At 43.4% G+C, this 72,089-nt stretch overlaps 8 protein-coding genes across 8 annotated transcripts; 1 reads left to right on the plus strand and 7 right to left on the minus strand.

Annotated features, from left to right (window-relative positions):
* Window positions 1-204: 204 nt before the first annotated feature.
* On the minus strand, window positions 205-1,719 carry LOC124287451 (iduronate 2-sulfatase-like). Its single transcript, XM_046724002.1, has one exon. It carries the CDS (start codon window positions 1,717-1,719, stop codon window positions 205-207), a length of 1,515 nt encoding a protein of 504 aa, XP_046579958.1.
* Window positions 1,720-4,591: 2,872 nt separating this feature from the next.
* Window positions 4,592-6,103, minus strand: LOC124287452 (iduronate 2-sulfatase-like). Its single transcript, XM_046724003.1, has one exon. The coding sequence runs from the start codon at window positions 6,101-6,103 to the stop codon at window positions 4,592-4,594; it is 1,512 nt and encodes a 503-aa protein (XP_046579959.1).
* A 3,113-nt stretch (window positions 6,104-9,216) lies between these two features.
* On the minus strand, window positions 9,217-19,809 carry LOC124287488 (iduronate 2-sulfatase-like). The gene is made up of 2 exons (XM_046724042.1): window positions 18,906-19,809; window positions 9,217-9,851 (listed from the first exon to the last, which is right to left on the minus strand). The coding sequence occupies exons 1-2, from the start codon at window positions 19,803-19,805 to the stop codon at window positions 9,240-9,242; spliced, it is 1,512 nt and encodes a 503-aa protein (XP_046579998.1). The 5' UTR covers window positions 19,806-19,809; the 3' UTR covers window positions 9,217-9,239.
* A 4,715-nt stretch (window positions 19,810-24,524) lies between these two features.
* On the minus strand, window positions 24,525-26,036 carry LOC124287453 (iduronate 2-sulfatase-like). The gene has a single exon (XM_046724004.1). It carries the CDS (start codon window positions 26,034-26,036, stop codon window positions 24,525-24,527), a length of 1,512 nt encoding a protein of 503 aa, XP_046579960.1.
* Window positions 26,037-35,887: 9,851 nt separating this feature from the next.
* LOC124287454 (iduronate 2-sulfatase-like) lies at window positions 35,888-37,399 on the minus strand. The gene has a single exon (XM_046724006.1). The coding sequence runs from the start codon at window positions 37,397-37,399 to the stop codon at window positions 35,888-35,890; it is 1,512 nt and encodes a 503-aa protein (XP_046579962.1).
* Window positions 37,400-40,527: 3,128 nt separating this feature from the next.
* LOC124287455 (iduronate 2-sulfatase-like) lies at window positions 40,528-41,979 on the plus strand. Its single transcript, XM_046724007.1, has one exon. It carries the CDS (start codon window positions 40,528-40,530, stop codon window positions 41,977-41,979), a length of 1,452 nt encoding a protein of 483 aa, XP_046579963.1.
* A 988-nt stretch (window positions 41,980-42,967) lies between these two features.
* LOC124287456 (iduronate 2-sulfatase-like) lies at window positions 42,968-43,456 on the minus strand. The gene has a single exon (XM_046724008.1). The coding sequence runs from the start codon at window positions 43,454-43,456 to the stop codon at window positions 42,968-42,970; it is 489 nt and encodes a 162-aa protein (XP_046579964.1).
* A 77-nt stretch (window positions 43,457-43,533) lies between these two features.
* LOC124287457 (iduronate 2-sulfatase-like) lies at window positions 43,534-44,496 on the minus strand. Its single transcript, XM_046724009.1, has one exon. The coding sequence runs from the start codon at window positions 44,494-44,496 to the stop codon at window positions 43,534-43,536; it is 963 nt and encodes a 320-aa protein (XP_046579965.1).
* Window positions 44,497-72,089: the final 27,593 nt, after the last annotated feature.

The raw sequence follows: 72,089 nt of genomic DNA on the forward strand, positions 1-72,089 counted from the left end.
CTATGGTGTTAGGGCCCCATTTTTAACAAAGTCAAAGTATCGCTGAATATTAGTGATGACAATAAATGTAATCATGCCCTACCCCATGCTCTGCATGAAAAATATATGCATGAAAAATATACCCAAAACCACATATCCAGAGAGCTTTTATATATCACATACATCACCATGTGCTCTGAGAAGAGCATATCCTATATTTTCCTTCTATTTGGGTAGAGCTGCCCTCCAGCCTGCATGTAGTTGTTTGCTGAGTTGAGCCACCACAGCACTGTAGGCGGAATCATAAGCCAGGTTCTTATTTTCCTGAGGATCGCCATAATGGTCGTACAGTTCCACACCAAACACTTGGGTCCAGTCCGGCTTGTACTCAGGTTGTAAGTTGAATTTGACCCATTCCGTGTATCTGTAATGATCGGTGGTTATACTGTAGCCCATTTGATCTCCGTTGTATTCATTCCTCGGATACTGGGAGAACACAGCCTTCTTCCAGTTGGGACTTGCTGGGTTTGTTATCAGCGGTATCAAACTAGTGCCTTCAGTGCAGACTAGAACGTTGGTGGAGTTTTCTGGACAAAGATTAATAGGAGGTAGACCAGCAGCTTCTACCAAAGTAGGAAAAAGATCTACAAACTCGGTGAGTTCTTCAGTCACGATGCCCTTGTCTGTGAGACCCGGCACATGTACCATCATAGGGGCATGGGTGGCAAGCTCAAAGTTCGTGTGTTTGCACCACTCACCATGTTCCCCCAGTTGCCAACCGTGATCTCCCCAGAAGGAGATGATTGTGTTGTTGGCCAGGCCTTGATTCTCCACCTCCTGGATAAGTCGACCCAGCTCGTAGTCCGTGTAGCTGAGGGCGCTGTAGTACCCTCTCCTCAAGTTGAGGATGACATCATTTGGGAGTGTGGTATTGATGTCTCCCGAAATATGGAATTTCTCAAGGTCAACGTATCCTGAACGTAGTTCTGAATAATTAGACCATGCAATAACCGGCATTTTATCAGGAGCATAGAGGTTGGGTGGCAGACTGATGGAGGACTCGGGGTACATGTCAAAGAACATCTGTGGTGCCACAAAGGGAAGATGAGGTTTGAAGAATCCTTGAGCGATGAAAAATGGACGTTCTCCAGATCTAGCCTGGGGGGCTGCTTGTCTGATCATGTTAACTGCATAATCTGCATTCTGTGTGTCTGCAAGGGAGTTATTCTTTAGAAGGTCCATCGGCACGCTCAACCAAGTAACTTTTTCCTTGTAAACAAAATTGTCAGCCTCTTTGCCTACATGAAAATATGGGTCGGTCCAGGAGATCGGATCGTTGTAGCCAGAAGCAGTTCCTGGATGGAAAATCTTACCCGATCCTATCGTTCTGTAGCCATGCTCCTTAAAATACTGAGGGATGGTGGTGAAGTTACCTCCTACATCTCTCCAGTAAGCTTGTAGATCATACACATGGGTAGTGTCTGGTCTTCGTCCAGTGAGGAGAGATGATCTGCTCGGCGCACACACAGCCTGCTGAACATGGGCTCTCTTTAACAGAAGACTCTTCCGTGCAAGGGCGTCAAGGTTTGGTGAATGTATCGGAGGATGAACAGGACTGGGGAAGTCTTTTCCTTCAAAAATAGTGAGTTCCGGCCTCATGTCATCTGACACCAGAAACAACACATTCATGCGAGCCCGGGTGGCAGTAATCGCCAGCAGCAGAAGAGTCAACCTCAGCATTATGGCGTCTAAATCACACTGTCTTCCAACTGACGCGAAATGATTTATATATGTTCTAGCCTGTGAAGATAGCAGACGATTCTTATCATTTGGAATGTTTGTTATGTGCATGTGTGACAACAACACAACAAAAACAATGTTACATGGCCCTAAACAGGAGCCGGCATTAACAGAACACTCCTTCGTGCCAGTTCGTGTAGGTTTGGTAAATCCATGGAAGGACAACACGAAGGGAACACATTTCTCTTGGATGGAATGACAATCGATGTTAAAAAAACAAAGACATCGGTGCGTCAGACATTGAGGTCAACTAAAGGTTAGTTGAAAGAATTTAGATTTTGATAAACGAAATTTTACAAATACTTGGGAACATGCACCTGTGTCTTTATCGTTATATCATGGCATGGCATAAGAACCTTTTGTATCAGACAATTCTTATCATTTGGAATGTTTGTTATGTGTATGTGTGAGAAAAACACAATAAAAGCAATGCTACGTGGCCCTAAACAAGAGCTGGCATTAACAGAACAGTCCTTTGAGCCAGTTCATGTAGGTTTGGAAAATCCATGGAAGGATGACACCAGTGGAGCACATTTCCGTTAGCCTAGATGAATGTCAAAAACAAAGATGACCGTATGTCAGACATTGAGGTCAACTAAAGATTAGTTGAAATAATTTAGATTTTGATAAACGAAATTTTACAAATACTTGGGAACATGCACCTGTGTCTTTATCGTTATATCATGGCATGGCATAAGAACCTTTCGCATCAGACAATCAATCTGTTGTGCTTGGCCATAACATGCACAGACTGCCTATACTGATTGTTTTTAAAATGTATTTATGGTTTTCAGTAAATGCAAAATGTAAACGCGAGGGAATGTCCAGTCATTATTATCTGACGAAACAGATTCTACTGGAAGTATTGGCAGAGCAGCAGCGGAAATAGAACGGATCACGGGGAAGCAACGACGACACAAAGAAGTTCGCAAAAAGACTTAACATGTCCTGCACAAAGAAGAAATATGACTCTTCAGCTGAAAATGAACTTGGATGTCCTCGATCAGTTTGTAACTGGAGAGGATATTTGGTATCATCAGTCTTCTTTCCATCTATGAACTGTTATGGTCATGATTGTTTTCATAGTGAAAAGTGAGTGAGTGAGTGCGTGAGTGTAGGATTACGCAGCACTCAGCAATATTCCAGCTATATGGCGGCGGTCTGTAAATAATCGTGTCTGGATCAGGCAATCCAGTGATCAACAACATGAGCATCGATCTACGCAGTTGGGAGCCAATGACATGTGTCAAACAAGTCAGTGAGCCAGACCACTCGATCACGTTAGTCGCCTCTTACGACAAGCATCGGTTACTGAAGACCAATTTTAACCCAGATCTTTGCGGGTTCGTAGTGAAAAGCGGCCGCGGGGTAGCCCTGCCATGCCGAAGTCTCGGGTCCAATTCGCAGTAGGGATACATTGTGTGCAGGTTCTGGTGCCCCCATGATCATGATATTGCTGCATCATTGATAAACGCCGAGAAAAACTGTAGTTACTCACTCAATTACTGTAACAGAGTAACCCCAAAACTGTGGTGTACGACTCAAACTTCACCTCTCCCCCTCTCTCGCGTGATTACAGTGACGCCTCACCTCAATCCAATGGGTCAATTTATCGGTTCCAGAAGAAAGCGACAGTATCTGAATGCTAACGGTAATTGTGACCACGGTTGAAGAATATTTTTAGTGAAAGCTGACCTTTGATTGTCCATTTATTATATCTCCATTTTTAGACGTTTAAGAGAAAAATCACATTTAGTCATTTCCTCGCTGGAGCCGGAAACACCTTCGTGGCCGAGTGGATAGAGCGTCATATCGGTGTTTCGATCCATAAACATGGTTATACAAAAAATCGAAAAAATTGAAAATTACGTCGACTGGATGGTTCGGAGTCAGTATATCTTATGGCTTAGATGTGAATCCATGTTTATCTGTGACATGATGTTTCAATTCGTTAGTCCGGACTTGTACAGAATTCACACAAAGATGTGCACTCATGAGATGATCGTTAACACAATCATAAATGCCCTTTCATTCCATCTAGCTATTTTCAGGTTTATGCTACAAATGTTAATAAATATTCTGTTATCTTTGAATAGTTTGATTTGAAGATGAGTTTAACTTGAAGAAGTTTAGAGTTGCAATGTGTCTGGCGTGTTAAATAATTTGGGTGGTATGAACAAAAGAGCATTATGGCCTCAGATGTTTACAATGTGATGAAAGCAACAAGCAAATGTATGGTGCCTGTTGTACATCAAGAGTGATAATCGAGGTGATTCGAAAATATGATCACAGATTCTGGTTCTCCTAAATGAAAAGGTGTAATCTGAATCCACTGCAAGAGGATCTTGGATGAGATAAAGGGACGCCACTTTACACATTAAATAACCCGTTCTTACATCAATTGCCCTCTCAAAGTAATGGAATAAACGGAACACAATTCTTCCGTTCTCTTAGACTCGATGTTCGAAACAAGGTTGTTCTCATATAAAACATGTAAACGTCAGACAATTACCAGTCTCCATTACTGATGGAACATATTTCACTGGACGTCAAAGGTAAACAAAATGCATGAAAACTATAGGAATGGATCACTGAAAGGTTAGAAATAGAGTAAGCTAAATTATCAAATTGTCAAACCGGTAGCTCTCACCAGTCACGCTATTTGCATAAACAATTACGAGCATATATCAAGGTATCTAAAACTGGATTCTCCAGACAGCTTTAATATTGCCCAGTGCGGCGTCAAACAACCACAATATATTCTTACACACATCACCAGGTACTCTGATTGGAGCATCCCGTATATATTCTCCTATTTGGGTAAAGCTGCCCTCCAGCCAGCATGTAGTTGTTTGCTGAATTGAGCCACCAGGGCGCTGTAGGCGGAATCATAAGCCAGGTTCTTGTTTTCCTGAGGATCGCCATAATGGTCGTACAGTTCCACACCAAACACTTGGGTCCAGTCCGGCTTGTACACAGGTTGTAAGTTGAATTTGACCCACTCTGTGTATCTGTAATGATCGGTGGTCATGCTGTAGCCCATTTGATCTCCGTTGTATTCATTCCTCGGGTACTGGGAGAATACAGCCTTCTTCCAGTTGGGACTTGCTGGGTTTGTTATCAGCGGTATCAAACTAGTGCCTTCAGTGCAGACTAGAACGTTAGTGGAGTTTTCTGGACAGAGATTAATGGGAGGTAGACCTGCAGCTTCTACCAGAGTAGGAAAAAGATCCACAAACTCGGTGAGTTCTTCCGTCACGATGCCCTTGTCAGTGAGACCCGGCACATGTACCATCATCGGGGCGTGCGTGGCAATGTCAAAGTCCGTGTGTTTGCACCACTCACCGTGTTCCCCCAGTTGCCAGCCGTGATCTCCCCAGAAGGAGATGATTGTATTGTTGTCCAGGCCTTGATTCTCCAGCTCCTGGATAAGTCGTCCCAGTTCGTAGTCTGTGTAGCTGAGGGCGCTGTAGTAGGCTCTCCTCAAACCGAGGATGACATCGTTTGGGAGTGTGGTGTTGATGTCTCCCGAAATATGTAATTTCTCAATGTCAACGAATTGCCTAAGCTCTGAATAATTAGACCATGCAATTACCGGCATCTTATCAGGAGCGTATGGATTGGGTGGGAGATTAATTGAAGACTCAGGGTACATGTCAAAGAACATCTGTGGTGCCAAAAAGGGAAGATGAGGTTTGTGGAATCCTTGAGCGATGAAAAATGGACGTTCTCCTGATCTAGCCTGAGGGGCTGCTTGTCTGATCATGTTAATTGCATAATCTGCATTCTGGGTGTCTTGAAGGGAGTTGTTCTTTAGAAGGTCCATCGGCACATTCAACCAGGTATCATGCTCCTTGATTGCAAACTTGTTTGCTTGACCTCCTACTTCAAAATATGGCTCAGTCCAGGAAATCGGGTCGTTATAATTAGAAGCATGTCCTGGATGGAAAACCTTTCCAGATCCTATCGTTCTGTAGCCGTGCTCCTTGAAATACTGAGGGATGGTGGTGAAGTTACCTCCCACATCTCTCCAGTAAGCTTGTAGATCATACACATGGGTAGTGTCTGGTCTTCGTCCTGTGAGGAGAGATGATCGGCTCGGGGAACACACAGCCTGCTGAACATAGGCTCTCTTTAACAGAAGACTCTTCCGAGCGAGGGCGTCAATGTTGGGTGAATGTATCGGAGGATGAACAGGACTGGGGAAGTCTTTTCCTTCAAAAATGGTGAGTTCCGGTCTCATGTCATCTGCCACTAAAAACAACACATTCATACGAGCCTGGGCGGCAGTCACCGCCAGCAGCAGAAGAGTCACCCTCAACATTATAGCGTCTAAATCACACTCTTCCAACTGACGCAAAATGATTTATATATTTTCTAGCCTGTGAAGATAGCAGACGACCCTTATCATTTGGAATGTTTGTTATTTGATATGGCCCTGAACAAGGACTGGCAGTAGCAGAACACTTTTCGCGCAAGGACGTCCAGGTCTGGTGATTCCATAGGAGGTGTCAGACATGGAGCAGGGTGTCAGACATGGAGGTCAACTAAAGATTACTTGAAAGTATTTATATTTTGATAAGCGACATATTACAAATGTTTGGGAACATGCACCTGTGTCTTTATCGTTACCTCATGGCATTGCATAAGAACCTTTTATATCCGACAACAGGCCAGGCTGTGTGGTGCATGGTCATGACATGTGTATTCTGCCTGTTTTGATTGTCCATGAAACGTATCTACGGTTTTCAAGAAATGCAAAATGTCAACCTAAAGGTATGACAAGACTTGATTATCCAATGGAAGAGATTCTACTGGAATTAAAAGCCAAACAGCAGCTGCAGTGGAAAGCAACGATGACATCGCAAAACGGGTTAGCATGTCCAGCATTAAGAAGAAATGCAACTCTTCAGCCAAAAATGAATCACCCACCCTGATATTGCTGCGTCATGGATACACGCCGAGAAATAAACTCTGTCAAAAAAGAAACGCAACCCCCTGTATTTTAGAGATTTTAATCTTACGTTTTAGGACGACAGAGCATTTTTATTATTTAAGACAGAAGTCTGAAGTTTGGCAGAATAATAACCAAGATAGTCATGTTTAAAATTGTCATTTCAAAAGTTATCTCACAGACACCAGTTTGGCAGAAGGTGAGGCTTTCTTCCTCATGGTTTGGTAGACTGTCAGTTTTACCTGAAGTCATGGCGATGCATACTATAGAAATGATACGTTACGTTGACGAACGCGTCGATCCAGAGTATCCCACAGGTGTTCAATAGGGTTGAGGTCTGGTGATTTAGAGGGCCATGGCAAGACATTGACGTTGGATTTCTGCAGAAAGTTCATTGTTGCACGTGGAGTATGAAGCCGGGCGTTGTCCTGTTGAGAAATCTGTGTCTGTTGGTCAATAATCGGTAGAAGGTGAGGCTGTAACACGTGGTTGATGTAACGTTGGGCTGTCAGGTTCCCTGGAACGATCACCAAGTCTGAGTTTTGGTTGTATGAGATTGCTCCCCAAACCATAACGCTGTCCCTTCAAATCTGTCCACCTGTCGGACGCAGATGGGCGCAAAACGTTTATGACGTCTCCTATACACACGCTGTCTTCAGTCGTGACGTTGCAAAAGAAAACGTGATTCATCAGAAAACCAGATGAGCCTCCAGTTTTGTAAAGTCCATATCCTTACGTTGTTGCACCACCTGAGTCGTCGGCGTCGATGTAGGGGGCGTAGTACAGGTCCAACAACTGGTCTACAGGCACGTAAACCCGCTTCTTTCAGACGGCTCCTAATCGTTTAAGCTGACACTCTCCTCAAACTTGGTATTTGTGTGGCAGTCACGGTTGGTAGGGCATGCCGATTACGCAGGTGATGGACCTGGATGTACCGATCTTGAAGGGGGGTCGTGATTCTTGGCCTTCCGATTCTTGGGCGATCGTTGGTCGAATTGAAGTTGTTGTAGCGGCTCCAAAGTCGGCATATCGTTGTTTTGTGAACATTTAGGTGCCGTGCAACAGTTCCAAAACTTTCTCCGGCTTGAACACGATCAATGGCGATATTTCGGTCGGCAGCACTCAATCGTGGCATTTTTAACACTGCTTTTCGGGACAAATGAATGAATAAAATACGAAAGCACATGGGCTTTTATACACCCCTACATTAACTGCCATTTTCTTGATTTGCATGTGCATTTGCCTTTTTGTGCGAAGTCACCAGGGTCATTTCATGCGTTGTGACGGAATAAGCAATAAAATACACTTATGCGTGAAAATGCAGTTGTTTGGATGTAATCTTCATTAAATATGTGTATAATTTCAATACATTTGAATAAAATTTAGTTTGGAAGCAATAACTTTATTCAAACGAATTTTCAATATCTGAGGACAGGGGTTGCGTTTTTTGACAGAGTTTATTCAATCACTATAACAGAGTTACCTTGTTCACTCCATAACCTGCAGAAGCGATTACAGTAGTATACTTTCTCAAAACTATCGGGCACTACTGTTGTATTCCATGCATCTGAACTGGGATACAGGAACCTAGTAGCCATATTCGCACACAACGCTTTGCGTCAAGATTGGAATGTTAAAATGTTAAATGTGTGGTATTTTCAAACTATTATTATTTTCTGGTACAGACATGAAGCTGTACAGCCTCTTGCCCTTGCTCAAACACTCACTTTCTTGCTCACTCACTTTGTCCCTTTCTGAGGCACACTCTCTCCTGCTCATCCACTAGCTTCTTCTCCACTTTGTTAATCCACTCGCTTACGTCCCCTTACTCAATCTTTCTCAACCTTTTGCTCATTCGCCCTCTAGCTACCTCCCTTGAACACTCACTCACTCTTGACCACCCACGCCCCTGTTCTCTCCCGTTCTTAAAGTGAAGCTCGTCTCAACTCACTCTTATAGTCATTGTGAAATACCGGAAAAAAGCATGAGTATCCAAATGCCAGCGGTAACTGCTATCACGGCAGAAAGGTGGTTTCTGCTGAAAGTCTACCTTCGATTATCAAGTGTAATTATATCTCCATGTTCAACCATTCTCTAGCTGGACATGGGTTCTTTCTCCGTGGTGTAGTGGATAGGGTGTCTGTGGTTCGATCCCAGACAACGTCATAACCAAAAAAGGCCTGACACTCGCCATAACGGGACAAAACACGAACGGCTGGCTTGAAATCACTATTATTATTATTATTATTTGTGTTTTATAATTCATTTATATAGCGCCTATTATCCATCTGACAAGTTGCTCACTGGACGCTGTAATCAGAACTTGATCTGATTATATTACGCCGGATAAACCAAGTGTAATCATGCCTTACATGTAGCTTCCATGCTATTTGCATTACCACTATATGCATGTAAATATATACCAACAACTATATTGTCTAGAGAGCTTTAATATATCACACAGATCACCAGGTGTTCTTATTGGAGCATCCCCTATATATTCCTCCTATTTGGGTAAAGCTGCCCTCCAGCCAGCATGTAGTTGTTTGCTGAATTGATCCACAAGGGAGCTGAAGGCGGAATCATAAGCCAGGTTCTTGTTTTCCTGAGGATCGCCATAATGGTCGTACAGTTCCACACCAAACACTTCTGTCCAGTCCGGTTTGTACACAGGTTGTAAGTTGAATTTGACCCACTCTGTGTATCTGTAATGATCGGTGGTCATGCTGTAGCCCATTTGATCTCCGTTGTATTCATTCCTCGGGTACTGGGAGAATACAGCCTTCTTCCAGTTGGGACTTGCTGGGTTTATTATCAGAGGTATCAAACTAGTGCCTTCAGTGCAGACTAGAACGTCGGTGGAGTTTTCTGGACACAGATTTATAGGAGGTAGACCTGCAGCTTCTACCAGAGTAGGAAACAAATCCACAAACTCGGTGAGTTCTTCAGTCACGATGCCCTTGTCAGTGAGACCCGGCATATGTACCATCATAGGGGCGTGCGTGGCGATGTCAAAGTCCGTGTGTTTGCACCACTCACCATGTTCCCCCAGTTGCCAACCGTGATCTCCCCAGAAGGAGATGATTGTGTTGTTGGCCAGGCCTTGATTCTCCAGCTCCTGGACTATTCTTCCGAGTTCGTAGTCCGTGTAGCTGAGAGCGCTGTAGTAGGCTCTCCTCTAGTTGAGGATAACATCGTTTGGGAGTGTGGTGTTGATGTCTCCTGTAACATGTAATTTCTCAATGTCTTCGTAAGCTCCGAGCTCTGTTAAATAATAATTAGACCATGCAATTTCCGGCATCTTATCAGGAGCATATGGGTTGGCTGGAAGACTGATGGAGGACTCGGGGTACATGTCAAAGAACTTCTGTGGTGCCACAAAGGGAAGATGAGGTTTGTGGAAACCTTGGGCGATGAAGAAAGGACGTTCTCCAGATCTAGCTTGAGGGGCCGCTTCTCTAATCATTTGAATCGCATGGTCATTATTCTGTGTGTCTTGAAGGGAGTTGTTCTTCAGAACATCCATCGGCACATTCAACCAGGAAACATGCTCCTTGTATACAAAATTGTTTGCAAGACCTCCTACTTCAAAATATGGGTCTGTCCAGGAGATCGGGTCGTTGTCGTTAGAAGCATTTCCAGGGTGGAAAATCTTACCCGAACCTATCGTCCTGTAGCCGTGCTCCTTGAAATACTGAGGGATGGTGGTGAAGTTACCTCCCACAACTCTCCAGTAAGCTTGTAGATCATACACATGGGTTGTGTCTGGTCTTCGTCCAGTGAGGAGAGATGATCTGCTCGGGGAACACACAGCCTGCTGAACATGGGCTCTCTTTAACAGAAGACTCTTCCGAGCGAGGGCGTCAAGGTTGGGTGAATGTATCGGAGGGTGGACAGGACTGGGGAAGTCTTTTCCACCAAAAATGGAGAGTTCCGGTCTCATGTCATCAGCCACTAAAAACAACACATTCATGCGAGCCTGGGCGGCAGTCACCGCCAGCAGCAGAAGAGTCACCCTCAACATTATTGCGTCTAAATCACACTGTGTTCAAGCTGAAGAGAATGGATTTATGTATCTTCTAGCCTGTGAAGATAGCAGACGATTCTTATCACTTGGAATGTTTGAAATTTCATGTTTGAAAAAACATAAAATATACTAGCCACATAAAGAAACTGTGCATTGTCAAAACATTATCCCAGTTGATAAGTACGATAACAATGTCAAAGGTACATATAAACTTTAATGGAGGGATCATGAGACCATAACAAGTCGGGAGAATTTCAATTGAAAAGTCAATCACAATGACGTCACGACTCCACAAGCGGGACAATGTCACAAGCTCAATAACGGGTATGTCCACCATCGGCATTGAGAACAGCAGTGCATCGACGACGCATAGAGCCTATCAAACGTGCAAGGAAGGCTTGTGGGATGTCACGCCAGATTCTCTCAAGTTCTGTTGCAAGTCAAGGACGTTATCTGGCGGACTAGGAAGACGGCGTAGACGTCGATCCATCCCGTTCCAAACATGCTCTATCGGGGAGAGATCCGGTGAATTTGCAGTCCAAGGCAGTAAGTCAACGTTGTGGTGTTGCAAGAAATCCATAGCAACCCTTGCCATTTGAGGGCGGGCATTGTCCTGTTGGAATGTTAACCCAGGGCCATGACGTTGCAGAAATGGAATTGCCACAGGTCGAAGAATCTGATCCCTGTAACCCACACCAGTTAAGTTGCCCTGAACAATCACCAAAGAAGTTCTTTGGCGTGCTGTTAATCCACCCCAAATCATCACGGAACCACCACCAAAGCGATTCCTCTCCAAGACACAGGCCTGTGCATAACGTTCTCCCACGCGTCTTATAGGCACGTTGACGTCCATCACTATGGAAATGTTAAACCTGGACTCATCTGTAAAAACAACATTTCTCCATCAAAACAAGGGTCTGCGGACATGATTTCGGCATCACATTCGGCGAGCTTGTCGATGACGTTGTGTCAGGATAGGCCGTATGGCGGGACATCGTGGTCTGATCCCGTGATGACGTAAACGTTGTCGAACTGTGTTGGGGTGGATACGGCGAAGTCGTGGGATGGTTCGGGCAGTCATCACTGCAGTCTGAAACCTGTGGCGAAGATGGGTCACCCTTATCCATCTGTCCTGTTTTGGCGTTGTTGCACGTGGACGTCCAGAACGTGGCCGATCGATGACGTCATTTGTGTTCTGGAAGCGTCTCACCATTTCAGAAATGGTGTTCCGGTGGCAGTGGAAATGTGCAGCCACTTGTCGTTGAGACATTCCCCCACGGACCATCCCAATGGCCTCATGACGTTGTGCAGACGTGAGCCTTGGCATGCTATGCATTTCAATAGCCGTTTAATTTTTTGAACAATCGCAAGGGCAGGAGTTGAGCTTTCCAAAGTGACAGTATTGTGTGGCATTCATTTGCTCTGTTTCTCTTTCCCGGAACGCACGTGCAACAACGTATTGCACGTGTCAAGGACGAACCCACTGACGTCACGGAATGTGGCACGTGCATGCATGTTGGATACATGTCACTAATCTCTGAGTTTAAATCCTTATGTGTCTACACAGGTTTGATAAATTTAGATTTTAAATTTTTGTATGCACAGTTTCTTTATGTGCCTAGTATATACTGAAATGCAAAAGTTATTGTAATATGCAAACAACAAATGAAAAGATATTGCATTGAAAAGTCAAATGTTGTAAAGTATTGTAACCATCGACAAGCTCACCTTGCACATGCAAATGATCCACAACATAAGATGGGATTCATAAGGAAGTTCAAACGGTCAGTAGCAAGTGTGTCAACCTTGTGAATTGGTGCAGGGCTGACACCTTCACCTCTTTGAGGTAATTTAACGTCGAGGCAAGGATATATCATGCCATATCCTAGGAATAATTTGACAGAGTTTCTGCAGTGTTGTTGGAGTACTCAGACATCATAAACGTCGATCCATTTCATCACAAACGTGTTCACTCTGTCGACGTCTGGAGTGGTGTATGGCCCGTCGGCAGTGGAACCTGAGGACATGGAGGAGGGTCCACTGGTCAGATGAGAGCAGGTTCCTCCTCTACGTTACAGATGGTCGAATGAGAGTGTGGAGGCATAAAAACACTGCTTACGTGCCCAGGTATATCCACCCTACTGTTCCTTGTGGTGGAGGATCGGTTATGATCTGGGGTTGTCTTTCACACGACTGTAAACTTCAAATGGTGACTGTCCGAAGAAATCTTAATGGTCAGCAGTACATCCGGGATATTCTCCATCCAGTTGTCGTGCCTCACTTTGACAACCACCTGTTGGCTACTCACCATATATTCATGGACGACAACGCCAAGCCGCATCGTCCAGAATGAGGCTATCATGACATTACCTTGGCCAGCAATGAGCCCCGATTTGAATCCTTTGGAGCACATCTGGGACTTTCTTGGACGCCGTGTGAGGTTGAGAGAACCCCCTCTCCAGCATCTTGCACAGCTGGAAGCTGCTTTGCATGAAGAATGGCGGCAATTGCCACTTGATCGTATCAGAAGGTTTACCAGTAGCATGAGGAGGAGGATTCAAGCTGTCATCCAAGCACCTGGGGGATACACCCGATACTGATGCCAGACCCATCAGATGTTAACATGTGACATTCCTTGTGCATCATTTCTTGTAATAGTCAGCCATTGACAATGCTACGGCCATACTTGTTCAGTGACTATTTTCATCAAAAATCAATAGTGACCAAATCACATTGGTTACGCTATTAAAACAACACGTATTGGAATCATTGTCTTGTTTTTCATTTGTCAATAGATCGTATGTTTCACAATAGCTAAGGTTCCACTATCTTTGGAATAGTGAGTGAGTTACAGCAAGTTTTGTTTCTCATCATCCAAAAAAAAGGGGGGTGCTTAATTAAATTCCAGGTGTATATATCGTTTGTGGGGCATCATTAGTGCATTTTAAATACTTCTTTCGGCAGGCAGATTCTAAATTTACAAAACATTCTTAAAAGGGACTTATCATTAAGAACACTGATATACTTTTCAGGTCCGAACATCGATTTACATTGTGAATAATGACTAAGAAAACTGGATGAATTGACTGATGCGTACCAATTCTGAATATATATATATATCTTGTATTCGTTGTTTAAATGTTGACAAAAACATTTTTATATCACCAACATCTTGCTTAAACCAAACATAAGAAAACCCGCTTGAAAATAACATATTTCTCACATCTGAAGCCCATGAATACTTTCCACATTTATCAAGTGATAACAATAATTGATAGCTTTGATGGGGTAGCGATAATCAGGCATTCTTATAAGTTTAATGCAGTATCTAATAACTCTCATTTGACTCTCAATATGCATGTTATAACGTCCTGTTTCGCCAAGTATGGCTTTATTGGAAGCAAATTTACCTACTGTAAGAAATCTTTTAAAATAGGATGCATGGACATTTTCAATCGCTTCGAAATAATTTGCTTCCCGTATGATATGGAAAATTATGACATGATTATATATGTTAAAAGAAATATACTGGGTCAAAAAAAGAAACTTCACATTCTTTCTTCAGGGCACTGTAAAAGAACAAGAGATGGTAAGATGGTGAAGTTGTTATTATTTCATTGCTGAGATCTGTGTGATGTACTCGATACACTGACAGTGCCATAATCAGTTCCATTAGGCTACACCGCCGTTCCAAAACATGGGTATACAGAATGTCAAGTCACAAGAATAAAAAATGCGAAATTTCTCAGTTCAATATCGTGTATGGCCGCCTCGCGCATTCACCACTGCCAAACACCGTCTCCTCGTCGACTGCCTGATGCTTTTGAACACGTGGTTGGGGATTCTGCGCCATTGCTCTTGCAAGGCAGTGCCAAGTTCCATCAAATTCTGAGGTTGGTTCCTAAGACCACGAAGCCTTCTCCCAAGTGCATCCCAAACGTGCTCTATTGGATTAAGGTCGATGGCCAGTCCATGGCGTTGATTCCAGCGTTTTGAAGGAAATTTCGTGTCAACATCACGGTATGCGGCCGAGCATTATCATGCTGGAACTGTAGACCTGGGCCATGAGCCGCAATGAAAGGAAAGAGTTCAGGGGTGAGCACCTGGTCGCGGTAAGTAGCAGCTGTGAGGTATGACCAGATGTCGGGAACGGTTGTTCCCACAGAAGGCACCCCACACCATGCAACTTCCGCCCCCGAATCTGTCGACTTCCTGTACACAACATTGGGCATACCGTTCCCGACGTCGTCTCCAGACTCTATGCCTGCCGTCGGCGAATCTGAGGGTAAACCTGGATTGATCGCTAAAGACGACTCGATTCCAGTCTCTCTGGGTCCATCGGAGGTGACGTTGGGCCCACAGCAGACGTTGACGTTGATGAAACGGCGTCAATATTGGCCCACGATATGGACGTCGAGAATGGAGATTGGCAGCCCGCAACCGATTTCGAATGGTCTGTGAGGACAGTCGACCTCTAAACATCTCAGCCCTGGTTCGTGTAGCCGGCAGAAATCTGTCACGTAGGTGACGTAGGACGATTTGACGGTCTTCTGCTCGTGACGTCACACGTGGACGACCCGACCTTGGGCGATCAGAAGTGGTGCCAGTTTGTTGTAGACGACCTCGCAAGTCATACACAGTACGACGGCTGCATCCCATTGCTCTTGCGACGTCAATAACTGATCTTCCCGCTTGCAACATGCCAACGGCACGTTCGAGTTGCACATTTGACAATCGTGGCATTTCAAGTACCGTTAGAACTGTGGTTTAAAAGTGATTTTTCAATTCTTGAGGCCAATGCAAACACGTGCACATGAAGAAAACTTCGATGCGAAGATCACGTGATCGACTGCATGTGCAAAACCTGATTTGGCACTAACGTCATTTGCACGACGAATGGATGGGTTTAATGGGTTTTGCTAACGTTTTTTCTAGAGTCGAAAGATAGGGATGCCATTTCGGATACATAGATGTATCATCAGAGAAAAATTATTCATTATTTTTCAAATGACATTTTGTGAAGTTTCTTTTTTGACTCAGTATATATTAAATCACAACCTTTTGTTATATGTTATAAAAGATCAAAGAAAGTATACATTTACACACACAAAAATTCTTATGTGTTAGCCAGCGCGTATGCATATGCTTAAATTTGCTAGTACACATGAAAGGCAAAATGGTATTATATCTACCTAAATACTTCTTTATAGAGTCGCAAAGCGTAGTATTTCAAGCAAACACGTTGCTCGAAGTGAAGCCTTCTATATATTCTCAACAACACGTTGATATTGCTGGAATATTGCTGGAATATTGCTAAGAGCGGCATCAAACCCAACTCACTCACTCACTACAGGACTTTTAGGGGCCTATTTGCAAACAACGCCGCGTGTGAAGATAAGATTGTTGAGATGACAAATGCATGGTGTTTTGTAGTACCCAGTTTTGGTGGTACAGTTGTAGAGATGAACTGCCTCTCTACCTACCCCAACTACTCACATTCTGGCTCACCTTTCAACACTTTCCCTCTCTCCTGCTCATCCATTCAAACTCTCTGCCTCTTTCTCACTCACTCTGTCCCTTTCTGAGCACACTCTCTCTCTCATGCTCATCCACTCCTTCTTCTCTCCTTTGTTAATCCACTCACCAACTCTCCCTTTCTCTCTCTCTCCCTCTGTTGTTCATCCACTCACTTGGGTACAATGTGTGAAGCCCATGTCTGGTGTCCCCCGCCGTGATATTGCTGGAATATTACTAAAAGCGGCGTAAAACCATACTCACTCACTCATCCACTCACTACTTCCTCCCGTGCACACCCACTCACTCATTCACCCTTAATCCTTCCACTCTCCTGCTCTTCTTCCTCTTCTCCAGTGCTCACAATGACGCTCGTCTCATGTCACTCTTATTGTCATTGTGTAGATACATGAAAGCATTTGTATCCGAATGCCAGCGGTGACTGCCATCGCTGCAAAAAGGTGATTTCTGATGGAAGACTACCTTCGATTATCCACTATATTATATGTCCAATTTGTTAAACTTCATATAATAGTGTTCGGGCTGGACGCCGGTTCATGTCGGTGGCGTAGTGGATAGAGCGTCTGCTTAGGAGCAGAGGGTAGGTGGTTCAAGCCCTGACAGCGTCATACGAAAATTCGATAATAAATGGTATGTGTTGTTACCTTGCCTGAAGCTTGGCGTTAAGAGACTGGCTGGCTCGGAGTCACTGTTATGTGTCTCAGTCGGATATCCATATTACACTATGACATGATGTTCCAATGGGTTAGTACGGACAAGTACAAGTAAACATGCATCCACGTGCATGTGTGAGATGATCTTTCACCCCATCTCGTTATGTAAAAATGTTGATAAATCTTTATATCATTATTGGATAGTATAACATGAAGTTCAACTTTGCGTGTCAGGTGCTTGCGAACAAACACAATCACATAATCGCCATAGTGAGTTTAGTTTTACGCCGCTTTTAGCAATATTCCAGCAATATCACGGCGGGGACACTAGAAATGGGCTTAACACATTGTACCCACGTGAGGAATCGAACCCGGGTCTTCGGCGTGACGAGCGAACGCTTTAACCACTAGGCTACCCCACCGCCCCTAATCGCCATAGACTTTTCAGTTATGGTGAAACCATCGAGCAACTGTAAAGTGGTGATACATCAAGAGTTATAATCACGGAGATTTGAACCTATCACCATAGATGCCGGTTCTTCTAGAGTACGCGATGGGGTAGCCTAGTGGTTAAGGCGTTCGCTGGCCACGCTGAGGACCTGGGTTCGATTCCCATATGGGCAAATTGTGTGAAGCCCATTTCTGGTGTCCCTGGCCGTGATTTGCTGGAATATTGCTAAAAGCGGCGTAAAACTAAACTCACTCAGTCACTGTATTGTCACTGCCGCTAGACCATACCTGCCCTGCCCGAGACCCGCTGAAGTGCCTGGCAACAGATGTGTATCTGCGAGATAAAACTACACCCACTCACTCCTAAAGTATGCAACAGTAGAATGGTAGGAATTTTCAGGAAAAACTGGAATTTGATGCGACGGGATCCTGGACAAACTAAGGGAGGCAACTCATCAGAATGAACTACTGCTCCCACACAGTAAGGTTATTCATGCTCACTCAGCAATGGGCAATGGGCAGGATCCTGATTCTTCAGTTTTCTTAGACTCGATGTTTAAACAAGGGAGTTACGTCCAGAATAACTAGTCTCCATTACTGATGATACAAATTTCTTTGGCGTCAAAGACAAAAACACGGAGGTGAATATTATAGGAATGGATCACTGAAAATCAGTAACACCAGTTAATAGAGTAAGCTCATTCTTCATGTCCCACCAGTAGCTCCGCCACTCATATAATTTGCATGAACAATTGAATGCATGTAAAAATTGTCTAAAACTGAATTGTCCAGACAGCTTTAATATTGCCGCTTGCCCCGTCAAACGACAAACAATATATTTTTCAAAAAAACTATCACTAGGTGCTCTGATTGGAGCATCCCCAATATATTTCTCCTATTTGGGTAAAGCTGCCCTCCAGCCAGCATGTAGTTGTTTGCTGTATTGAGCCACCAGAGCGCTGTAGGAGGAATCATAAGCCAGGTTCTTGTTTTCCTGAGGATCGCCATAATGGTCGTACAGTTCCACACCAAACACTTGGGTCCAGTCCGGCTTGTACACTGGTTGTGGTTTGAACTTGACCCACTCTGTGTATCTGTAATGATCGGTGGTCATGCTGTAGCCCATTTGATCACCGTTGTATTCATTCCTCGGGTACTGGGAGAACACAGCCTTCTTCCAGTTGGGACTTGCTGGGTTTGTTATCAGAGGTATCAAACTAGTGCCTTCAGTGCAGACAAGAACTTTAGTGGAGTTCTCTGGACAAAGATTAATAGGAGGTAGACCTGCAGCTTCTACCAGAGTAGGAAACAGATCCACAAACTCAGTGAGTTCTTCAGTCACGATGCCCTTGTCAGTGAGACCCGGCACATGTACCATCATAGGGGAGTGGGTGGCTAGCTCAAAGTCCGTGTGTTTGCACCACTCACCGTGTTCACCCAGTTGCCAACCGTGATCTCCCCAGAAGGAGATGATTGTGTTGTTGTCCAGGCCTTGATTCTCCAGCTCCTGGATAACTCGTCCCAGTTCGTAGTCTGTGTAGCTGAGGGCGCTGTAGTACCCTCTCCTCAAGTTGAGGATGACATCGTTTGGGAGTGTGGTGTTGATGTCTCCCGAAACGTGTAATCTCTCAATGTCAACATATTCTCTGAGTTCTGAATAATTAGACCATGCGATTACTGGCATTTTATCAGGAGCGTAGGGGTTCGGTGGGAGACTGATAGACGACAACGGGTACAAGTCAAAGAACATCTGTGGTGCCACAAAAGGAAGGTGAGGTTTGTGGAAACCTTGGGCGATGAAGAAAGGGCGTTCTCCAGATCTGGCTTGAGGGGCTGCTTTTCTAATCATGTTGATGGCATAATCTGTATTCTGCATGTCCCAAAGGGAGTTGTTCTTTAGAAGGTCCATTGGCACGCTCAACCAAGTAACTTGTTCCTTGTACACAAATTTGTTAACTGTTTTGCCTACTTCAAAATATGGGTCTGTCCAGGAAATCGGGTCGTTGTAGCCAGAAGCACGTCCTGGATGGAAAATCTTACCCGATCCTATCGTTCTGTAGCCATGTTCCTTGAAATACTGAGGGATGGTGGTGAAGTTCCCACCAACATCTCTCCAGTAAGCTTGTAGATCATACACATGGGTAGTGTCCGGTCTTCGTCCAGTGAGGAGAGATGATCTGCTCGGGGAACACACAGCCTGCTGAACATGGGCTCTCTTTAAAAGAAGACTCTTCCGAGCGAGAGCATCAAGATTCGGTGAATGTATCGGAGGGTGGACAGGACTTGGGAAGTCTTTCCCTTCAAAAATGGAGAGTTCCGGCCTCATGTCATCAGCCACCAAAAACAACACATTCATACGAGCCCGGGCGGCAGTCACCGCCAACAGCAGAAGAGTCACCCTCAGCATTGTAGCTTCAGAATTACACTGTCTTCACACTGACGAGAACGGATTTATATATTTTCTAGCCTGTGAAGATAGCAGACGATTCTTATCATTTGGAATGTTTGTTATGTGCACGTGTGACAAAACACAACAAAAACATGGCTCTAAACAGGAGCTGGCATTCACAGAAGACTCCTTCGAGCCAGTTCGTGTAGGTCAATCCATGGAAGGATGACACCAAGGGAACACATTTCCCTTAGTCTGAATGACTGTCGATGTCAAAAACAAATATATCGGTGTGTCAGACATTGAGGTCAGCAAAAGATAGCTTGAAAGAATCTAGATTTTGATAATTATAACAAATACTTGGGAACATGCACCTGTGTCTTTATCGTTATATCATGGCATGGCATAAGAACCTTTTGTATCACACAATCAATGTGTTGTGCTTGGCCATAACATGTACAGACTGCCTATACTGATTGTCTTTAAAATGTATTTATGGTTTTAAGTATATGTGAAATGTAAATGTGAGGGATAACCTGTCATGATTATCTGACGAAACAGATTCTACTGGGCGTATTGGCAGAGCAGCAGCGGAAATAGACTGAATCACTGGAAAGCAACGACGACACAAAGGAGTTCGCAAAAACGGTTAACATGTCCTGCTCAAAGACGAAATATGACTCTTCAGCTGAAAATTTACTTGGATGTTTTCGGTTTCTCAATGTCATCGAACTGCCTGAGCTCCGAATCATGTTAATGGCATAATTTGCATTGTGGGTGTCTTGAAGGAAGTTGTTCTTTAAGAACATCCATAACATGCTCCCCGATTGCAAACTTGTTTGCTGTACCTTTTCTTCAAAATGTGGCTCAGTCCAGGATATCGAGTCGTTGTAGTTTGTCCTGGACTGACTGACTGAGTTTGGTTCTACGCCGCTTTGGGCAATATTCCAGAAACATCACGGCGGGGGACACCAGAAATGGGCTTCACACATCGTTTGTCCTGGATGTCCCGGATGGAGTTTAGTTTGAAGATGAGTTAGACTTTGAACACCATACAGTTGGCGTGTCTCGTGTATGTCAGGTTAAATAGGGGAGGTATAGACAAAATGGTACGACGACGTCAGTCGTTTCAACTATGGTGAAACCAACCAGCAAATGCATGGAGCTCATACATCAAGAGGCCTTGATTTGAACCTATCATCATTAATTCTGATTTGCCTAAAGTGTGCAACAATATGCAGATACACATTGTCAGGAGGAACTGGAATTCAGACAGACGACAATTGTATCCTAGACCAGCAAAGGTACGCAACTCATCAGAATGAGTTACCACCCCAACACCACTTGGTTAGCCATGCTATGTTAAAGTCCTGGAAAAACAGCAATGTGATTCTTCATTTCGTTGTTGGCTCGATAGTCCAAACAAAGTAATTATGACGTATAAAATATGTACGTGAGAGAATTATCAGATGGATATTATAGAAATCGATCACAGAAAAATTGTTTCACATCTTTTTATTCATCCATTGGCGTATTGATGTACAAAAAAGCAAATACATGTGTAGTACACATTAATACAGTGGTAACAATTGTACATATTCAGATAGCGATAGTACTAAGGTGTGTCAAGTATGTGGTTAAAGGCATCCATTTTCTGTAGAAGCAGTCAAATATCTGGGATCTTTTTGGTAATATATTTCTCATTGTTGAAAATGTCTTTAGTGATTCTCAAAAGATTTTCAAAAGTACTTCTATCTTGTTTAATGTTTAAAAATGAATGAATCTTTTAGTAATGAGAATGATATGATTCATGAAAATTTGTGTGCTTGGAAGGCCAAATGATATGGTTTGCTTTGTCAATGAAATGCCTTTGAGTACATACTGGTTAAATATTGCTTCAAGCAAGATTAATGATACAGTGACAATCAGTATATACATTGAGAATATCCTTATCGTCTACCTTGCAGAAACGACAAGTCTTATAATCCACAAGCATCATTCGAAGCAACTAATGCTTTGTGTAAATAATTCTGTGAATAATTCTATACTTGTCCACATGCTTTGCGTATTTGGTACATTTTCCAGTCACTATCAAAAGGTAATATGCTCTACCATTTCAAAGATACTGGAAAATCTTATTTCTGTAGTAATTAACTTGTCATAGTAAAATCTAGAACCTTTTATATCTACTAGTAAGCTTGAAGGCTGTGAGTTTATGGTAAGATTTTCTGGGGTATTTTTTTAACTTATTTGTTTGATGATGTCTCTCCGTGCCTTTGGTATGTTTAAAATAATTCTATATACATTCAAGAATTGTTCGGTCTAGTTCAAAGGCATTATATAATTCTTCAAAATTCATGCAGCCATCATCATTACAAATATCGCCAATTGAGTGCAAACCTTTCCCGAACCAGCTATCAATACAAAGATAAGAGTCATGAAATTGGTGATTAAGCCATTATGGTTCACAAAGAATATCCCCCACATCAAACCTTGTTTTATGGATTTTTAAATATTCAGATATTGAGAACATCTTTAAAGAAATAATTTTTCATATGAATGTGTTCAGCGACGTTTGAACCCAATATAGTAATATTTTTTGTAGGTATGCAGCTTAAGCTTTAAGGCATTGATAAAGTTTTTAATATAAACCATCTCCTGCTCGTGTTTTCTTACTAAGTTTTCCCTCTTTATTTAATCCCTCTTGCCATCCCAAATGAAATGTAATAAAATCCTTATTCAGATAATCTACAAATGGTTTGGGAGGATTGGGAGGGACAATAAAATATGTACTGAGGTAGATAGAGCAAGTGTTTTAATGACTGTAATTTTACCAATATTTTCCAGTGTTTTCCTTGTATTGATAACCCAGAGGTTTTCAACATGAGCATTAAGTTTTATTCCTAATACTTCAAAGTCATCTTCATGCCAATCTAGTTTAATATCTGTACAACATTACTATCTGCCATTGCACCTATCCACAAAGCTTTGGTCTTATCAGTGTGCATTTCGAGGCCTGAGATTTTATAGAAACTGTTAAGGGTCTTTATAGCATCCCTTAAGCTATTTTCACTTCCATCTCAAAACGTTGGGTGTCATCTCCATAGAGTAATAGGTTTCCAACATACTCTATTTGTATTTGATTTAGCTATAGGAACATGTGTACAAGTTATTACCTCTCTGTTGCATGTTGCGGTTAATAATCTCTTTTTAAAGTTTCTTTCACATATCTGTTAATTCAGAATTTTAGATCAATCCAGAAGAATTTAAAGAATTCAATAGGAAATCCGTCAATACCGGGACTGTTATTATTTGTCATTGTTTTGATTGCATTCGTCAATTCCTCGAGGTCGATGGGCTTTTCTAAATCATCCGATGGGGTAAATTCTAATACTGGGATGTTTAAATTCTGTAAGATAGTATTGCCATTATCCACATAATTTGTATTAGATTATAGTGTCTTATAAAAGTTCATGTGCTCATTGAGTGTCTGATTACCGTCAGTAGTTTCATCTACCGAGTCTGTAATCGGTCCATTTATTAAAGTGTTGGTAAAAAATCTATTTTCGAGATGACAAATATATTTTGTAGGTTTCTCACCTTCTTCATACAAAGTAACTCTTTGCTTAATCTGCATTCCTATGTTTTCTTTCTCTTTGATTTTTTTCAAGGTCAGTGTTACACCTTGAGAGTTGACTTAGTATTTCCTCATTAACAGTCTGAAAATCTTCTCTAATAGTGTTTCCACTTGAATTAATATTTTCTTCCAGAACCTGAGTGGGGTTAATCTTGTTCTTTTTTATATAAAGAATATGAAATAGATTTCCCTCTTACCTTCAAAAGGAAAGCATTGAATTTCCAATATCTTTTCGTCTTTCCTCACTAAGATTGCTAGATAAAGGTAATGTAATGACTGCGTGGTCAGACTTGTATCCTGGTAGTATGTCTGATACCAGAGGAAGCAAGAAAATTATCGAAATGGGCCTGTTGTCTTCATTTTCCACCAAGTGTATTTTCTAACATCTGGGCTGAGAGTCCTCCATTCATCAATTAACTCATAGGGTTCTAGTTTTTTCAACAGTAAATTTCTAGCTTTGGGGTTATTGATATGTTTGAATTTTCTGAGTCTACATTTGGATTTAATACCAAATTCCAATCCCCACAGAGAACTAGACATCGGTTGTCAAATGTATCTGTATGTTCAAATAGTTCACGACAGAATTTGTGTTCATTTTTGTTTGGTTCATACACATTTACAAGTGCCATTCTAATGCCATCAATAATTAGGTCAACAATAATATAATTACCACAGTCATCTATTTTAAACTTATGGGCATCAATTTCTAAATTATTATTGAATAATATGGCCACTCCTCTGGCATTGGATTTATATGGTGGTATGTTTTTAAAGTTTTTAAAGCCAAAGTTTTTAAAATAATAATTAAAAAAGTCAGGCCTTTTCCTGAAATCATAATGCCATAATGGATACAACCGATGCATATAACCAATGTAATCCTTATGAAATATGTAAGCCTATGGTGTTAGGGCCCCATTTTTAACAAAGTCAAAGTATCACTGAATATTAGTGATGACACTAAATGTAATCATGCCCTACCCCATGCTCTGCATGACAAATACATGCATGAAAAATATACCAAAAAACACATATCCAGAGAGCTTTAATATATCACATACATCACCATGTGCTCTGAGAGGAGCATATCCTATATTTTCCTCCTATTTGGGTAAAGCTGCCCTCCAGCCTGCATGTAGTTGTTTGCTGAGTTGAGCCACCACAGCACTGTAGGCGGAATCATAAGCCAGGTTCTTATTTTCCTGAGGATCGCCATAATGGTCGTACAGTTCCAAACCAAACACTTCTGTCCAGTCCGGCTTGTACACAGGTTGTAGGTTGAATTTGACCCACTCTGTGTATCTGTAATGATCGGTGGTCATGCTGTAGCCCATTTGATCTCCGTTGTATTCATTCCTCGGGTACTGGGAGAACACAGCCTTCTTCCAGTTGGGACTTGCTGGGTTTGTTATCAGAGGTATCAAACTAGTGCCTTCAGTGCAGACTAGAACGTTGGTGGAGTTTTCTGGACACAGATTTATAGGAGGTAGACCTGCAGCTTCTACCAGAGTAGGAAACAGATCCACAAACTCGGTGAGTTCTTCAGTGACGATGCCCTTGTCTGTGAGACCCGGCACATGTATCATCATAGGGGCGTGGGTTGCGAGCTCAAAGTCCGTGTGTTTGCACCACTCACCGTGTTCCCCCAGTTGCCAACCGTGATCTCCCCAGAAGGAGATGATTGTGTTGTTGGCAAGGCCTTGATTCTCCAGCTCCTGGATAACTCGACCCAGCTCGTAGTCCGTGTAGCTTAGAGCGCTGTAGTACCCTCTCCTCAAGTTGAGGATGACATCGTTTGGGAGTGTGGTATTGATGTCTCCCGAAATATGTAATTTCTCAATGTCAACGTATCCTCTGAGCTCTGAATAATTAGACCATGCAATTACCGGCATCTTATCAGGAGCATAGAGGTTGGGTGGCAGATTGATGGAGGACTCGGGGTACATGTCAAAGAACATCTGTGGTGCCACAAAGGGAAGATGAGGTTTGAAGAATCCTTGAGCGATGAAAAATGGACGTTCTCCAGATTTAGCTTGAGGGGCTACTTGTCTGATCATGTTAATGGCATAATCTCCATTCTGTGTGTCTGCAAGGGAGTTGTTCTTTAGAAGGTCCATCGGCACGCTCAACCAAGTAACTTTTTCCTTGTACACAAATTTGTTAGCCTCTTTGCCTACATGAAAATATGGGTCTGTCCAGGAAATCGGGTCGTTGTAGCCAGAAGCAGGTCCTGGATGGAAAACCTTACCCGAACCTATCGTTCTGTAGCCGTGCTCCTTAAAATACTGAGGGATGGTGGTGAAGTTACCTCCCACATCTCTCCAGTAAGCTTGTAGATCATACACATGGGTAGTGTCTGGTCGTCGTCCAGTGAGGAGAGATGATCTGCTCGGGGAACACACAGCCTGCTGAACATGGGCTCTCTTTAACAGAAGACTCTTCCGAGCGAGGGCATCAAGGTTTGGTGAGTGTATCGGAGGATGAACAGGACTGGGGAAGTCTTTCCCACCAAAAACAGTGAGTTCCGGTCTCATGTCATCTGACACCAGAAACAACACATTCATACGGGCCCGGGTGGCAGTAATCGCCAGCAGAAGAAGAGTCAACCTCAGCATTATGGCGTCTAAATCACACTGTCTTCCAACTGACGCGAAATGATTTATATATTTTCTGGCCTGTGAAGATAGCAGACGATTCTTATCAGTTGGAATGTTTGTTATGTGCATGTGTGGCAACAACACAACAAAACAATGTTACATGGTCTTAAAGGCCGGCATTAACAGAACACTCCTTCGTGCCAGTTCGTGTAGGTTTGGTAAATCCATGGAAGGATATCACCAAGGGACCACATTTCTCTTGGTCGGAATGACAATCGATGTCAAAAACAAAGATATCGGTGCTTCAGACATTGAGGTCAACTAAAGGTTAGTTGAAAGAATTTAGATTTTGATAAACGAAATTGTACAAATACTTGGGAACATGCACCTGTGTCTTTATCGTTATATCATGGCATGGCATAAGAACTTTTTGTATCACACAATCAATGTGTTGTGCTTGGCCATAACATGCACAGACTGCCTATACTGATTGTCTTTAAAATGTATTTATGGTTTTCAGTAAATGCAAAATGTAAACGCGAGGGAATGTCCAGTCATGATTATCTGACGAAATAGACTCTACTGGACGTATTGGCAGAGTAGCAGCGGAAATAGAATGGATCACGGGAAAGCAACGACGACACAAAGGAGTTCGCAAAAAGGCTTAACATGTCCTGCACAAAGAAGAAATATGACTCTTCAGCTGAAAATGAACTTGGATGTTTTCAGTTTGTAACTGGAGTGGATATTTGGTATCATCAGTCTTCTTTCCATCTATGAACTGTTATGGTAATGATTGTTTTCATAGTGAAAAGTGAGTGAGTGAGTGAGTGCGTGAGTTTAGTTTTACGCAGCACTCAGCAATATTCCATTTATATGGCGGTGGTGTGTAAATAATCGAGTCTGGATTAGACAATCCAGTGATCAACAGCATGAGCATCGATCTACGCAATTGGGAACCGATGACATGTGTTAAACAAGTCAGCGAGCCAGACCACTCGATCACGTTAGTCGCCTCTTACGACAAGTATCGGTTACTGAAGACCCATTTTAAACCGGATCTTTACGGGTTCATAGTGAAAAGCGGCGGCGGGGTAGCCCTGTCATGCCGAAGTCTCGGGTCCAATTCGCAGTATGGATACATTGTGTGCAGGTTCTGGTGCCCCCATGATCATGATATTGCTGCATCATTGATAAACGCCGAGAAAAACTGTAGTTACTCACTCAATCACTGTAACAGAGTAACCCCAAAACTGTGGTGTACTACTCAAGCTTTACCTCTCCCCCTCTCTCGCGTGATTACAGTGACGCACGCCTCACCGCAATCCCATAGGTCAATTTATCTGTTCCAGAACAAAGCGACAGTATCTGAATGCTAACGGTAACTGCCACCACGATAGAAAGGAGATTTTTAGTGAAAGTTGACCTTTGATTGTCCAGTTATTATATCTCCATTTTTAGAAGTTTAAGAGAAAAATCACATTTAGTCATTTCCTCGCTGGACGCGGGAACATCTTCGTGGTCCAGTGGATAGAACATAAGATCGGTGTTTCGATCCCTAAACATTGTCCTACAAAAAATCGAAAATAACGCCGACTGGCTGGTTCGGAGTCAGTATATCATATGGCTTAGATGTGAATCCATGTTTATCTGTGACATGATGTTTCAATTGGTTAGTCCGGACTTGTACAGAATTCACACAAAGATGTGCACTCATGAGATGATCGTTAACACGATCATAAATGCCCTTTCATCCCATCTAGCTATTTGCAGATTTATGCTACCAATGTTCATAAATATTCTGTTATCTTTGAATAGTTTGATTTGGAGATGAGTTTAAATTGAAGATGTTGAGAGTTGCCATGTGTCTGGCGTGTTAAATAATTTGGGTGGTAAAAACAAAAGAGCATTATGGCCGCAGATGTTTACAATGTAGTGAAAGCAACAAGCAAATGTATGGTGCTTGTTGTATATCAAGTGTGATGATCGAGGTGATTCGAAAATATGATCACAGATTCTGGTTCTCCTAAAGGACAACTCGTAATTTGAAACAACTGCAAGTGGATCCTGGACGAGATAAAGGGACGCAACTTTACACATTGAATAACCGCTCCTACACCACTTGCCCTCTCAATGTAATGAAATAAACGGAACACGATTCTTCCGTTCTCTTAGACTCGATGTTCTAAACAAGGTAGTTATCATATTAAAACATGTAAACGTCAGACAATTACCAGTCTCGATTACTGATGGAACATATTTCACTGCACGTCAAAGGCAAAAACAATACGTGGAAATTATAGGAATGGATCACTGAAAGTCATTGATGTTTATGAAATAGAGTATACTAAATTATCATGTCCAATCGGTAGCTCTCACCAGTCACGCTATTTGCATGAACAATTACGAGCATATATAAATGTATCTAAAACTGGATTCTTCAGACAGCTTTAATATTCTCAGTGCGGCCTCAAACAACCACAATATATTCTTACACACATCAGCAGGTGCTCTGATTGTAGCATCCCCTATATATTCCTCCTATTTGGGTAAAGCCGCCCTCCAGCCTGCATGTAGTTGTTTGCTGAGTTGAGCCACCACAGCGCTGTAGGCGGAATCATAAGCCAGGTTCTTGTTTTCTTGAGGATCGCCATAATGGTCGTACAGTTCCACACCAAACACTTCTGTCCAGTCCGGCTTGTACACAGGTTGAAGGTTGAATTTGACCCACTCTGTGTATCTGTAATGATCGGTGGTCATGCTGTAGCCCATCTGATCGCCGTTGTATTCATTCCTCGGGTACTGGGAGAATACAGCCTTCTTCCAGTTGGGACTTGCTGGGTTTGTTATCAGAGGTATCAAACTAGTGCCTTCAGTGCAGACTAGAACGTTGGTGGAGTTTTCTGGACACAGATTTATAGGAGGTAGACCTGCAGCTTCTACCAGAGTAGGAAACAGATCCACAAACTCGGTGAGTTCTTCAGTCACGATGCCCTTGTCAGTGAGACCCGGCACATGTACCATCATAGGGGCATGGGTTGCGAGCTCAAAGTCCGTGTGTTTGCACCACTCACCGTGTTCACCAAGTTGCCAACCGTGATCTCCCCAGAAGGAGATGATTGTGTTGTTCGCCAGGCCTTGATTCTCCAGCTCCTGGATAAGTCGTCCCAGTTCGTAGTCAGTGTAGCTGAGGGCGCTGTAGTACCCTCTCCTCAAGTTGAGAATGACATCGTTTGGGAGTGTGGTATTGATGTCTCCCGAAATATGTAATTTCTCAATGTCAACGTATCCTCTGAGCTCTGAATAATTAGACCATGCAATTACCGGCATCTTATCAGGAGCATAGAGGTTGGGTGGGAGATTGATGGAGGACTCGGGGTACATGTCAAAGAACATCTGTGGTGCCACAAAGGGAAGATGAGGTTTGTGGAATCCTTGGGCGATGAAAAATGGACGTTCTCCTGATCTAGCCTGAGGGGCCGCTTGTCTGATCATGTTAATGGCATAATCTCCATTCTGTGTGTCTGCAAGGGAGTTGTTCTTTAGAAGGTCCATCGGCACGCTCAACCAAGTGACTTTTTCCTTATATACAAATTCGTTAACTGTTTTGCCTACTTCAAAATATGGCTCAGTCCAGGAAATCGGGTCGTTGTAGCCAGAAGCAGGTCCTGGATGGAAAACCTTACCCGAACCTATCGTTCTGTAGCCGTGTTCCTTAAAATACTGAGGAATGGTGGTGAAGTTACCTCCCACATCTCTCCAGTAAGCTTGTAGATCATACACATGGGTAGTGTCCGGTCTTCGTCCTGTGAGGAGAGATGATCTGCTCGGGGAACACACAGCCTGCTGAACATGGGCTCTCTTTAACAGAAGACTCTTCCGAGCGAGGGCGTCAAGGTTTGGTGAATGTATCGGAGGATGAACAGGACTGGGGAAGTCTTTTCCTTCAAAAACAGTGAGTTCCGGCCTCATGTCATCTGAAACCAGAAACAACACATTCATACGAGCCCAGGCGGTAGTAATCGCCAGCAGCAGAAAAGTCAACCTCAGCATTATGGCGTCTAAATCACACTATCTTCCAAGTGACGAGAACGGATTTATATATATTCTGGTCTGTGAAGATAGCAGACGATTCTTATCATTTGGAATGTTTGTTATGTGTATGTATTGCAAAAACACAACAAAAGCAATGTTACATGGCCCTAAACAAGAGCTGGCATTAACAGAACAGTCCTTTGAGTCAATTCATGTAGGTTTGGAAAATCCATGGAAGGATGACACCAGTGGAACACATTTCCGTTAGCCTAAATGACTGTCGATGTCAAAAACAAAGATGACGGTATGTCAGACATTGAGGTCAACTAAAGATTAGTTGAAATAATTTAGATTTTGAAAAACGAAATTTTAAAAATACTCGGGAACATGCACCTGTGTCTTTATCGTTATATCATGGCATGGCATAAGAACCTTTCGCATCAGACAATCAATCTGTTGTGCTTGGCCATAACATGCACAGACTGCCTATACTGATTGTCTTTAAAATGTATTTATGGTTTTCAGTAAATGCAAAATGTAAACGCGAGGGAATGTCCAGTCATGATTATCTGACGAAACAGATTCTACTGGACGTATTGGCAGAGTAGCAGGGGAAATAGACTGGATCAATGGAAAGCAACGACGACACAAAGGAGTTCGCAAAACCGGTTAACATGTCCTGCACAAAGAAGAAATGCGATTCTTCAGCTGAAAATGAACATGGATGTTTTCAGTTTGTAACTGGAGTGGATATTTGGCATCATCAGTCTTTTTTTCATCTATGAACTGTTATGGTCATGATTGTTTTCATAGTGAAAAGTGAGTGAGTGAGTTTAGTTTTACGCAGCACTCAGCAATATTCCATTTATATGGCGGCGGTGTGTAAATAATCGTGTCTGAACCAGACAATCCAGTGATCAACAACATGGGCATCGATCTACGCAATTGGGAACCGATGACATGTTTCAAACAAGTCAGCGACCCTGACCACCTGATACCGTTAGTCGCCTCTTACAACAAGCATCGGTGACTGAAGACCAATTCTAACCAAGATCTTTACGGGTTCATAGTGAAAAGTGGATGCGTGGTAGCCCTGTCATGCCGAAGTCTCTATAGTTCAGTTACCAGTATGGGTACATTGTGTGCAGGTTCTGGTGCCAATGACCATGATATTGCTGCATCATTGATAAACGCCGAGAAAAACTGTAGTTACTCACTCAATCCCTGTAACAGAGTAACCCCCAAACTGTGGTGTACGACCCAAGCTTTACCTCTCGCCCTCTCTCGCGCTCTTACAGTGACGCACGCCTCACCTCAATCCCATGGGTCAATTTATCTGTTCCAGAACAAAGCGACAGTATCTGAATGCTAACGGTAACCGCCACCACGATAGAAAGGAGATTTTTAGTGAAAGTTGACCTTTGATTGTCCAGTTATTATATCTCCATTTTTAGAAGTTTAAGAGAAAAATCACATTTAGTCATTTCCTCGCTGGACGCGGGAACATCTTCGTGGTCTAGTGGATAGAACATAAGATCGGTGTTTCGATTCCTTAACATTGTCATATAACAAATGCGAAAATATTGAAAATAACGCCGACAGGCTGGTTCGGAGTCAGTATATCATATGGCTTAGATGTGAATCCATGTTTATCTGTGACATGATGTTTCAATTGGTTAGTCCGGACTTGTACAGAATTCACACAAAGATGTGCACTCATGAGATGATCGTTTACACGATCATAAATGCCCTTTCATCCCATCTAGCTATTTGCAGGTTTATGCTACCAATGTTCATAAATATTCTGTTATCTTTGAATAGTTTGATTTGGAGATGAGTTTAACTTTGAGAACTTTATAGTTACCATGTGTCTGGCGTGTTAAATAATTTGGGTGGTATAAACAAAAGAGTATTATGGCCTCAGATGTTTACAATGTGGTGAAAGCAACAAGGAAATGTAAAGTGTGATAATCGAGGTGATTCGAAAATATGATCACAGATTCTGGTTCTCCTAAAGGAAAAAGTGTAATCTGAACCCACTGGAAGTAGATCCTGGACGAGATAAAGGGACGCAATTTTGCACACTGAACAACCGCTCCTTCGCCACTTGTTTATTCATGCCCTCTCAATGTAATGAAATAAACGAAACATGATTCTTCCGTTCTTCTTCCGTATATTCTTACACACATCAGCAGGTGCTCTGATTGGAGCATCCCCAATATATTCCTCCTATTTGGGTAAAACCGCCCTCCAACCTGCATGTAGTTGTTTGCTGAGTTGAGCCACCAGGGTGCTGTAGGCGGAATCATAAGCCAGGTTCTTGTTTTCTTGAGGATCGCCATAATGGTCGTACAGTTCAACACCAAACACTTGGGTCCAGTCCGGCTTGTACACTGGTTGTGGGTTGAATTTGACCCATTCCGTGTATCTGTAATGATCGGTGGTCATGCTGTAGCCCATCTGATCACCGTTGTATTCATTTCTCGGGTACTGGGAGAATACAGCCTTCTTCCAGTTGGGACTTGCTGGGTTTGTTATCAGAGGTATCAAACTAGTGCCTTCAGTGCAGACTAGAACGTTGGTGGAGTTTTCTGGACACAGATTTATAGCAGGTAGACCTGCAGCTTCTACCAGAGTAGGAAACAGATCTACAAACTCGGTGAGTTCTTCAGTCACGATGCCCTTGTCAGTGAGACCCGGCACATGTACCATCATAGGGGCATGGGTGGCGAGCTCAAAGTCCGTGTGCTTGCACCACTCACCGTGTTCCCCCAGTTGCCAACCGTGATCTCCCCAGAAGGAGATGATTGTGTTGTTCGCCAGGCCTTGATTCTCCAGCTCCTGGATAAGTCGTCCCAGTTCGTAGTCAGTGTAGCTGAGGGCGCTGTAGTAGGCTCTCCTCAAGCCGAGGATGACATCGTTTGGGAGTGTGGTGTTGATGTCTCCCGAAATATGTAATTTCTCAATGTCAACGAATTGCCTAAGCTCTGAATAATTAGACCATGCAATTACCGGCATCTTATCAGGAGCGTATGGATTGGGTGGGAGATTGATTGAAGACTCGGGGTACAAGTCAAAGAACATCTGTGGTGCCAAAAAGGGAAGATGAGGTTTGTGGAATCCTTGAGCGATGAAAAATGGACGTTCTCCAGATATAGCCTGGGGGGCTGCTTGTCTGATCATGTTAATGGCATAATCTGCATTCTGGGTGTCTTGAAGGGAGTTGTTCTTTAGAAGATCTATCGACACATTCAACCAGGAAACATGCTCCTTGATTGCAAACTTGTTTGCTGTACCTCCTACTTCAAAATATGGGTCAGTCCAGGAAATCGGGTCGTAATAATTAGAAGCATGTCCTGGATGGAAAACCTTTCCAGATCCTATCGTTCTGTAGCCGTGTTCCTTGAAATACTGAGGGATGGTGGTGAAGTTACCTCCCACATCTCTCCAGTAAGCTTGTAGATCATACACATGGGTAGTGTCCGGTCTTCGTCCTGTGAGGAGAGATGATCTGCTCGGGGAACACACAGCCTGCTGAACATGGGCTCTCTTTAACAGAAGACTCTTCCGAGCGAGGGCGTCAATGTTGGGTGAATGTATCGGAGGATGAACAGGACTGGGGAAGTCTTTTCCTTCAAAAATGGTGAGTTCCGGTCTCATGTCATCTGCCACCAAAAACAACACATTCATACGAGCCCGGGCGGCAGTCACCGCCAGCAGCAGAAGAGTCACCCTCAACATTATGGCGTCTTAATTACACTGTCTTCCAATTGACGAGAATGGATTTATCTATTTTCTAGCCTGTGAAGATAGCAGACGACCCTTATCATTTGGAATGTTTGCTATGTTCATATGGCCCTGCACAAGGACTGGCATTAGCGCAAGGACGTCCAGGTCCGGTGATTCCATAGGAGGTGTCAGACATGGAGCAGGGTGTCAGACATGGAGGTCAACTGAAGATTACTTGAAAGTATTTATATTTTGATAAGCGACATTTTTCAAATTTTTGGGAACATGCACCTGTGTCTTTATCGTTACCTCATGGCATGGCATAAGAACCTTTTGTATCAGACAACAGGCCAGACTGTGTGGTTCATGGTCATGACATGTGTATTCTGCCTGTTTTGATTGTCTATGAAACGTATCTACGGTTTTCAAGAAATGCAAAATGTGAACCCGAAGGTATGACCAGTCTTGATTATCCAATGGAAGAGATTCTATTGAAAGTAAAAGCCAAACAGCAGCTGCAGTGGAAAACAACGATGACATCGCAAAAAGGATTAGCATGTCCAGCATTAAGAAGAAATGCGACTCTTCAGCCAAAAATGAATTTGGGTTTTTTTAATGTGCGTACTTGGTTTGGACATACTGGTTGACATCTATGAACTGTTATGGTCATGGTTGTTTTGATATGTACAATGTGTTTAGGCTCTTGTGGCCCACCCACCCTGATATTGCTGCGTCATTGATACACGCCGAGATATACTCAATCACTATAACAGAGTAACCTCGTTCACTCGAACTCCATAACGTGCAGAATCGATTACAGTAGTATACTTTCTCAAAACTATCGGGCACTACTGTTGTATTCCATACATCTGAACTGGGATACAGGAACCTAGTAGCCATATTCGCACACAACCCTTTGCGTCAAGATTGGAATGTTAAAATGTTAAATGTGTGGTATTTTCAAACTATTATTATTTTCTGGTACAGACATGAAGCTGAACAGCCTCTCGCCCTTGCTCAAACACTCATTTTCTTGCTCACTCACTCACTCTGTCCCTTTCTGAGGCACACTCTCTCCTGCTCATCCATTAGCTTCTTCTCCTCTTTGTTAATCCACTCACTTACCTGCCCTTACTCAATCTTTCTCAACCTCTTGCTCATTCGCCCTCTAGCTACCTCCCTTGAACACTCACTCACTCTTGACCACCCACGCCCCTGTTCTCTCCCGTTCTTAAAGTGACGCTCGTCTCAACTCACTCTTATAGTCATTGTGAAATACCGGAAAAAAGCATGAGTATCCAAATGCCAGCGGTAACTGCGATCACGGCAGAAAGGTGGTTTCTGACAATGCTATAACGTCATGAACTTGATGACGTCACAATGTTATGACATCACTAAAATGCAAGTCTATTGGTAGTACAGTGTTCAGAGATGTACATATTTCATTGAAAACTAATGTGAACTAAAAGTAAAAATATCTTCCGTAAGCCTCGGATATTTGTAACTTTATCAAGAAGTGTTGATATAATTGATATTAGTAGACACTTGGGTGAGGTTCTCTATATGCTAACATTGAAGAGTTTAGCTTGGAGATGAATTAAACTTTGGGCACTTTACAGTTGTCGTGTCTCGTGTATGTCAGGTTAAATAGGGGAGGTATAGACAAAAAGGGATGATGGCCTCAGTCGTTTCAACTATGGTGAAACCAACGAGCAAATGCATGGTGCTTATGCATCAAGACTCCTAATCAGGTAATCTAAGTACTGGAAAAAAACAGCAATATGTGACTCTTCATTTTGATGTGGCTCAATAGTCCAAACAAAGTAATTATGACGTATGAAAGGTGTACGTGAGAGAATAACCAGTCCAGTTTATCAGATAAATCAGATCCATATGCTAAAAGCAAATTTATGAAGATTATTGGAACGGATCACTTACATTTAGTGATGACACTAAATGTAATCATGCCCTACATGTAGCTCCCATGCTATTTGCATTACAACTATATGCATGTAAAAATATACCAACACCTATATTGTCTAGAGAGCTTTAATATATCACACAGATCACCAGGTGCTGATTGGAGCATCCCCAATATATTCCTCCTATTTGGGTAAAGCTGCCCTCCAGCCAGCATGTAGTTGTTTGCTGAATTGAACCACTAGGGCTCTGTAGGAGGAATCATAAGCCAGATTCTTGTTTTCTTGAGGATCGCCAAAATGGTCGTACAGTTCAACACCAAACACTTGGGTCCAGTCCGGCTTGTACACAGGTTGTATGTTGAATGTGACCCACTCTGTGTATCTGTAATGATCGGTGGTCATGCTGTAGCCCATTTGATCTCCGTTGTATTCATTCCTCGGGTACTGGGAGAATACAGCCTTCTTCCAGTTGGGACTTGCTGGGTTTGTTATCAGAGGTATCAAACTAGTGCCTTCAGTGCAGACTAGAACGTTGGTGGAGTTTTCTGGACACAGATTAATAGGAGGTAGACCTGCAGCTTCTACCAGAGTAGGAAACAAATCCACAAACTCAGTGAGTTCTTCAGTCACGATGCCCTTGTCAGTGAGACCCGGCACATGTATCATCATAGGGGCGTGGGTTGCGAGCTCAAAGTCCGTGTGTTTGCACCACTCACCGTGTTCCCCTAGTTGCCAACCGTGATCTCCCCAGAAAGAGATGATTGTGTTGTTCGCCAGGCCTTGATTCTCCAGCTCCTGGACTATTCTTCCGAGTTCGTAGTCAGTGTAGCTGAGGGCGCTGTAGTAGGCTCTCCTCAAATTGATGATGACGTCGTTTGGGAGTGTGGTGTTGATGTCTCCCGTAACATGTAATTTCTCAATGTCAACGTATTCTCTGAGTTCTGAATAATTAGACCATGCAATTACCGGCATCTTCTCAGGAGCGTAGAGGTTGGGTGGGAGATTGATGGAGGACTCGGGGTACAAGTCAAAGAACTTCTGTGGTGCCACAAAAGGAAGGTGAGGTTTGTGGAAACCTTGGGCGATGAAGAAAGGACGTTCTCCAGATCTGGCTTGAGGGGCTGCTTCTCTGATCATTTGAATCGCATGGTCATTATTCTGTGTGTCTTGAAGGGAGTTGTTATTAAGAACATCCATTGGCACATTCAACCAGGTAACGAACTCCTTGTATACAAAATAATTGGCTCGACCTCCTACTTCAAAATATGGGTCTGTCCAGGAGATCGGGTCGTTGTCGTTAGAAGCATTTCCTGGATGGAAAATCTTACCCGATCCTATCGTTCTGTAGCCATGTTCCTTAAAATACTGAGGGAGGGTGGTGAAGTTACCTCCCACAACTCTCCAGTAAGCTTGTAGATCATACACATGGGTTGTGTCTGGTCTTCGTCCTGTGAGGAGAGATGATCTGCTCGGGGAACACACAGCCTGCTGAACATGGGCTCTCTTTAACAGAAGACTCTTCCGAGCGAGGGCGTCAAGGTTGGGTGAATGTATCGGAGGATGTACAGGGGTGGGGAAGTCTTTTCCTTCAAAAATGGTGAGTTCCGGTCTCATGTCATCTGCCACCAAAAACAACACATTCATACGAGCCCGGGCGGCAGTCACCGCCAGCAGCAGAAGAGTCACCCTCAACATTATACGTCTAAATCACACTGTCTTCCAACTGATGAGTACGGATTTATATATTTTCTGGCCTGTGAAGATAGCAGACGATTCTTATCAGTTGGAAGGTTTGTGAAGTTTGAAAAATAGACCATCCAGCCCTCAACAATAGCAATCAACAGAAGTCCCCTCCAGGAACTGAGACGTTTGTGTTGGTTGAATCTTGACATCCAAAGCAACGCACATCCCATAGTTTGAATGACAGTCAATGCGAGAAGCAGTGGCATCATCCTTTGTTAGACATGGAGGTCTACTTGAGAGAATTCAAAGTCTGATAAGGAGAAAGTGTAAAAATGTTTTGAAACACGCACCTGTCGCCATACATGTGATAACAGCACAGGCGAGCAGTGCATGGTCGGAACCTCACAGTTACTTATCCATGCTGGAGTGTACGAAATGAATGACACTGTAGGAGAGACATACCAGTCTCGGTGTTCCGATACAATAGGTACCACTTGAAAATATCGTGAAAATGAAATGGAAGGATCACTGATGTCCATCCTTAGATGGAATGTAGCAGGTCCTTCCTTACAAAAGAATATTTTGCTAAAAAAGATAAGTTCGGAACTTGTTACAATTTGCTTGTTGTTCAAGTACAAATGTCTGTTATATGCCTTTGGAGGAAGAACATGCTACCTGTTGGTCCCAGCCTGGCGCTCGGCATTCATGGGTACAACAAGGACTGGTCGGCTCGGAGTCAGTATAATGTGTCTGAGTGGGGTATTCATGCTTCACTGCGGCATGGTATTTCAGTGGGCTAGCGCTATAGAACCAGCTTCAGTCTGAGCTAGTGCAAGCAGCCGCACATACACATACACACGCATGCGCGTCGTCATATTAGCGAAATATTCTCAAGCACGACGTTAAACCTAATTTCACCTCACCTCACCTATTACTTTCCCAGAAAATCCTGTCAGTGAGCTGCTGCACTGAAGCTACCATCCAAACAGTAACCTCAGTAAAATATGCCTGCTGTTGCCTCGACGGGACGGTCTTCTCGGAGCATATATTCTTCAAAGTGAGTGAGTTTAGTTTCATGCCGCTTTTTGCAATATTCCAGCAATAACACGGCGGGGGACGCCAGAAATTGGCTTCACACATTGTGCCCATGTGGGGAATCGAACCCGGGTCTTCAGCGTGAGGAGCGAACGCTTTAACCACTAGGCTACACCACCGCCCCTGTTCTTCAAAGAAATACGTGCAGTGAAATTACACGCTTCTATAAGAACAACCCTATATGTCAATGTTTTGAAGAACTTTTAAACGAATATACATAACGGCATTTGAAATTGGTCTAATGTAACGAATGTTATAATTTGGATGACACTTCCTCAGTAAAGTACAGATTCTTGTACTACTTTGGGATAGGAAATCCGAGATTCGAACCCACATTCTCAAAGGCACTCAATCACCACCGCACAAAGCAATCTAACCCTCTCAACCCCAGCGACATCCACAAAAATGGAAGTAGCACAACTGGTTGTCTAATTAACTGGAAATACATCCTATACTATTAAAGAAATGTAGAGAATATTTAATTTTGGTGTAATATTATTTGGGAACCACGTTATATGATTGTACATGAACTGAAAATGAGTATTCCATTCACAATGTGTAATGGTATTAGTGTAGACACGCCGATCTCATGCAAGCGTTTTTCAGGATGTGCACGTGGACATGGTCGGGGAAAATTCGATATTGACAGTGAAACGTGTCAGTGTGTTGCTGTACATTTCAGTGATAAAAACCAAATTGACAGTTGTTCAGTTATCATTTAAAATCAGTCACACGTTTTTGAGTTGCTGAGTCTGATAGCCTTCGAGAACTAGCTCTTTCATAGCAAGTACTTAGATCAAGGGCTAAAACTGAGGCTCAAACCCGCCTTTGTTAAGAAACCGCGGTTAATGTGCCTCTCAAAGTGTGGATGAGTTTGACAGGTGTCAGTTGACACATTTAATCAGAGGGCGTTCTTCCTCCAGTATACCCGTGAAGGTTCGGGTAAGAATATTGATCTTCAGTAACCCATGCTTGTCGTAAGAGGCGACTAACGGGATCGGGTGATCAGGCTCGCTGACTTAGTTGAAACATGTCATCGGTTCCCAATTGCGTAAATCGATGCTCATGCTGTTGATCACTGGTTTGTCTGGTCCATACTCGATTATTTACAGACCACTGCCATATAGCTGGAATATTGCTGAGTGCGGCATAAAACTAAACTCACTCCCTCACACCCTTCTTCCAGTTCTCGTAAAAGGGAATCATACGCATCAACGGTAGGTCTGCACAGTCCACTGCCTAACCCAAACGGATTTGGGCTTTCGTTTTAATATATATATTTTCAAAATGTACGGCAATTAACGTCAGCGTCTCCTCGTCGCTTAATGATGCCATTTTTCTTGACAAAGACGAGATTTTCGCGAGATTCCAAGTCGTATCAACTCATTTATATACTATTTCTAAATCTACATGTAGATATTACAGTTTCTTCAAGTCGCACCGTGAGAACGCACCTTTATCAGAACTCACCCTTCCCTTTCGACACTTAAACATATTTCGAATGTTATAAGAAAACATTATCAGAAATTGATTTATTGTATTTTGAAAACACATATATTCGTCCTTTACCACTTTACTTGCAGTTTGAAGTATACAAAGAAACACGTGCTAGCTGCATTATATACTCATGGCAACGATTAAGGGAACACATGAAAGTACAAGTGTTCCTGTATATATTTCCAGAATTTCACCCATAGCGCAATACATGCCTTGCGAAGAAACCTGGAAAAGAATAAAGGAACACTTGTACTTTCATGTGTTCCCCTTATTCGTTTCCATGAGTATATAACCATGATTTATAACAACTATACCTAATCCAGTTATCTTTTAGATAATGGTTCCATGCTGCTAGAAATCTGACTGACATAGTTCCACAGTACAGCTGTAGATCTTATCACCTTCTCAAACTGCAAGAGTGAGATAATGAAAAACACTTACAAAGAAATACTGTAATGTTCTGGCACCGTTTGACCGTCGCGTTGATTCTAGTTGTTGTGCACGTCCATTGCAAACGGAAAAATGTATTATTTCTTGTGGCAGATGACATGAGACCAGATCTGGACGTGTTCAAAGGAAGAGACTCGCCGTCCCCCGTGAGAGAAAAGGTCCACGCCCCCAATTTGATCTCTTTGACAGGGAGGAGCCTTCTCCTACGTCGTGCCTATGTACAGCAGGCACTGTGTAGCCCGAGCCGCACCTCCCTCCTGACTGGGCGCCGTCCTGACACCACCCACGTGTACGACCTTGACACTTACTGGAGAAAGGTCGCTGGCAACTTTACAACATTACCCCAGTACTTTAAAAACCACGGCTACAATACCCTTGGCTTTGGGAAGATCTTCCATCACGGAGACGCATCAGGAAACAATGATCCGTTATCATGGTCAGAGCCATACTATGAGACCAAACCAGAGGTGAATGGTTTTGCTACTGATGGGAATTCATGGCGAGCGGTACCTACGAATCTTTTAAAGAGCAATTCCCTTCAAGACACCATCACTACAAACGTGGCTATTCAGAAGTTGAAGTCCATTGCACCCAAAGCCCGATCTGGACAGGAACCCTTCTTTTTAGCACTTGGTTATCACAAGCCACATCTTCCATTTGTCTTTCCGGAGAAGTTTCTGAGCTACTACCCAGATGATTCCATTCACCTACCTCCTAATCAGTATCCACCTCTGGACATGCCGTCTATTGCTTGGACAAGATACCCCGAGCTGAGGTCATACAAAGACATTGCTCATCTGAATGCATCTGGAGAGCCCAATACAACCCTACCAGCTAATGTGGTAAAGGCCCTGAGACGGGCCTACTACAGTTGCATCTCATACATCGACGAGGAACTGGGAAGAGTCTTAACGGAACTGGAACAGCAAGGGTTGGCAGATGACACAATTATATCCTTCTTTGGGGACCATGGATGGCAGTTAGGTGAACATGGGTTGTGGAGCAAACACACCAACTTCGATGTAGCTACCCATGCCCCTATGATGCTGCACATACCCGGACTCACCGACCAAGGAATAGTGACAGAAGAGCTTGTGGAATTTGTAGACCTGTTCCCTACACTGGTTGATGCTGCTGGGCTTCCCACTCTTCAAGTCTGCCCTGAAGATTCCTCAAAGATGGATGTGTGCACAGAAGGACAGAGTTTCCTCCCTTTGATCAAGCAGCCCAAAACTGATAACTGGAAGAATGCTGCATTTTCTCAGTTTCCTAGACACCAGAATCTTCGTCATCAGATAATGGGGTACTCGATGACGACCGGTCGTTATCGATACACTGAGTGGGTCGGATTTGACGGTACTCATTACAAACCCCACTGGTCAGCATTGTATGGTGCAGAGCTGTATGACCATTATCAGGATCCACAGGAGAACGTCAACCTGGTTCATGAGCCTGCCCACAAGGGCCTGGTGGCCAGGCTCAGTAATCGTCTTCACGCAGGGTGGAGACATGAAGTAACCACTCACCAGGGGCCTTCTATTATTGGGTAAGGTTCCAGTAATAAAAAACTGAAACGTGTTCGAAGTAATTGTATATAATTAGTAGTTAAAAGATGTGAGTGGGTAGGAGAGGTTGGTTTTATGCCGTTTGAACAGTGTTTCATTATCCGCTGTGTCTACATGATTTTTGAGTGAGTGAGTGAGTGAGTTTAATGCAGCAGTTTTAGCAACATTTCAGCCATATCACGGCGGGGGATACCAGATATGGGTTTCTCACGTTGTACCCATGTGAGTAATCGAACCCGGGTCTTTATCGTGATGAGCGAACGCTTAACCCACAAGACGCGCATGATTTTGGAGGAACGACCTAGGTAATGTAGGTGCGAGCGTGAGTGAAATTCACGAGCAGTTGGATGGTGCAGACAGTAAGTGAGTGAGTGAGAGAATGAGTTTGGTTTTAAGCCGCTTATAGCAATATTCCAGCAATATTACGAAGAGGGACACCAGAAATGGGCTTCACACATTGTACCCATGTGAGGAATCGAATCCGAGTCTTCAGCGTGACGAGCGGACGCTTTAACCACTAGGCTACCCCACCGCCCCTAGTAAGACATGAGGTGAGGTGGGGTTTAACATTGTGATCGTTAGTACTGCACTTAGACAGTGACGTGCATGCACGTATGTGTGGCTGCTCCGGTGGGGAATAACATCAGTTATACATCACTAAGCCACTGAAATATCATGGATAATCAGTTCATACAAATTACCTCCATTACCTTTATGCTCATCGCCAGGCATGGCAGCATCAAGTACCATTTAACCTTTTTGTATATAATGCGATCAGGGATGTAACAAATGGATACATTGGGGTGGTATTTATTGAGTCATATGTCTAACTGTAAAACGATCCTGCTGAGGGAATATTTTTATACTGAACAGTACCATTCTCAGTTGTTTAAATTCCAAACATGATGAAATAATAACGCTAAAACGATAAGTGATTTCCTAAATGAGCACATTTAATGAAGTACTGTACCCTTCAACCGATGATGACACCGCCATTACTTCCCGCCATCTGGGCTCTCCACCCAGCACGGAGCTGTTTCCTCAACTGGCCGCGAAGTCCTTGCTGGGAAGCATGTCTCGCGATGTTGTGATTCTCCTGAGGATCGTTCAGATGGTCGTACAGCTCCACTCCATGAAGCTGGTCCCACTGAGGCCTGTAATCCGGCTTACTGAGGAAAGTAACCCATTCAGTGTAGCGATACCTGTCCGTGGTGATTGTGTAGCCCATGACTGGCTTGTGACTATACCTTCTCGGGTACTGAGAGAAGGCTGCGTTCTTCCATGTGGTCAGACTTGGCTGCTTCAACAGAGGAACTAGACTGGTTCCTTCTGTGCAGAGGTGACTTGAGGACGAGTCCAGTTGACATGTTGATAGTTTGGGAAGACCTGCTGCTTCTACAAGAGTCGGGAACAGGTCCACAAACTCTGTCAGTTTTGTTGTACTCATTCCTTTGTCAGTCATCCCTGGGACGTGGATCATTAGAGGTGAGTGGGTAGCGATGTCAAAATTGGTGTGTTTACACCATTCTCCGTGTTCCCCTAACTGCCAGCCATGATCGCCGAAAAAGACACAATAGTGTTGTTGGCAAGGCCTTGCTTCTCAAGCGCATCAAGAACCTTCCCGAGTTCAAAGTCCATGTAGCTGACAGCGCTGTAGTAGGCTCTGCGGAGTTGCTTAACCACCTGGTCAGGCAAAGTCGTGTTCGGGTAGCCCGATGCATTTAGTGGAGCTATGTCAGTGTAGTGCCTCAGTTCGCCATAAGTTGCCCAGGCAATATGAGGCATGCCGTCAGGAGCTCGTGGGTTGGGAGGAAGATGAATTGAGTCTTCTGGGTAATAATCCAGGAAGCGAGCTGGAAACTCGAACGGCAGATGGGGCTTGTGGAACCCAACAGCCAGGAAGAAATTCTCGCCATTCTTTGTTTTTTGAGTGATGTCGTTTATTACCTGTACGGCGTGATCGGCTATTAAGGTGTCTTGTAGAACATGCTGGCTGTCGAGTAGATTATCTGGTACAGCTTTCCAGCTTGATCCATCTTCGAGGTAATGGTTTGCTTCATGGGCATCGAAATATTTCTCAGACCACGAGACGGGATCATTTCCTCCTGAAGCTTTACCCGGGTGGAATATCTTGCCAACTCCAATACTGTGGTAGCCGTGGTTCTTGAAGAACTGAGGAATGGTGGTGAAGTTGCCGCCAACGTGCCTAAAGTAATTGTCAAGGTCGTACACGTGGGTTGTGTCAGGACGGCGCCCAGTCAGGAGAGAGGTGCGGCTCGGGGAGCATAGAGCCTGTTGAGCATAGGCTCTCTTGAAGACCATACTCTTACTGGCGAGACCTGCTAGATTGGGAGCGTGGATTGGTGGATGAACCGGAGATGGAAAGTATGGGCCATCGTACATGGGCAGCTCAGGACGCAGGTCATCAGCGCAGAGGAACAGGACGTTCATTCGGGCACTGACGCACGATATCAAGCAGAAGACGTATATTACAAACTCCATGTTTGCCTCCTTTTCTGCGGTTCCGAGATTTTTTGTGGGACAGTTAAGATTATGTCCCGTGTAACAGTGAAACTACTGAGTCTTAAAGTCCGTGTCCAGACCTGGGATAGGTTAATGGTGTACACAAGCAGGACATGTGTCTACATACCCATGAAATGATAAGGCCGACACAGTTACTGTCAAATAAGTCAGTTGAAAGGTTAGGAGATTATTCACAGAATAGGTTCAATATCTGATGTGTGTATGTGTGTGTGTGTGAGAGAGATAGAGAGAGAGAGAGAGAGAGAGAGAGAGAGAGAGAGAGAGAGAGAGAAAGAGAGAGAGCACAGAGAGACATACAGAATGATTGAGACCGATAGAATGGCAGACAGATGACAGAGACACATGAGAGAGACACGCGGAGGGAGAGAGTGACAGAGACAAGGAGAGCGACAGAATGGCAGACAGATGACAGAGAGACACATGAGAGAGACACGTGGAGGGAGAGAGTGACAGAGAAAAGGAGAGCGACAGAATGGCAGACAGATAGTGACAGAGCGACACATGAGAGAGAGACAGACGAAATATAAAGGAGAGAGTGATAGAGAGAAACAAACTTTGACACAGAGAGAGACGACAGAGACATAGAGACTGACAGAATGACAGGCAGATAATGACAGCGAGACACACGAGAGAGAGAGGGGGGGAGAGGTCAGATAAAAGGGAGAGAGTGATAGAGAGAATCAAACAGTGACACAGACTGAGACCGAATGGCAGACAGATCATGACAGAGAGAGAGACACAGAGGATAGATAAAGGTAGAGAGTGATAGAGACAAAGACAGAGTGAGGTAATTGCAGGACAGAGTGAGCGAGTGGGTTTTTGCGTCACTTAGGCACTTATGTATCAGAACATTATGGGTAGAAGGTTTCAATTACTGGAGCTTGGAGTCGGGTCAGGTTCGGGTACAGTGAACACAAAACAAGGCGCTACTAGAACAAGAATCGTGATGGATCCAAACCTACAATCCTGACCGAAAGACCACTGAGCCACCCATGGCCACCAGAACAGACGTGTATTCATGTGAATGAGTCAGGAATGAAGCGTCACGTATGGCATACCATATGACAACCTGTGTTCCCAAAAATGGGGGAAAGAAAGAACGAAAGAGGGAGGCTTCATCATTTTAACGAATACACATAGTTGACAGCAGTTATTATAAAAAGCACGTTTCTCATATTCAAACAAGACGTTCAAAAGAACAAAACAAATATTTGACATGCGTAATATGAGTCACGGGCCACCTGTCTGGGGGTGGAGAGGGTAGCAACGTCGCACTTGATGGATTGGACTAGCAGGGGTGCGCGGGGTAACCCTTTGGTAGATTAAACATCCACAAACTATACAGCGCATTCTATTCACAATATCACATAAAATGTTATATATATTTCGTCTTTTTGAATAACCCACAAAGGCGTTCATATACAACAATACAACACACTACACCGGCCTTTTCAACTCCACCAAACAATCAGGACTGCAGGTGGCATATCCCCGTTGCAGAAGCAGAGACATCTTCTCGACTGGTTCTCGGCACGGCTGACGAAGCGCCAGTCACGTGGAACGCGCGGGAGGCGCGAAATAAGGGGATTGGTCACATATTTGTCGCGCAGTGGGATAGGATTGTATTTTGAACGAGGAAGGAGATACCTGTTTGAAAATCCTGTGGGTCATTTTCTTCTGGACGTACCAGCTGTTGAAACAGTCTGGTTGCAAAGATTCCTGTTCATTGACAAGGTAGGACCGTCTTCTATCTTCTGTGACATAAAGTTTAAATATTGTTAATATGTTAACACCGAAATGATATAGATGTAATGTTTGAAACTCTTACCCTTCACCGTAAGTTGGAGGGTTCCCACAATAGAAAGACAAACAGGTTGTTGATGCTAAATAGGTTTAATTAAGATCAAGAGTGAATACTAGGTTCAACTGTACGACACCTCACATAGATCAATAGCAAATCGCTTCAGTTGCACAAACACTCCGAAAAGATAATCATGTTCAATATTATTTAACCTTTTAATTGTATATTGACTCACATGGGTCTGGAGTAAATAGGATTCACTCTGTACAGATCATCAGGTTCACTCTGTACAGAGCATCAGGTTCACTCTGTACAGAGCATCAGGTTGACACTGTACAGAGCATCAAGTTCACTCTGTACAGATTATCAGGTTCACTCTGTACAGATCATCACGTTCACTCTGTACAGAGCATCAGGTTGACACTGTACATATCATCAGGTTGACACTGTACAGAGCATCAGGTTGACACTGTACAGAGCATCAGGTTCACTCGGTACAGAGCATCAGGTTGACACTGTACAGATCATCAGGTTCACTCTGTACAGATCATCAGGTTCACTCTGAACAGATCATCAGGTTCAATTCTATATTAACATAAGTGTGACATAGGTCGCCTCACATAGATCAACAGTTAAAAGGTTCAGTTGTACAACACACCATACAGATAGGGTGTAAATAGGTTTAATTTTGTTTGAACACTCAGTTGTATTTCGACCTATATACGTTAATAATAAAAAGGTCATAAAATTCCATAATACCCAATATTAATCCAATGATACAGATTGTTGTATAATACTCCACATATATTATAGAAAATAGGTTCAATAGTACAACATTCAATACTGATCACAGGCGGTGGGGTAGCCTAGTGGTTAAAGCGTTCGCTCGTCGCGCTGAAGTCCCGGGTTCGATTCCCCAGATGGGTGCAATGTGTGAGGCCCATTTCTGGTGTCCCCCCGCCGTGATATTGCTGTAACATTGCTAAAAGTGGCATAAAACTAACTCATTCATTCACTCACTCCTTCACTCACTCACTCACTCAATACTGATCAATACCGTTAGTAATAATTATATCTGAACATCCAACATACTTGAGGGTGGATGGAGGGTGCGGTGAATGGGGAGGTTGTGCGTGGCAGCTTCGAGTAAACATCTTTCTTTATGAATATGATAACTTGATAAATAAGTCTTCTTATTGCGATTTTTGTGAATACGTTTTGGGGTGGACATTTTCACTCGGTCCAGAACACGACCAGCTGTCTAGCTTTGGGGAAATCCCATATTCCATTTCAAGTCTCTTAGAGACAAGAATGAACTGGTTATGGGTTCGAATCTTAGATTCAAAACGATTACTATCCTTAAGGCATAAAACCCATGCTTTATTGAAAATGGCTCCCTCAGTTTGATCGATCGGTCTTTCCTTTTACATGATCATCTATAATTGAAATATGGCGGCGTTGAAGCCAGTTCTGTGATATACTACTCATGATGCTCTATACAGAATGTATGCATTTGATTCATGGGATATATTGGGTGAAAGAAAGACTTCCAATTTCAGGAGTTTACACACGCTGTAAAACAAATGTATCGGCCAAATTGCTTTCAAATAAAAGAAATACGGCGCCAAGAAGAAACATCCCTTTGACAGAAAACAATAAATATATAGCCTAAATATATGAAAAATTCACAACGCACAACATATACATATATTTTTATCGTTTCCATTCAGAACCCAAGATTTGGATACGCGATAGACAGAAACCAATACAGTTGAGAGTATTTTTACAAGGTTTAGGGAGGAAGTATCTACTTGGTGTAAACCTAATTCGACAGATGGAATTCTGATTATACTGAAGCCACATTATTGAAATAAACTGAACACGTCAATTCCTGAAGGAGCTTAACGGAGCTGTGCCTCCCCGTGCACTGCGCTCTAACACAGCCTTTTCATCATCGCTGTACACCCACTTCCAACAATCACATTCCGCGGAGGAAAGTAGTTCGCTGTTTGCTCTGAGTAATCAAATCTCTTTCGGGGGGGCACGTAAAAAGATGAGGGCCACTTTTTGAAAGAAACACGCATGTTAAGATAGGGAGGAATTCTAGAAGGAAGCTTTTATGAGTGATAATTTGATCATGAAAGTGTACAAAATACCACCCTGAGCTCAAGGTGCTTCGACAATCAGCATTACACTATTAATGAAGTAGGAACAAAATGCTTTCATCTGTAATAAAATAGCTATGGTATTGTCGTCTTGTTAGTATTGATATGACTGTGGTGCTACTTGGTTAAATGATTTAATGTACTGAGAATTGCGCTTTATGTGATCACTCAGTGGCCTCCTGGGTAGAGCGTCTGTCCGGGGAGCGGAAGGTCGATAGTTCGATCACTTTACGCATCACACCAAAAGATGTTAAAATATCGCCATGGATAGCATTATTCGGTGATACCAGCAAGGACAGTTTGGACCTGAGTCAGTTCACTGAATCGACCTTAAAATTGGGCATATTACAAATAGTTATTTTTCACCAGCTTTAGTCTGGACACCACAATACGCGCACGCACACACGTACACACACATGCTCCCGTAGTGTTTGCGCAAAGCACAAAGTCCGTATTCATATACAGTATATGTTGACAACCAAATAGATATTGTTTGCTTGGTGAATATTAGTTAACGCCACAGCAAGCAATAACTAACGGGATCGGGTGGTCAGGCTCGCTGACTTGGTTGACACATGTCATCGGTTCCCAATTGCGTAAATCGATGCTCATGCTGTTGATCACTGGATTGTCTGGTCCAGACTCGATTATTTACAGATCGCCGCCATATAGCTGGAATATAGCTATGTGTGGCGTAAAACTAAACTCACTCACCCACTCACAGCCAGCAATAACATCTTCAGACTATTAAAATGCTGTCTGTGAATAATCCCGGACCAGACAATCCATTGATTGGCGTCATGCGCCTCTTTTTGTTTTGTTTGATTGTTGTTCAACACCACACTCAGCAATACTCAAACTTTATGGCGCTGTGTAAATAATCCTGCCTGGACCTGACAAGCCAATGATCAACAGCATGAGCATCGATCTACGCAAAAGGCGCAAGCGTCGGCCTGACCACCCGATCCCGTTAGTCGCCTCTTACGACAAGCATGGGTTACTGAAGATCAATTCTAACCCGGATCTTCACGGGTAGCCTCTATATAACGCGTGCCAGCCGCATCATCGCCAGATCCCGTCAGTAGACTCTTATGTCAAACATCAGTTGCTTAAGACCGACCGTTCAAGTATAAAGCATTGCATATATTGCATTACATTACTTGCCAAAAATGGCTTTATATCTGCTACTGTAGGAAGTTTGACTTTGTCTTCTAGAAGCTACTGTACATTGTCAAACATGTATATGTGACAATGTGCCGTCTCTTTCCTGTAAAATCATTCCATGTAGCCGATTCTGCTTATGCAAAATAGTTAATATTTGTCCAGCTTCAAAGAAAGCAGAAGCTGTCACGCCATAACATTGACGTTCAATTGTACAAAGACTGAATTCGGCAGTTGTGGATCTTAGAAAATGAGGACTATGTTTTAGCTCTTTGATAACATGATTCTGTTTGGACTGTAAACGTCATCAAATAAAGAAACTACATAGATGTAGTAACTGGGGAATCTGTGACAAAACGTGATGAAATGGTAAAGGCAGGTTCATCAACAACTCTTGCTTGTCGCTCTCAGAACAGGGAGCTCTTATCACCAAGGGTGCAGAAATCCTTTCAGATGAGAACTTGTATTTGAGTGGAACATTCGCGATTACAAACCCTCTTGTCCTGTGCAATTAATACCGCCCTGAAGGTATTTACAAAAGCCAGGCTTGTGTTAAAGAATTTTGTTTGCATATTTCATTTAATTTCAGTCACTCTAAAATCAAATGTTTACTCATTATATTACATATTGTTTTAGGGAAGCAGTATTTACACTTGGCGGCGTGAATGTTGATTTTCAATACAATGATTTGGCGAGAGGAAACTATTTCACTGGAAGAGTCGTAATGGAGGACTACTTTATGGAGCTGGTGCATACTACAATGGTGTTATCAATACCTAAATACTGGATTCTACCTAAATACTGGATTCTAACTTTATTCTATCTAATACTGGATTCTACCTAAATACTAGATTCTATCTAATACTGGATTCTACCTAAATACTGGATTCTACCTAAATACTGGATTCCATCTAATACTGGATTCTACCTAAATACTGGATTCTACCTAAATACTGGATTCTACCTAAATACTAGATTCTGCCTAAATACTGGATTCTACCTAAATACTAGATTCTATCTAATACTGGATTCTACCTAAATACTGGATTCTACCTAAATACTAGATTCTACCTAATACTGGATTCTACCTAAATACTAGATTCTACCTAAATACTGGATTCTACCTAAATACTAGATTCTATCTAATACTGGATTCTACCTAAAGACTTGATTCTACCTAAATACTGGATTCTACCTAAATACCTGATTCTACCTAAATACTGGATTCTACCTAATACTGGATTCTACCTAAATACTGGATTCTACCTAAATACTAGATTCTACCTAAATACTGGATTCTACCTAAATACTAGATTCTATCTAATACTGGATTCTACCTAAAGACTGGATTCTACCTAAATACTGGATTCTAACTTTCTTCTATCTAATACTGGATTCTACCTAAATACTAGATTCTATCTAATACTGGATTCTACCTAAATACTGGATTCTACCTAAATACTAGATTCTAATCGCCCCTAAATACTAGATTCTAACTAATACTGGATTCTACCTAAATACTGGATTCTACCTAAATACTGGATTCTACCTAATACTGGATTCTACCTAAATACTGGATTCTACCTAAATACTGGATTCTACCTAAATACCTGATTCTACCTAATACTGGATTCTACCTAAATACTGGATTCTACCTCAATACTAGATTCTACCTAAATACTGGATTCTACCTAAAGACTGGATTCTACCTAAATACTAGATTCTACCTAAATACCTGATTCTACCTAATACTGGATTCTACCTAAATACTGGATTCTACCTAAATACTGCTCCAATGAAGTTTAGGAAAACCGGTTCTTTCGTATTATTATAGGTAATTCTAGACTCACTCAGTCACTCACTCGCCCAACCACCCGCCACATCACACCGCACACTCACTTACCCACCACCCATCCGTCCACTCACTCATCCACCCACTCACTCACCCAACCAGTCACTCAATCATCCACCCACCTATCCACTCATTCATCCATTCACCCCCCAATCAACCCATCCTTTCATCCACCCAGTCACTCACATGCCACTCAGACACCCACTCACTCACTAACCCACCCACTCACTCACTCACTAACCCACACACCCATCCACCCTGGCTCAATGTGTCACAGTCCACGTCTAATCTTGTACCTTGAATCCATACAGGTGTGCAAAACAACTAAAACGAAAAAAAAATTAAAAAATTACTGTTGGACTTTTTTAGGAGATATATTCGACGGAAACTACACATCCGATCCGCCGATTTGTTCGTAAGTCGTAAGTCTATGTTAAAGTATGGGAGTTACGATCATCTTAGCGCTTCGACAGTTTCGTGGAACGGTGAGGTGAAATTGGGTTTTACGTCGTGCTTGAGAATATTTCGCTCATATGACGACGTGCATGCGTGTGTAAACTGTATGTGCGGCTGCTTGTACTAGCCCAGACTGAAGCTGGTTTTATAGTGCTAGCCCACTGAGATACCATGCCGCAGTGAAGCATGAATACCCCACTCAGACACATTATACTGACTCCGAGCCGACCAGTCCTTGTTGGACCCATTAATGCCCAGCGCCAGGCAGGGACCAACAAGTACCATATTTTAACGTCTTTTGATGTAACACGGCCGGGGATCGAACCCGCGACCTTCCGCTCTCCTGGCGGACGCTCTAACCACTACACCACGGAGGCGGTCTTCGTGGACTCCTTTCACGAAGCAACCTTTACTAAGGTTAACCTTAACTCCCATTCTTTATCATTGCACTATGGTTACCTTAGTCACTTACGATCACCTTAGTGCAGTGTATGAAATAAGGCCCATCTGACAGCCCAAGACGGGCTAGATTTCTACCGGATGGTCTACTTTTACAGCTAGCCAACCAGATGGACGGGTGAAAAAAATATTCAAATAACGTGTCCACTGGCACTGTCTATATAGTATTTAATATCTGGTTAAATCTCTTCTGGGTTCGTAAGTTTTTGAAGTTATACACTGCTTAGTGCTTTGTGAAAGGAGGCCCAGGTCTAATCTTGTACCTTGAATTCCCACAGGCGTGAAAAACATACTGAAAACAAAAACGAAATAAAATCCCATTTCACAGTTGGACTTTTTTTATGAACTCCAAGAAATATTCAACGACAGAAACTACATGTCCGCATCCGTCGATTTGTTTCAACAAGTTCTGATACGAAACGCGAACTGCCATTTCTTTCACCAACACATTGTAAACCTTGTTTCGCTTGTGTGCCACCGGAGCCATCTGTAAATCGCCCACTAAAAGTTTAAACATAGGATCTCTCTGGAGATGTGTGCGAGTGAAGTGAAAGTCGTTTGTTTTAGATTTAGGAACTTATTTTGCAGTGGGCGTTTAAGAAATATACGCACTCATGCTTTGAACCACTGACAAAAAAACTATTCCTTTATGGCTTTTTCGGGAGGAAACCAGCTCCGGTATAAGGTTTTCACATTAGCAATTAACGTGCTTGGCAGACGCGGTACGTGAAATTGGGACAAGTTGTGTCCCCGAAGAACGATGGAAAACATTGCTGACGGACTTCGGTATATATCTGATTAAACTTGGGACTATCCAAAGAACATGTCATCCATAGTGTTTGTGATTATCTAGTTGCCAGTACAAAGTGTCATATAAGTCATATAAGTCATATAAGTCTTTTGTTCTGTTCACTGCTGATGGAGGGAACTGATAAGATCTATATAATTATGATGTTTCGTTTCTCACGCGAGGGGCCCTAGAGAGGAAGTGTCGTCATCACTTCCGGTGCACAGTACGACCTTCACCTTCATGCGACTAGGAGGACATGGGAAGATCCCTGTGTGAGAAAGTTCTTCGTTGACTTGTACGTTTTAACTACAGAGAGAATCTCCGTTTACTAAAATAACAAAAAGTTCACAGAAGTTCTGAGTCACTGAAAATACGGTCATACAAATGTCAACGTGCCCTTGAAGCGTGTCCGGTTGTATGCCTCTTATATTTGTCCAATGTTGTTTTAGATAATTTACACGCTTTATCGACGGAAACCTATACGCTCACTTTGACAAGCAAAAACTTATCGGTGATGTTGCAATTCCAGTGACAATTAGGCCAACCTTGTAAGTTAAGTTCAAACCCGAAAAGAAACGCTTTAATTGAAAAAAGGTGTCGGTGTATCGTGACACTTTTTATGCTGGAACTAATGCCCACAGCCTGATACAGATCACGAGATGTGTAGGACCACACTAGAAGACACGCTGTTGTTCAGAGATTAACATAAAAAAACACTTGATGGGGGTCCTTTATAACCGTATCCATAACTGATTGGTGTCCTATCTAACTATGCCCATACTAGTGAGGTGTCCTGTCTAACTATGCTCATACTAGCGAGGCGTCCTATCTAACTATGCTCATACTAGCGAGGCGTCCTGTCTGTGCCCATACTAGCGAGGCGTCCTATCTAACTATGCCCATACTATCGAGGCATCTTATCTAACTATGCCCATACTAGCGAGGCGTCCTATCTAACTATGCCCATAGTAGTGAGGTATCCTGTCTGTGCTCATACTAGCGAGGCGTCCTATCTAACTATGCCCACACTAGCGGATAGTCCTGTCTAACCATGCCCATACTAACGAGGCGTCCTATCTAACTATGCCCATACTAGCGAGGCGTCCTATCTAACTATGCCCATACTAGCGAGGCGTCCCATCTAACTATGCCCACACTAGCGGAGTGTCCTGTCTAACTATGCCCATACTAGCGGAGCGTCTGTCTAACCATGCCCATACTAGCGAGGCGTCCTATCTAACTATGCCCATACTAGCGAGGCGTCCTATCTAACTACGCCCATACTAGCGGAGCGTCTGTCTAACTATGCCCATACTAGCGGAGTGTCTGTCTAACTATGCCCATACTAGCGGAGTGTCTGTCTAACTATGCCCATACTAGCGGAGTGTCTGTCTAACTATGCCCATACTAGCGGAGTGTCTGTCTAACTATGCCCATACTAGCGGAGCGTCTGTCTAACTATGCCCATACTAGCGGAGTGTCTGTCTAACTATGCCCATACTAGCGGAGTGTCTGTCTAACTATGCCCATACTAGCGGAGTGTCTGTCTAACTATGCCCATACTAGCTAAGTGTCTGTCTAACTATGCCCATACTCGCGGAGCGTCTGTCTAACTATGGCAATACTAGCGGAGAGTCTGTCTAACTATGGCAATACTAGCAGAGCGTCTGTCTAACTATGCCCATACTAGCGGAGTGTCTGTCTAACTATGCCCATACTAGCGGAGTGTCTGTCTAACTATGCCCATACTAGCGGAGCGTCTGTCTAACTATGCCCAGACTAGCGGAGAGTCTGTCTAACTATGCCCATACTAGCGGAGTGTCTGTCTAACTATGCCCATACTAGCGGAGTGTCTGTCTAACTAATGTCTAACTATACTAGCGGAGTGTCTGTCTAACTATGTGTCTGTCTAACTATGCCCATACTAGCGGTGTGTCTGTCTAACTATGGCAATACTAGCGGAGCGTCTGTCTAACTAGGGCAATACTAGCGGAGAGTCTGTCTAACTATGGCAATACTAGCGGAGAGTCTGTCTAACTATGGCAATACTAGCGGAGAGTCTGTCTAACTATGGCAATACTAGCGGAGAGTCTGTCTAACTATGGCAATACTAGCGGTGTGTCTGTCTAACTATGGTAATACTAGCGGAGTGTCTGTCTAACTAGGGCAATACTAGCGGAGAGTCTGTCTTACTATGGCAATACTAGCGGAGAGTCTGTCTAACTAGGGCAATACTAGCGGAAAGTCTGTCTAACTATGGCAATACTAGCGGAGGGTCTGTCTTACTATGGCAATACTAGCGGAGAGTCTGTCTAACTAGGGCAATACTAGCGGAGAGTCTGTCTAACTATGGCAATACTAGCGGAGTGTCTGTGTCCCTATGCCCATACTAGCGGAGGGTCTGTCTAACTATGCCCATACTAGCGGAGCGTCTGTCTAACTATGCCAATACTAGCGGTGTGTCTGTCTAACTATGCCCATACTAGCGGAGTGTCTGTCTAACTATGCCCATACTAGCGCATACTAGCGGAGAGTCTGTCTAACTATGCCCATACTAGCGGAGTGTCTGCCTAACTATGCCCATACTAGGAGTGTCTGTCTAACTATGCCCATACTAGCGGAGGGTCTGTCTAACTATTTTCCCGGGGATGGTATTTGCGGAGTCCACTAACAGAATAGATATCAATATTATCCTGGGGGTGGTATCTCAGCGGGTCATCAAACAGAATCGATATCAATATTATCCCGTTGGATGGTATCTCAGCGGGTCATCAAACAGAATAGATATCAATATTATCGTGGGGGGTGGTATTTCAGCGGGTCATCTAACAGAATCGTTATCAATATTATCCTGGGGGATGGTATCTCAGCGGGTCATCTAACAGAATCGTTATCAATATTATCTTGGGGGGTGGTATCTCAGCGGGTTATCGCACGCACGCACTCACACACACACAAACACACGTCTCTTGCAATGAGCACTGAACTCAAAGTGCAGGGGAGCATGTCGACTGCCGTGACCGTTTGTCATGACCCGTTTAAATGAACTCATTACGTGTGAAATGAGATATTTAATAAACATATAATTGCTTTTAAATTATTTTCCAGTTTCCTGCCAAAATGAGTTCGGCAGATCTGGTTCCGGGAAGGGGGCATTTTACTTATTTTTATTGACTTGAGAATTAAACCACAGTCTTTTCTCAGCGACATTCATCACAACCATATCCCATTCACGACCCACTCAATTCGATCATCGCATCGTGAACAGAGAAATAAGTGTCAGTTTTATTTGTGTGTGACACGACATGGCGGTTGAACTAAGTGCAGATTTATAGTAACGGCCGAAATAATAGTCGAGCAATTAGGACTGTTCTTTGTCAGAGGTGACTGAAAGACATCACAAGTACGAAGCGTGTTTCGTATCAAAACGACCCTATTACTGCTTCCTGTAGAAACTTTCTTCAACGAACACCAGCACCCATCCAGTCATGATATCCAACGAAATCCATTTTAGTTCCATTATGACCGTGATGTTCCGTTATGTATTTATGCACCATCACATATCTGCATTCTTTAAATCAATAAGTTCATGATTGATCATATTTCGAGTTATGACCCCCCAATCTGCCTTCACCGTATGTGTTCATGCGTCAGCATTAGGCAGAGACGTATTACTACTGTAGGCCTTATGGTTCATTGGTAGTGATGAACGCTAATTCTGGATTGCCGGCAGAGTGAGTGAGTGAGTGAGTTTAGTTTTACGCCGCACGCAGCAATATTTCAGCTATATGGCGGCGGTCTGTAAATAATCGAGTCTGGACCAGACAATCCAGTGATCAACAGCATGAGCATCGATCTGCGCAATTGGGAACCGATGACATGTGTCAACCAAGTCAGCGAAACTGACCACCCGATCCCGTTAGTCGCCTCTTACGACAAGATAGTCGCCTTTTTATGGCAAGCACATGGGTTGCTGAAGACCTATTCTGCCCCGGATCTTCACGGGTCGAGTGAGTGAGTGAGTTGGGTTTAATATCGCTCTACATCGACAGAAATGGCATCCAAAGTCTGTACCAATGCACGAATTTGATTCCGGATTTTCAGGAAAAGGAACTACCACTTTAACCATAACCATTATGCTTCCCCATTGCCCCGGTTGTTTAAGGAATGGTTGACTGTACCAATTAAAAAATATATGTCTCATACAACGAAACCATTTTTTTATCCGGAACCGGAATATACTGTTTATAGTGATACTGTGAAATAACAAGCACAACATGTTGACATATGTCCGTTGGGATCAGAGAAGTTTGGTTTGGTTATCTGAGCGATGGTGCACACCTGGTTGTTTAGGTGCTTTTTTGTTTTTTTGCTTTTATTCATAACCATAGTTACATAGATACAAATATATTATTGTAACAGAAGTGAGTGAGTGAGTGAGTATGGTTTAACGCCGCTTTTAGGAACACTCCAGTAATATCATGGAGGGGGACAAAGAAAAAGGTCCCACACACCGTACCCATGTGGGGAATAGAACCCGGGTCTCCGGCGTCACGAGCCAAAGCCTCATCCACTAGGCTACTCTGCCGCCTCAGTAACAAAAGCAATATACAAGTAAAATAAATTGACACATACCAGCTTCTATAGGGTGGTTGAACATAGTCAGTGATTGAGATATGGAATGAAAGGAAACCACTTTATTTCAAAATTTTCTGCGTCACTGTTTCTTTTAGATATACCGTTACTGTCTCAGTGGACTGTGGTTTATACTGTTGGCGCATAACATGCACGTGCGATTCAACAAAATCATGATTTTTAGGACATTCCAATGAAAGCACTGTAAAGGATACATGTGGTGTTTTTGAACATGTACACGAAGTCACAACCAAAACCCCTTTCAAAATATTTACTACGTATTTTGAAAAATATTCTCCAAACTTTATGTGTACTTTCTTTTCTTCGTCAGTATATATGAATACTGGTTGGCATTGGAAATCGAAGGATCGTTATCGGTAAAAATCGAAAATCCGATCACTGAATCCTGGCAGCTAAGGGGACATAACTGCACAGTGAATGACCACATGGCCATCAGTGGATCACACTGGTCGCCGCACGTAATTACGGTTGTATCACTTATGTATACGTCAATGGATGGCAGTGAGTGAGTGAGTTTAGTTTTACGCCGCACCCGGAAATAAATTACAGCTATATGGCGGCGGTGTGTAAATAATCGATTCTGGTCCAGACAATCCAGTGATCAACATCATGAACATCAATCTACGCACTTGGGATACGATGACATGTGTCAACCAAGTCTGCAAGCCTGACCACCCGGAATGGCAGTGCATCCTGATCCTCATTAAGTGTAATTTATCAGGCTGACCTGTTGTATAACATGCAACATGTACAGAGGATACTTCCTCTTCCAGGCACTGGCCTTCAGTGTAACCGTAAATATAAGGAGTGTCGTGCCAGCATGTGTTTCATGCTGATTTTACAAAACGGGTGTCAGAACCTGTAGTTCCCTAGCGCAAGCAAACTACTCTATGAATTCTATGAATTCATCAGTATGACTCATCATGCCAGTGGAATATGTGTCTTTTACTTGTTATTTATTACACCTTTTCAGCTCCCCATTAGGAAAATGCACTAGTCACTACCACAGTCTTAAACCACAATTGTCGAATGATATCTATAATCTTCAGCTGTGACAGAATCTCATGTGTAACGTCATTACGACTATACGTCATAAGAATTCGATGACGTCAACAGTTACGGCCGGCTGACGTAATATACAGTGGTTCGCGTGTATTGATATTTCTGCCAGTGCACATAGGTACTGGGTTATTTCCAGACTGGGTGATAATAATACATTACTGCAGTTGTGTACGAGAGGATGTTAACGCTCCATTTTCAAAATATAAATACCTTTAGGAAATTACTTTTTTCACAGCGTGGGTGTCTTGTGGTGCACAATACCCATAGCGCCATTCCTGGTTTCATTGTCAGGCTGGAAACTCCGCACCTGTTTGGCAAAGTGAGCGTGTGTCTTCCCATCAGTTAACACAGAGATATAGAGACCGCTTGAAACTATAGTCAGCGAGGTAACACTTACATCACCACTATGTGAATGTGTGTGTGTGAAACTGGCAAAGGGTACCAAAGGGGAACCATAATGGCATATAACTCCTTCACCACACACCCCGCGTTCTGAATGTCAGCACCAGGGTCATATGTTGCCGCCCCCCTGTGTGTTTGTGCAGTCATAGGCGTCCCATTTGTTGTCAGCCGAAAAGCCGCTCGTGGAATAATTGTCGTGAAATAGTAATTTGTGTTAAAGTGTTTATGCCACGCGAATAAATGATTTGGCTGGCTTCGTAACTCAATGGAACTTGTGTTGCTGTTATTGCTGTCCATGGTTTCAATAGGTGAGTGAGTGAGTTGGGTTATGGCATTGTGAAGATTATTTCTGTCAGATCAGGCGAATCTCCCGTGAAATTCTCTCGTTTTCGCAATCTCATCATTCGGGAACAATGTAAATATTTCGAAAGTGCTGGAACACGAGAACATAAGATCATGTTGTCGCGATTTGGCCTTCTCGCGTGTTTGGTTCATGGTTCTTTGTAACACAAGTTGTGAAACGCGCGAATACGACATTTAAACAAGTTTCATTATCTCGCAATCTCAGTTTGCAACTCAGGTCACGTGGGATCGCGCGAATGTCCCTTCCGTGTGGTTTCACGAGGTGACCCAACCCTTTATTTCTCTGTGTTCGGGATATCCCACATATCAGTGACGCGGACTGGGTAATAACGAGGTTTCACTGTATACAAGAGACACGCGTGGCCTTAGCTGGGCCCCGTCTCGCATATCGCAATATACGCGCAAAGAGAGCCGGGAACCAGCTTACGCGTGGCCTAGTTGCTGCAACTGTGTAGAGTTACGTCCCTTTGGGGCGCCAGAAACCTATGATCGAGTGTTCGAATTCCGTTTCGCCCTGATAATGATCGAAATTTGTCAGCATCATATCCGACCTCGTGGGTTTCACCAAAGTGAACGACGTCCAAGATCTCCATCATTTCAGTTGTCCTACCACACTGAACTGCCATGACTTCCTATAACGGAAATACTGACATGTTTAAAGCAACTAGGGACGGTGGGATAGCATTGTGGTTAAAACGTTCGCTCATCTCACCGAGGACCCGGGTTCGATTCCCCACATGGGTACAATGTGTGAAGCTCAATTCTGGTGTCCCCCCACTGTGAGTGAGTGAGTTAAGTTTTACGCCGGACCCAGCAATATTCCAACTAAATAATCCAGTCTGGACCAGACAACCCAGTGATCAACAGCATGAGCATCGATCTGCGCAATTGGGAACCGATGACATGTGTCAACCGAGTCAGCGAGCTTAGTCGCCTCTTATGAAAAGCATGGGATACTGAAGGCCAATATTCTAACCCGGACCTTCACGACAACGACGACTCCCCCCCGTGATATTGCTGGAATATTGTTAAAAGCGGTGAATGACTAAACTCACACACTCAGTCACTCATAGCGGCTATAAACCAAACGTACTCACGGCAAAAATATCCATGGATTTTTTAATAGTCAAAATTATAAATTCCACTGGCCACAATCACGCTAATAATGTAGATACCGACCAGCCCTTAAATCTGATGTCACATTTAGCTGAAACATGCCACCACTCACAGCGGGCGACATGGAATTTGCCCACTGCTCGAACTGACCTTTCCTGCTTTTGTAAATCTTTCAATTAACTCAATTTATTATTCACCTCATTACAATACTAATTTTTAAAATAAGACTACGTCATGCAGGGAAAGGTCGGTCTTTGCCGGTCGAGTCGCGTTGGTGCTTCTCCGGAGCTATAACTCGCTTTGTGAAGTGCAGTTTCACATGACCCACGGTGTACTTTATATACGTGAGACCAGGCTCTGTAGCTTGGACCTGCAGATGTGGGGTGCAGATGAAACGGTAGTTCGTAACACTGATTGTTAATTATAGTCCTAACTGGTAGATATTACGCGTATCACACAGTCGTTATATTAAAGCGTATTCTCGGTGCAGCTGCATCTATGGATTTCAGTTGTAGGAAAATAGTATTGCTCATGTGCACATGATTAAGAGTTTACTTTATGGAAACTTGATAACTGTATCACTATGGTTTTACTTTATACGTGAAAGCGTTAGGTATATGGATATATGTATATTGTTATGTTAAGCGAGCGAGTGAGTGAGTGAGTAAGGTTTTATAGCAATATTCCAGCAATATCAAAGCGGTGGACCCCTGAAATGAACTTCACACATTGTATCCATGTGATGTGTCGAACCCGGGTCTTCGGCGTAACGAGCGAACACTTTAATCACTAGGCTACCCCACCTTCCCAGTGACGTCACCAAATGGGTTGCAGTAAGATGCACTCAACTTCAGACCACTCTATACAGTTAATTGCCTGTCACCATCTTGGGTGGCTGAAGACCAATTATTACAGTCCTTATTACAATCTCGTTATTATGGATAGGATTCGTACCTCGATTCGACAGGGTGTGCCCAGCCAAAGGAATACGAGTCGGCGTCGAACCCAAACGAGACCTGAGAGGACGAACACCCCTCCAACTACCCCACCCAAAGTACCGTTCTCCTGAAGAAGACCTTTCATGGCTTCGTGGGGAGGTGGGGTAGCCTAGTGGTTAAAGCGTTGGCTTGTCACGCCGAAGACCCGGGTTTGAATCCCCACATGGGTACAATGTGTGAAGCCCATTTCTGGTGTCCCCCGCCGTGATGTTGCTGGAATATTGCTAAAAGCGGCGTAAAACCAAACTCAGTCAGTCAGTCAGTCATGGCTTCGTCCTTGAGCGGTTGTTGGTTTTATGTTTGACATTTGTTGTCTATATTCTTGAAGCATGTCAAACTTGAAATATGTGAACTTGTTCCACTTAAACTGAGGTTACAGCGTTCATTACACTTAAGACCAGTTTTCGATTCCCCAATTGTGTAAAATACGGCCATTTCTGGTGTCGCACATATATTACTGGAATATTGCAAATAACGGCGTCAAACCATACTCCCTCACTAACAACTGATTAAATCAAGTGTAGTCTGGAGGCTTGCAGCACAGATCAGACTCCACTCACCTGTTCCCAGACACCTGTGAGATCAACGATCACTTCACAGACGCTGAACATCAGTTTGTGTTGCCAAAACCTGGACACTTCTCGTTACCTACTTACATCCAACTACCCCCTGTCAGAAATTCGACTAATTAGTTCATCCTTTCGCCACCGAACCAAAACATTACAAAGTTCAGCCATGGAATCGTCTCAGACCTCCCCTCTATAACCCGAACATGGGAACATTGCCTCATTATATCAGCAGCCCCAGGAACCATGCACAGATTGGATGGCTCTGTTTCAGCGAACGCTGGCTTGAGTTAGCAGCGAGTTTAAGACAAGCCGGGCGAGAGGATTGCTACATTACTGTCAAATAGCCCGTACTGCCTGATTGATTTCAGAGTTGTCTGTTTCACCGAATTCCCACCTTATTGTTTAGGATTTAAAGTTTTGTTCATTGCCAGAGCCGTGGATAGGATTTAACACACACTAAGGTGAGTACTGTCTCGATTACGATGATTGTTACTTAAGCGATGTACTTGTTGTACTCTGTTTTTTAGAATTTAAGCGATTATGTGCTGGTGGTTATTGACCATATTCCGTTTTGCGCCTTTCTGGTTGATATAACTCTGATTCCAATTTCAACGTTTAAAACATTAAAGTAAGAGTAATATCAACGCCTTTGAACAGAATGTTAAATATTCACACCGGGTTTAAATTATAATCCGAAATTTGCATAAACACATTTTTATCGCAAGTGTTCAGGTAATATTAATGATTTTGAACTTAAGAGTTAAATAGTTAAAATTATTTACACTCGCGATCGGGTTAAATTGTAATTTTAACTTGACATAAGGTCAGAAAGATAGAATTGTCTACCACCAGTCTACAACAACACCCTGCACTATGGCAGCCGTGTACTATAGCACCCGTGTACAATAGCACCCTTGTAGAATAGCACCCGTGTACAATAGCACCCTTGTAGAATAGCACCCGTGTACAATAGCACCCTTGTAGAATAACACCCGTGTACAATAGCACCCTTGTAGAATAGCACCTTTGTTAAATAGCACCCGTGTACAATAGCACCCGTGTACAATAGCACCTTGTAGAATAGCACCCGTGTACAATAGCACCTTGTAGAATAGCACCCATGTACAATAGCACCCTTGTAGAATAGCACCTGTGTACAATAGCACCTTGTAGAATAGCACCCGTGTACAATAGCACCTTGTAGAATAGCACCCGTGTACAATAGCACCCTTGTTAAATAGCACCCGTGTACAATAGCACCTTGTAGAATAGCACCCGTGTACAATAGCACCTTGTAGAATAGCACCCGTGTACAATAAGCACCCTTGTAAAATAGCACCTTGTAGAATAGCACCCGTGTACAATAGCACCCTTGTAGAATAGCACCCGTGTACAATAGCACCTTGTAGAATAGCACCCGTGTACAATAACACCTTGTAGAATAGCACCCGTGTACAATAGCTCCCGTGTACAATAACGTCTTGTAGAATAGCACCCGTGTACAATAGCACCCTTGTAGAATAGCACCCGTGTACAATAACGTCTTGTAGAATAGCACCCGTGTACAATAACATCCGTGTACAATGGCACCCCTGTACGACAGCCTTCGTTGACAATCAGGTTTATTCGAGATATGAATGAATCAGAAACTGTACTCTGACAGATGTAAGTGATATATATAGTGAAAGTACACATAATTAGAACTAATTATTATACAGTCACACCGAGAACCATTGGTTTCGCTGCCACGCCATGAACTGGTGGAATCGTACCGTGAACCTTTGAAACCAGCATAGTATTATCCATAAGAATGTCATCAACGGCTAGGTGGTATCAGGGTTGAACCTGATCGATGGTTCCATGCCGGGATCAAAGTCGCTGTTCGGTTTGTTAGTCTTCAGGGGAGCTGTCTGCAAAAACAGATTTGTCTGCGATGTGATGTAGATGTTTTATCTCTCCGAAATACAAGTAATCAATGGATCCGACGTTACATTACTTGTTTGAAAGAAGCTGTGTAATGCCACAGTCTAAATCGAAAATCACCGTTAGCTTTATTAGAGGAGAGCTCGAAGCTTAACAGTAGCTTGTAGTGGACAGCTATTGACTCATTTTTATACTTTTTTTGTATATAAATGCCTGAAAGTAACGCGTTATAATATAAACGATATATATCGCGAGGTAACGGTAAAAGGGAACCAATGATTTATGTATTTTAAAATTTAGCGTCAGGTGTTGAATTTAGAAAATCCAAATCTTATAATTATTAACACAATATAATTACACAGTTCATTAAGGTACAAAGGGTAGAAGTGGTTAAAGTGTTCACTCGTCACGCCGAAGACCCGGGTTCGATTGTCCACATGGGTACAATGGGTAAAGCCCATTGCTGGTGTCCCCCGCTGGGATATTGCTGCGATAATGGCAAAAGCGGCGTAAAACTCACTCACTCACTCATTAAGGTACAAGGCAAAATTGCCTGACACAAACATGACCATTTACACCAGACCCATTAACACATATATCTTAAACTGGGCTTGAAATGACCTTCCCGGTTTACTGAACAAATGATTCTAACAGTAATGGTTATGTTTGAAAGGATAATGATTATGGGCAATAATAATACAATTACAATCAAAGCCTTAGTAAAGCTTTCAACAAGTTTTATGGAAGCCACGCAGAGGACGTTACTATATTTGACGCTTCAGTGAACAGTTGATGTCTGATGCAATTATGTTTTTAACTTGTGCCATGTCTTCCCGTGTTTGGGGCGGCGGGGTAGCCTAGTGGTTAAAGCGTTCTCTCGTCACGCCGAAGACCCGGGTTCGATTCTCCAAATGGGTAAAATGTGTGAAGCCCATTGCTGGAATATTGCGAAAAGCAGCGTAAAACTAAACCCACTTCCTGTGTTTTCAGGTGATCATTGACTTGCCTTTGCGTGGGTTTGTGATGACTACCACCGGGTGTTTATCTTCTCGAGAATATGCCTGCAATGATTCTCATTCAGTGATTATGATATAGTCGGAACTGTACAATGAAATTTGCTTTTAATAGATATATCTGTATGATTATGGAAACAGGTTTGTCGATATTTTAAATTATCAATTTCTGTCCTAGATCTAGAGGTATGTTATATTGCTGTGTGCGGAATGTATTTTGCCATCACTAACCTATCATGTTGGAAACATGCACTTCTGGTGGCGTGTCTAACAACGTAAATACGTGCGAGTCTCTAATTCACTCCTCACTGGAAGTAAATATTAAAATGTGTTAAATGCTCCAAAAAATCAAAACGAAACATATGAAACAGAAGGAATCAAATAATAAAAGTGACAAGTTGGAACGCAAAAATATAAATTGAATTCCTTTTCACGTTTGAGTAAAAATATGAAATAGATGTCTATACTTTTCGAGAACACCCGGTGTCGTGACTGACAGCGGCCCAGTATTACCAATGTTATCACTTGCATTCTGCGCTTTATGAAACATGTAGCGTCTGGTAGTCGAGAGCGGATATACTCTGGCGCTGGCGTTTTATGTTTAATCCCATCCCTGTCTCATGCGACAAAGTAAAGAAGTTAAATCCTACATTTACGCTGACCGATATCTAGTGCATACGCTGCATTGGAATATGAGAATCTCCCATGGCAAGGTGCTAATGGTTATGATTATCGTCCTCCATTCGCCACCATCCTGCGTCCTTCTGGTGTACAGAACCTGGTCCTTAATATTTCAAAGATAAGCGCTGTCCGTTTTACTACAGAATAGTGAAACATTGCTTTGACACATGTTACAATAATAGTCGTTATCCCCGGTCGTGTCATACCAAAAGACGTTAGAATATGGTACTTGTTGCTCCCTGCCTGGCGCTCGGCATTAATGGGTATAACAAGGAGTGGTTGGCTCGGAGTCAGTATAATGTGTCTGAGTGGGGTATTCATGCTTAACTGCGGCATGGTATCACATTGAGCTAGCACTATAAAACCAGCCTAAGTCTGGCCTAGTACAAGCAGCAACACATACACATACATGTACCTCGTCATATGAGCGAAATATTCTTAAGTACGACGTTAAACCCCATCCCCCGGAAGGTGGGGTAGCCTAGTGGTTATAGCGTTCGCTCGTCACGCCGAAGACCCGGGTTCGATTCCCCACATGGGCACAATGTGTGAAGCCCATTTTCTGGTGCCCCCTGCCGTGATATTGCTGAAATATTGCTAAAAGAGGCGTAAAACCATACTCACTCACTCCATCATTTGCCACCACCAAGCGTACTTCTTGTGTACACAACCTTGTTAATGAGCTCCAAAATATGTCAAAGATAAGCGCTATATCGCTTTATTTGAGACTAGTGACACATTGGTTTGGACACAAGTTAAAGTAATAGTGGTTATGATATTATCTCTGTAGGATCACCTCCTAGTGGATCTACGTAACGCCAAGCCAGGCATGGCAGTTAGTATTACCGTCTATCACCAACTTCCCCACAGAACAGACGCTGAGTGGACTGGTGGTACCGTTATTTGGCAGGACTTTAAGGCATCGGGGGCGCGTACCTTTACCTTAACTCGCACATCCACACATAACACAACCAGACACATTTCCCATCTCCGAGTAGAATTAGTTCACTTGCACTGTAGTTACGATAACGAGGAATCAATGGTTTGATAATTTACCTCACACGTGTGCAAGCGTTTTGGTCTTGGGAGCATCTCTATGTGTATGTTACGACAGCGCTCCGCCCAAGCAAACATTGCAGCTTTCAAACAGCAAATTTGATCCCGATGAAAGTTTTGTTTCCCCATTCTGGATGAAGCAACACATTCATTGTTTGTTTTGGGGACACAGAATATGACTTTAAAAGACTGAACAAACTATCTTCTCTTGGCACACGTGTCATAGCATGCATGGTGATGGTGTTTGAAAGAAATGTTTTTGGGATCATCAGTTTCCTCTGACTTCATCATTGACGGATACTTCAATACTTAACTTCATCACTTCATTACCAGAACATATATATGTTAACATGTACGAGTATATTAAACAATTCGCCAGAAGATTCACGGTAGCGACATTCACTCCAGCTGTCCCCATTCTCTAACAGGTGTCGGGTGGTGGGGTAGCCTAGTGGTTAAAGCTTTCGATCGTCACGCCAAAGACCCAATTCTGAAGCCAATTTCTGATGTCCGCCGCCGTGATATTGCTGGAATATTGCTAAAGCGGCGTAAAAATAAATTCACTAACGCTAACATCTGCCTTTACACAATCACCGCCTTTTTCACCGCTGTCTATACAACCACGGCATTCTACCTGTCCCCACCATTTAACAGGTGTCTATACAACCACGGCATTCTACCTGTCCCCACCATTTAACAGGTGTCTATACAACCACCGCCTTCTACCTGTCCCCACCCTCTAACAGGTGTCTATACAACCGCCGCTTTCTACCAGTCCCCACCATTTAACAGGTGTCTATACAACCACCGCCTTCTACCTGTCCCCACCTTCTGACAGGTGTCTATACAACCACCGCCTTCTACCTGTCCCCACCATTTAACAGGTGTCTATACAACCACCGCCTTCTACCTGTCCCCACCTTCTGACAGGTGTCTATACAACCACCGCCTTCTACCTGTCCCCACCCTCTAACAGGTGTCTATACAACCGCCGCTTTCTACCAGTCCCCACCTTCTGACAGGTGTCTATACAATCACCACCTTCTACCTGTCCCCACCCTCTAACAGGTGTCTATACAACCGCCACCTTCTACTTGTCCCCACCCTCTAACATGTGTCTATACAACCACCACCTTCTACCTGTCCCCACCCTCTAACAGGTGTCTATACAACCACCGCCTTCTACTTGTCCCCATCCTCTAACAGGTGTCTATACAACCACTGCCTTCTACCTGTCCCCACCCTCTAACAGGTGTCTATACAACCACCACCTTCTACCTGTCCCCACCCTCTAACAGGTGTCTATTCAACCGCCGCCTTCTACCCGTCCCCACCCTCTAACAGGTGTCTATACAACCACCGCCTTCTACCTGTCCCCACCCTCTAACAGGTGTCTATACAACCACCGCCTTCTACCTGTCCCCTCCCTCTAACGGGTGTCTATACAACCGCCGCCTTCTACCTGTCCCCACCTTCTGACAGGTGTCTATACAATCACCGCCTTCTACCTGTCCCCTCCCCTCTAACAGGTGTTTGTACAACCGCCACCTTACCAGTCCGACCACCTTCTGACAGGTGTCTATGCAATCACCACCTTCACCTGTCCCCACCCTCTAACAGGTGTCTATACAACCGCCACCTTCTACACCACCCTCTAACAGGTGTCTATACAACCACCGCCTTCTACCTGTCCCCACCCTCTAACAGGTGTCTATACAACCACCGCCTTCTACTTGTCCCCATCCCTCTAACAGGTGTCTATACAACCACTGCCTTCTACCTGTCCCCACCCTCTAACAGGTGTCTATACAACCACCACCTTCTACCTGTCCCCACCCTCTAACAGGTGTCTATACAACCACCGCCTTCTACTTGTCCCCATCCTCTAACAGGTGTCTATACAACCACTGCCTTCTACCTGTCCCCACCCTCTAACAGGTGTCTATACAACCACCACCTTCTACCCGTCCCCACCCTCTAACAGGTGTCTATACAACCGCCGCCTTCTACCTGTCCCCATCCTCTAACAGGTGTCTATACAACCGCCGCCTTCTACCCGTCCCCACCCTCTAACAGGTGTCTATACAACCACCGCCTTCTACCTGTCCCCACCCTCTAACAGGTGTCTATACAACCACCGCCTTCTACCCGTCCCCACCCTCTAACAGGTGTCTATTCAACCGCCGCCTTCTACCTGTCCCCATCCCTCTAACAGGTGTCTATACAACCACCGCCTTCTACCTGTCCCCACCCTCTAACAGGTGTCTATACAACCACCACCTTCTACCCGTCCCCACCCTCTAACAGGTGTCTATTCAACCGCCGCCTTCTACCTGTCCCCATCCTCTAACAGGTGTCTATACAACCGCCGCCTTCTACCTGTCCCCACCCTCTAACAGGTGTCTATACAACCACCGCCTTCTACCCGTCCCCATCCTCTAACAGGTGTCTATACTGCTTGCCACCGACCTCAACATGTTCTATCTGCCCCAGCCCTCTCTTAGGTGTCTACATAACAACCACTCTCTGCCTGTCACACATCCTAAGACGTGTCTATTCAACCACCATTATCTACCTGTCCCACCATAACAGGTGTCTATACAATCACGATCTTCTCTCTACCCCACCATCTAACAGATTTTCTACAAAACAACCACTTTTACCTGCACCACGTTCTAACAGGCTACTGTACCAACACCACCGTCTATCTGTCTACCTGCTTCCACCCTCAATCGGTGTCTGTCTGTACACTCGTCATATTCTACCTGTCCCAAGCCTCTATTAGGTGTCTACATAACAACCACTCTCTACCTGTCCCAGTATCAACAGGTGTCTTTTTAATCACCATATTCCATCTGTGCCCACGCTCTTAAAGGTGTCTATAAACCGCCATCTTCTACCTGCCACCCACCTCAACAGGTGTCTGCACCACCCCCATAATTACCTGTCCCAACCTTCAACCTGCCCCCACATTCACAAGATCTTCTGTATCTGGAAGTTTTACCAACCTGCCTGCATCCACTGGCTGACCCTTAATGAGATACGCTTACAATAGATAAGCCATACCCTTTGTCCTTCCACTGATGTCGTTATCTCAGAACACGTGAACACGGTTCCTCTCTCGATGTGCCAAAACGGCATCAGATGCACTGGTGTCGGCTGAGGGTAGATAGAGACGAACTTCCTCAGATTGAAGGGTTGACGCTACTCATCCTTCTGTCTGACAAATACTATGCATAGTGCAAGCGGTAGCGTTACCGGTCTAAGTCTTACGTCAACCATACAGGTACGGGTGTTAAAAGTTATCATGATAATTGTACGTCTTACGTGAACCGTAGAGGTACGGGTGTTAAAAGGCATTATGATAATTGTACGTCTTACGTGAACCGTACAGTACGGGTGTTAAAAGTCATAATAATTGTACGTCTTACGTCAATCGTAGAGGTACGGGTGTTTCAAGTCATCATGGCAATTGTACGTCTTCGTCAACCGTAGAGGCACGGGTGTTAAAAGGCATTATGATAATTGTACGTCTTACGTGAACCGTAGAGGTACAGGTGTTAAAAGGCATTATGATAATTGTACGTCTTACGTGAACCGTAGAGGTACGGGTGTTAAAAGTCATTATGATAACTGTACGTCTTACGTCAACCGTACAGTACTGGTGTTAAAAGTCATTATAACAATTGTACGTCTTACGTCAATCGTAGAGGTACGGGTGTTTCAAGTCTTTGTGATAATTGCCCGTCTTACGTTAACGAGTGCTGCGGGTCTCTATAATAAGTGTACGCTTTGTGATATCCCCAGAAGTACGATCGCTTTAAGGAGCCGGACTTAGAAACTTAGACATGGCTCGTCAATTATGCTTCGTGGATGGTTGTCACACATAATCTTAGAAGGGGTTCTTCGTGCATTGATATCAGCAAAATGCAGTCACACATTGCCATCAGCAAGGTGCTAGTCGGACATTGATATCAGCAAGGTGCTTGTCAGCACTGATATCAGCAACAGACAAGTGTCTAGAGGTAATACTATCCATTCATAGGTACATTCTATTAATGCAATACAGATACAGGTAAACCCCCGCCTACCTGAATCAAGGTTCCCATCCTCAGACCTCTACAGTATCTGGCCACTGACTAATCACGCCTCAGCTAACACAGTCGAGATCCCTTACACTGCACAAATCTAGATGCCTAAACTAATTCAATTGTTTCTACTACCTGCACAAGCTGATTAAAAGGTAATTCAACAGGTAATAATAATGAGTGGTTTGTTTACTGCACCAAGTGCACCGCGTAATTGCACCAAACGCACTAACGCCTCAATAACCCGTGTTTACAATGAAAACTAGAGCCTCCACCAAGGTGGACTCACGAATTAGTCCACTAACCGAAGAGGACTTCAAAAGCTTTTCATATTAAATCACTATTATCAAAGCTGCCAAGACAAATACACTGCAGAACGAGGAAAACGGAACATTAGTTTGTGTCCAAAGCTGGTATTTCAATTTACAGGATGTAAATAACTAAAAAACCTGCCACGGCAGTGTAATCCCAACGCTCAGTGGAATGGCATACACTGTAAAAGATCTGCTATAACGTTTGTGTCATGCAAGAAGATATGGGGCTTTACTGAAGAAATGGATGTTTTTATTAGCATCGCTCGTAATAGAAATTGGTATCTTTTCTTGAAGAGATTGTGCTGAGATTTGCTTCTTTGGTGCCTGCTATGTCGAAAAGTGGACACGTTAAGTGGAAATTGTTGTAGTAGGACTTGTGAGGTAAGGTGCAGTAGGGTATGTGCGTGTCGGAGGGCGCGTGTAGGTGCGTGAGCGTGTATGTGTGCATGCAGTACCTGCGGTACCATACCGTAGTTCAATGTGAGAGGGCGTTGGGGTAGCCTAGTGGTTAAAGCGTTCGCTCGTCACGCCGAAGACCTTGGTTCTATTCTCATGTGAAGCCCATTTCTGGTGTCCCCTGCTGTGATATTGCTGGAATATTGTTAAAAGCGGCGTAAAACTAAACT

This window comes from Haliotis rubra, unplaced genomic scaffold (genome assembly GCF_003918875.1).
Source record: "Haliotis rubra isolate DU_JTF1 unplaced genomic scaffold, ASM391887v1 Scf400, whole genome shotgun sequence".
NCBI classification, from domain to species: Eukaryota; Metazoa; Mollusca; class Gastropoda; order Lepetellida; family Haliotidae; genus Haliotis; species Haliotis rubra.

What these genes read in the sequence shown, in the direction of transcription:
- LOC124287451 (XM_046724002.1), bottom strand. Translation starts at nt 1,719, where the DNA reads ATGCTGAGGTTGACTCTTCTGCTGCTGGCGATTACTGCCACCCGGGCT.
- LOC124287452 (XM_046724003.1), bottom strand. Translation starts at nt 6,103, where the DNA reads ATGTTGAGGGTGACTCTTCTGCTGCTGGCGGTGACTGCCGCCCAGGCT.
- LOC124287488 (XM_046724042.1), bottom strand. Translation starts at nt 19,805, where the DNA reads ATGCTGAGGGTGACTCTTCTGCTGTTGGCGGTGACTGCCGCCCGGGCT. An exon ending in AACTGGGACGAGTTATCCAG is followed by an intron (nt 9,852 to 18,905) that starts GAGCTGGAGAAT and finishes AGAATAGTCCAG; the next exon opens with GAGCTGGAGAATCAAGGCCT.
- LOC124287453 (XM_046724004.1), bottom strand. Translation starts at nt 26,036, where the DNA reads ATGCTGAGGTTGACTCTTCTTCTGCTGGCGATTACTGCCACCCGGGCC.
- LOC124287454 (XM_046724006.1), bottom strand. Translation starts at nt 37,399, where the DNA reads ATGTTGAGGGTGACTCTTCTGCTGCTGGCGGTGACTGCCGCCCGGGCT.
- LOC124287455 (XM_046724007.1), top strand. Translation starts at nt 40,528, where the DNA reads ATGAGACCAGATCTGGACGTGTTCAAAGGAAGAGACTCGCCGTCCCCC.
- LOC124287456 (XM_046724008.1), bottom strand. Translation starts at nt 43,456, where the DNA reads ATGACTGACAAAGGAATGAGTACAACAAAACTGACAGAGTTTGTGGAC.
- LOC124287457 (XM_046724009.1), bottom strand. Translation starts at nt 44,496, where the DNA reads ATGGAGTTTGTAATATACGTCTTCTGCTTGATATCGTGCGTCAGTGCC.